The sequence below is a fragment of the Leptosomus discolor genome, chromosome 8, assembly GCF_034619465.1.
Source record: "Leptosomus discolor isolate bLepDis1 chromosome 8, bLepDis1.hap2, whole genome shotgun sequence".
Lineage (NCBI taxonomy): Eukaryota > Metazoa > Chordata > Aves > Leptosomiformes > Leptosomidae > Leptosomus > Leptosomus discolor.
The window spans coordinates 57,976,789-58,047,193 of NC_141398.1; the positions used below are offsets into that span (position 1 = coordinate 57,976,789).

Here is a 70,405-nt window from a genome sequence, read left to right on the forward strand (position 1 = left end):
CCCACTGGTAAGCCCCCAGGGCTGAGCCTTTGCAAGGCAGCCAGGAGGAGCATTAGCTTGGTTTTTGGTCACTGTGGAGTTGTTCTGATGTACCTCACCCATAAGAAGCCCTGAGAAGTGCTCTAGCACCCTTTGCTGATCCCAGCACACACCTGCAGGTCTCCCCCAGGCCACACAAACCCCATTCCAGAGTGGTCTATCAGGCAGGACCCCCAGGCTGGCCACCAGCAGCTGGGAGTGCAGGAGACGGGGGGAGGCAGAGCAGCTGTAACCTTGCCTTCGCAGCGGATCGGGTCATATCAACAATCTCTAACCTGCTTAAGCCCAGAAAACCATTGCCCTTTGCTATCAGCAACAGAACCTGGCGAGGAAATAGCAGGCCTGTAAGCGCCACGGATAAGGAATTGCAGCAACCCCTGGCATGAAGGTGCTGTGATTATATCAAGCTAAAATGAGTCACCTCATGCTGCTGGAGTTCTGTGCTCTGAGGAAACACTTTGACATAATCTTTCCCTAAAAGTCAGATCTTTCCTCTGGGAAAGGGGAAGCCTTGGCTTAGGCTCACCTACCTCACTTGGTTTTGGCTGGAGACAGACATTTTTCCTTGGCTGCACAAACACCCCATGACTTTCACTCAGAACCTCCCTGAGAATATTTTTTTTAAATTCTCCAATTAATAAAAAATTATCTAATTCATTCTCATCAGGCAGCACAAATCCTAGTTCCAGAAGTGATTTTATTCTCCTAGCCTGATAAAATTGATTCAGATATATCTTTCTCACTGTAACAAATGATGCTGAAGGTTTCACACGTCCTGGGGAGATGCTCAAGTCTTGGCCACGTTCTCCCACTATCATCTGACAGCAATTTATGTTACTGCAGAATTTCCCTTCTTGAAATAATTTGTGGAATGGAAATTCTAACAGATTCACGCACAGAAGATGACTCTTTGCTTAGTGATGATGTATGAACTGATCTCATTTAACACCCTCGAAGGCAGCGGGAATTTTGTGTGAGGAACTGCACCACAAATCTTAAAGCAGAGAAATCTTGACTTTGTGATGTTCTGTGTATTCCGTGGACAAGCATATAGGAAAAAATAATTTTATTATGACTGACACGATTGTGCACACTGTAAACTTTCACTAGTAGAAAATGTGCTTACTGCTTCATTCACCCGTGTTTTGCACCCAGCCAGACGTGCTGGTTAGGCGTGTGGCTTTTCACTTTAAATGGCTTCCCTGGACTAATTGCCCAGCATGGATACAGTTGTATACATTACTATACTCGTCACTTTTCTCCAGCAGTCAGTCTAACTGCCTGCCTGCTGAATGCCCGAGAGTTCAGACAAGCAGGAGCCAAATCTAGCCAAGACGTGATAATAACACAAGGATGTCTTATACCAGCATCACTTATTCCACTTTGCATAGGGTAGCCATACAGCGACTTCGTACGAGTGTAACTATCACCAGAGGGAGTTGCTCCACTTAGAGTAGGTGACTGTGGCCCAACTGTTGTGTATAAATAAGAAGTAGTTTAAGAACTAATTTATGGCAGGGTTTTTTTTTCTCTTTCTCATAATAATAGTTTTAAAACCATCATACATCATCAAACACCTAGCATTTAAAGTAACACAACTCAGAAATCTGCTTAGCAGTAAATTTTAAATTTCTAATTATTGCCAGTGGCTGTGTTTGCTAAGGATTTGTGCCTGATTCCTATAATTACTTCAAAAGCTGCTGAGAATGGTTTATACTAATAATTGGAGCCGTAAACCTGCCGAGAACTGCTTTGTTAAACAAGAAATTCTTCAGAAAGTCAAAGCTGCTTCTATTTTTTTTTTTTCTCCTTTTTTTTTTTTTTCCTGAATGGGTCATTCAAAAGTGAACTTGATAAGACATGACCAGCTCTGTAGTGGGAGCGAGGAGCCTCCATAACTGAGTGGACTGAAATCTCTCTTGGTTTAGGTGTGCGCTGGGCTCCAAATGGGAAGGTAATGTGGATATGAAATGGGCTAAAGCTGTCCTGCAGTTGTCCTGTGATGATGTAACCCTGCCACGGACTACCTAGAAGAAGAATATCTGGAAAAATCTCAGCAAGAAATATATTTTTCCAGTGTTACTAGCTAAAGCAGTTTTTCTTAATGATCTGGTTTGGCTGGGATAGAATCACAGCCCAGCCATGCTGGGCAGGCTCAAGTCAGCCAGGGCAGCTGAACAGAGTCAGCTACAGGTGTAGCCCACCCCATAGTGTCATGGTCAGTATAAAGGGGGAAGGTTTGGTGAAGGGAGGGAGAGCTCTTGTAGGGTTCCTCCTGTGCCTCCTCTGGCTTCTCCCTGCTCCTGGGGGACTGGATATGCATTCAGCTGAGTATAACTCTGTGTATCTCTGTGGTATGAGTGTTATCTCATTAAAATCTGTTTTCACTCTACACACGGGTCTCTTCTCCTTTTCCTTATTCCCCTCCCTGGCTGGTGAGGGGTTTTTGGGTGATAGAGCAACCATTATAGTTTATCCCTGGGTACAGGCTAAACATAGACACTTAATCCTGTCAAAAATGTAATATCCCTTGCCTAGTTTCTCAGACAGACTGGAGGTAGAAGCACATGAAGAATGGAAAGGGGTGGCATGAATAATTCGCTATTGAATGTAAGTATAGAGCACTGAAGCACAAAGCCCTGGCCTAGGCTGTGCTGTTATAACTCTAGCAGTTTGGTTGTGCAGAAGGAAGAAGGTCTAATTTCAACAAATTGCCACTCTGTGCCTCTGTTTCCCCAGTTGGTAGTAGGGATAATCCAGCTCAGGCATTGCATGCAGAACTTTGGGAAGTCAAGGTGAAATGGTTGTGTGCAGGAGGCCTAAGTGTTATAACATCAACATTAATTTCTATGTGAAGACCATGACCAACTGCTGAAGTTTGGTCCTGCAGGAGAATTTTCATTTCTTTGGTATATGAGTATGAACTGTAGTGCACAGACCCTAGTTTCTCCTGGGTAAAAGTCAAAGCTGTATATCTGCCAAAAGAAAGGCCAGTAAATGGTGTCTGAAGTAGCTATTAATCTTTAGAATTAGTTGCTCCAAGTCCAGATTGCAAGTATATGAAGCAAACAACAAAAATGGAATTAAACTAGGGAGATTTATTGTGAACAGTTGTTGTTTCATGTTGGTTTGGGTTTCAGCAAGAGCCTAGACAAGCGAAATATCAGCACGAAGACATAATTAAGTAGGAATACTCTAAGACAACTTTGCTTATTCTGTGCAACCAGCCGTGTCATTTGTCGCTTCACAACACAGGAGCCAGGACATTCGTGGGAGTTCCTGGCTGTGCCCAAAAGATGCTTTGTCAAGGTGCAGATTATTAATATTGCAACAAACAGGAGCTTTGTTTTTCAAAGGAATTGGAGGCATCCTGTTGTGTCAGACAAAGTTTTCTGAGTAATAAAAAATAAAGCCACAAGTTGAAGTCTTATGGCAGTGATGCATTCCTCTGTGGATGTGCTGAAGATGTCCAAGTGTGCCTTTCACTAGCTCCAGCACAACTGCTGATGTCAGATGACATTTGGGGGGGATGTGGGTGGAGATGACTGTGACCTGTAGGTGCTGAGCTCCGCCTTCATCTCAAGGTAACACTTCAGTTGTTTGTGTAGCCATAGACTGAGCTGTGGACACGAGTTGTCCACAGTTGTCCTTATTAAATGTGGAAGAGAAAAGACAGCCTGAGGGGAATGAGCAAAGGAATGCTGGGATAAATACCATAAAATGGTTTTAAATGGGTGACTACAGCTCTGGGGTAGAGGAGAACCGGCAGGATGGTGCAGAGCAGGTGACAGGGACCTGGAGCTGTGCTTTCTGCTGAGATGGCCTTCTCAGCAGCCTGGTGGAGGGTGAGGAAGCCTCTGTGCCAGGGAAGGCTCTCCAGCCTAAATGCACTGTCACCGTCCCTACCTGTGCCGGAAAGAACTGTGCCATGGGGTCCTCCCAAAACCTCATTCACATCTTAAGGAGTGACCTATGATGGATCAAGAGGGATGAAGATTATAAAACCACAGAGCAATATATGGTCATTGCATCTCCATAGAGATCTGTTCCAAGACGCTTGCCACCAGAGTTCCTTTGGGAGGCCATAGACTCCATGCAGAGGCAAGGCAGCTGGCTCTGCTGGTCCCAGGAGGACCTCCTTATGTTGCTGCAGCTGTGAGGGAGGTGACCCCCCCAGTTTAGCTATTCATTCTCTTTCCCTGCCCTTCTTTCTCTGCTTTTCTCTCATAAGAGTAGTCCCTACTTGCCTTTTCTTACCCACTGAATTCCCTGGCATGAACTGATCAGGTTTTGTTGCTAAGAAGCTTTCTACAGCAGTGAGGCATGGACAGGACTGCCCCAAAGCACACTTACTGCTTGAAACCCTGTAAACCCCTTATCTCTAAATAAATCAAATATATTCCTTTATATACAGAGCTTTTAAAACCCACACCTCACTTGTTCATCACCGTATTCTGGCAAGCTTGGAGATATCCTTTGGCTGCCACCTACATGCATACACAGGAGTGGATCAAAGTGACTTCCACAGCTTTCTGATACAGGGAAGAATTGGATTTGTTTGTATTTGTCCACAAGGTCTAACACTCCTGTGCAGACCCATTTTACAGCAGATGTAAAATAAATCCAGCACATCCAGCAAGCCTCCATACTGCTCTGCTATAGAGGGGGCGGCAGTCAGGGTGAACTGAAGGCAAGCAGGGCTTAGTGCTCGTATCTCGACTAACTTTGTGGTTCCATCTCTTCCTTTGATCCAGGTGGAAGCTGGACAGGCTGCTGGAGGAGAAATTCATGGAGGGTTATGAAATAAACAGCCCCAACATTTGGCTAGGAAGCCTTGAATGTTACTGAAGGCTGTGAAAGGATATACATGCATACATATGCATATTCATATACATGTATCTATATTCATGTATATGTAACAGTTGCCCTGTTCTCATACTTCTTCTTTGGCACCTGCCCGTGTCCCTATCCCAGGCAGGATGCTGGGATGCTTTCAGCCAGATTTCATAAGTCTATTCTTGTCCTTGAGGCACTTGGGTGCCTGAATGTCCACGTAGGTGTCTAATACCCCAGATGGAGTCTCTCTGTCTCTCCCATTGTCAGGCACAGGCTGACTCACGTCCCCTTCCTCACTTTCCATTTGGTCATGTCATTTCTCAACCGCCTTCCTTCCCTATTCCCCACCCATGCACATGGATTTATTTTTCCCCAACGGCCACATCTTCCCTTTCTTTGAAATCATTTGCAGAAAGCTAGCGTCAACTTGGTTTAACTAGTGCCCCTGCATGTTTATCATCCCTTTAAATCATTTCCTTCAAGCAATCTTCATATGAAGTTATCACTTTGTCAAAATATGATCCGAAACCACAGCTCAGGGCACGGTGGGAAGCACACAAAGGGAGAGCCAAGTAGCTCGGAAAGTTTGGGTGAGCTGTTTGCTAGAAGCTGCCGAGCCCACCCCTCCAAGACCTTTCTTTCCCCCTGCGGCAGCTGTCATCTGATCCCACGCTTTGGCTTTGAATGGGGCTCTCTGAGGATGCCAGATGTTGGGAACAAAGGTCTAAAAATAATCTTTCCAAATAATCTTCCCATCTATCATTCAAGGAGAGCATGTGCTTTGTGTGAACATGTGAGCCAAGAACCTGATCTAACTTTGAGAAAAGAAGTTCAACAGCAGCTCCTGGCTTCTGCTTGTGGGCTCCTTTTTTTTTTTTTTTTTTTTAATTTCCCCTTTCCCTTCCCAGAAGCTGCGCAGGGAAAAGCGGCTCTCACCAGCGATCAGCCCTCGCTCTCCCTCCCTCCCTGACTCTCTCCCTCCTTACCAAGACTCTGAATCGTCTGGATCCTGAAAGCCAGGCTCCTTATTTGAGCTCTCCTTGGAAAAATGGATTCCAGGGTGCTGTCAGAGACGCATTTCTGTAAAAAGATCTTCGCTGCAGCCTTGTGTGTTTTAGTTTTGCTGCCAGATTCAGGCTGTGCAAGGAATCTCTGGAAGCGTGCTCTACATCTGAAAATGACGGAGAAATATGATGTGAGTAAGCTGCGGTGGGGTGATTTTGGGGGAGCTGGGTATGCCTACCATGAAAGGGGAGTTTTCGTTATGTGTGTGTATTATTTTAGAATTAGAAGTACTTGAATCCACAGGCTCTCCCTTTATAAAAGGGTTGCATTAAGTTTCCCAGGCTGTACTAAACTTTTGCCACCTAGCTGCTGCAATGGGAAACTTGTAAAGCACGCTCAGAACAGAGAAAACGTTGGTACGGAGCCGTCAGCGCCTTTCCTAGAAACTTCATAGGGCAGCAAGGGAAGCATGAATGGGGAGAAGGGGAATGCAAAACCTACGTGTCTGGGGATTGATTTAGTGAAAAGAAGATAATGTGATTTATTGCTTAGAGCAGGGAAGAGGGTTCCCTGCCCAGTTCCTCCACTGCCTTTTGGAGTAACTTTGGGTAAATGTCTCCATCTCCCAGCGATGATGTGTCATAGAGGGGTGGTGGCATTGCCTGGGGTTTTGTAAGTCACTGGAGCACAGAGACGTCCAGATTCACAGCGTCAGAGGAATGTGTGGATCGCCTTAACGGGCGTAAGGAGCTGATCAGAGAAATCCATTCTCATGGCTGTGCCTTGCCTGGCATATTCCCTGGGGGCAGAGCTCCCCTCTGCTGCCCACACCCTGGCAGCTACTCAGTGGCTGTACTGGGTACAACCACCAAAAAAAAAAAAAAGGAAAATTTGATAGCTGGACTTTCAGGACCTGCTGTTTAGAAAGAAGAAAAATTTGAATTTGAATTTTTGTCTTATTTTGTGAAAGTCCCTCTAGAAGCCAGCCCTGACCCAAGGCTTCTGCCCGTTGAATCACTTAGGTGGAAGCCCCAGCTAGTTTGTTTTCTCATGCTCAGGGTTGATTGCATCTTCCAGCCATTGCATGTCCATAAACGGCTCCTTGGTGTCACAGGGGGATTCCTACACCTGTTCTCTGCAGACTCATATAAAAGCTTTTAATTTAGAGAGGATGCTTTTTTGCCCATGACATCTAGAGTGATGTTTGGGGACAGCTACATTTGTTTTGTGCCACTGCTGACTCAGAGGTGTGGCACGTGTCTTTTGCCTGTTCTGAATGAACGAAAATACAGTGCTCTGGTCTCCTTGAAATTTTGCAGAAAACATTGTGTTAAAACTTGAAAGGCTCCCCAGTATTTTACAACAAGAAATTTTCTTCATTGTAGCCTCCCTTGGGACAGGGTATCATCTGATGTGCACTTTAATTGGAAAATGGTGATGTGAAGAGCTGTGTTTCCTGCAAAACCACTCACTGGAAAGTGTATTTTATTAGTATGTTCTTCTGTCATATTTCAATGGGAAGCTCAAATTCAATAGAAGCTATGAAGTAAATGACCCAGAGAGATAGGACAGGAGTAGAACAGGAATTTACACACTGATTTTCAGATAATGTGCTCTGCAGAGGGACAGAGTGTGCTCCCCTGAGGATATATACTCTTCTTTCAATTTGCAGTTCTTCAAAAGACTGGTTTTTTCTGGCAGCCACAAATCCAGGTGCTACTGATCTGGCAAGCTCCGCTAGAATTGCTCATATTGACAGAAACATCTTAGCTAGGGAAAACAGAAAATGCTTTTCTTTTTCCTTCTCCTCAAAGCCTTGTAAGGAGGCAGGCGTCCACTCTCCATCCTCTTATCCACCAAGAGTCTGTCTTGGCAGCCCCTCTTGTTTCTGAGAGACGCTTTCTTTTCTACCAACTGCTGTATGTTCCCTACAGTTCAAAAACCAGAGGCTGTGGGTGGAACAGCTGATTTGTGAGTCACTTGGATAGAGGGGTAACAGATGGAGGTGCTTACAGCAACACACAGCCTTACAGGAGATGGACCATAGACACCTCTGTGGGACACGGGGATGGTCTGTAGAGGGAGGAGGTGGTGAGGGGTAGGGAGTTGACTGAGAGTTAGGTGGTCCAAGTCCAAAAAAAATCTGAGCCTACAGTAGGAGGAATGCACCCACCAAATTGCTGGCCACAGGATGATGAGCACGTGTTACCGTGAGGAGCTGGCTTGAAGTCTGGCCAGGAGTTTTTCATTAAGGTGTCTGAGGATGGGTGTTGGTTGGCAAGGAAGGGTCAAGTGGGAACAGGGAAGGGAGAAAGAGGAGAGGGAATGCAGTGAGGAGAAAAAACTGGCAGTCACAGTGGGATGGAGGAGCTGGGCTTCCAGCTTTTGGCAAATCCATGTAGTTTGCTGTCAGAGGGACACTTGCCAAATTTAGTGACTTGCAGCTGATGTTCTGCAGCCCCAGCACAGTCTGTGAACTGTTCCCAAAGGGCAGAGGGAGGGAGCTACCTGGGAGTGGGCTTCAGTTCATTATCAAGATGCCCACGTACCTATTGGGAACACCTGGGGCAGTCTTGATTTTATTCTAGCGTTAACTGCATCAAACTTATTAGAAAAAAATTCAGCTGCCTTTTAAAGATTTCCAGAAATGAAGAATTCCTTGCAGCTGCTGTAATGTTCTTCCAACAATTTATTTACCCTCCAGCTACCTGTCATAAGCCAGCCCTGAGATACCCTCTTCGTCTACCAGACGAGCACACCTTCCATGAGATTTGTCCTGCACATGATTCAGAGCAACATACGAGCAGAGCAGCCCTCAGCCTCCCCTTTGAAACCTGCATGCACATGTATGTCCTGCACTGTATTGCCTGCTTTCCAGTCCTCTGATCGCTATCGTGCATCTTCTTTGTGCCCACCCTAATTTTGCAACAAGCTCCAGTACTGCAGACACCAGAACCAAAGCTACTAATCCAGAGTCAATAGCAGGAGGATATTATTCCTATTGTTTTTGTCTTGTCCTTCAGATTATTTAACCCTCCTTCAGTCTGATATTTGCACCTTTGATCACCAATGATCTGCGTCTTTCCAGGTCTTTGATAGAAATATTGCAGGGCTCTAAATTCCTCCTGACTTTGTATTATTTCAGAGAAAAGGTGGTTTATGGCCAGTGTTTGACCATACCTGCCAGGGGCAGCACTGGTGACCAGCGGCTGGGAATAAACCTCATGCATGATCTTGGGCATGGCCATGCAGAATATGAATTAGCAGAGAGCTGTGCTTTGACACAAGCCCAGGGTCCGGTTTCAGGCACAAATAGTAGAACAGATCTGGGAATTTTTGGAGGCAGACTGCTATTGAAAGTATGAATTGAGAGTGAGTGATTGCATTCAGGTTTTTCCTAGTCATTTCTACTGACCAGAGTTCCTCAGCTGAACTCTGAACTTTTCCCCTCACTTTATTTCTGGGTATCTCTAAGGCAGATACTGTCATTAAAATGATTAATAGGTCTCCGTGGGAAACCTCCTGCACTGAAAAATATTCTTAAAGGAAGAAATTTTGACTGTTACAATCTGTAAAACTAATAAATCTGAGCTGTGCTCAGAGCCAGACTGAATCCTGGGAGAGCTTTTAAAAAGACCTTGTAACCCGTACCTAGAGACATCCTTAACCAGGCTGTTTTGGGAACGAGGGAGTCCAGTTTCCCACTGGGATGGTTTATGCATACATAAACCAGTGGCAATAGTTTTATTAGATCAAATGCACAGAAAAAATTTTTTGACCATCAGGTTTTGAAAGAAAGGGGTTCAGAGCAATAGGTGAACAGAGAAAAAAGGCGGGAAGGTCATGAGGTAGAAAGCTCTTTGGCTAAAAAGGTTATATTGTTCCCAAACGGAAATCTTATTCATTGAGCCAACTGCTCATTGCAATTTTGGCTCCTTGGTTTCGAATCATCTGTGAAGCAACTGCAGGAATTGTTTGGGGTTTGTTGGGGTTTTTTTTCTCATGTATCCATTATTTTGCCAGTATTATTTTGGTCACATTTCAGATTTCAGTCTGCAGCTGACATTTCAAATAATAGAATGGTAAACTGTGACCTTCCAGGATGAATGCTTCCTCCAGCAAGGAGACCTGTTAAATGTTTGGAACTGCATAGATTTACTGTTGAACGCTCTCTTATATGCCAAAATTATACTTCGTCCAACATTTTCTCTATTTAAAATCCCACAACAGCAAAAAAGTTGAACTTGCAGTATCTTCAATTCAAAAGCATGTTATTTCAAAGCTGGAGAGTTTTCAGCTTTTGAGGAATGGGAGATGTGATAGCTTACACCTTGGTTTACACTTTAGCATTGAAAGCATCATCAAAATTAGGAAATTATTTTTTTTCAAACCTATTTTGTGGTGGTTCAACCAGCCTATCAAACCATGAGTAAACAACCTCACAAAAGGGTTTTTGAGCAGTTTCTTGTTCGCTGAATGGAACCAACTAAGGAAAAAGCAGAAGAAAATTGCTTGTTTATATTGGGAACACGGCAGAAGGCTGTTGTTTGTGGAAATATTAGGAATTCCCAGTCTCTCACACACAGGCACATGCATACACGTTGTTCAATCAGTTATAGCTATAACCAGGATATGGATTTTCTTTAACGTACACCTTGTAGCAGAAATTAAAACTTTGAATCATCCTGACTTTTCTCTGTACTTCTACATTTGCTGACACAATTGCTGTGCAACCAGGCAGTGGAGAAACTTCGCTGCTCTCCATTTTCCCCTAGCAATGTCTCGAAGAACGGAGGTCAGCTTTGATGTAAAAACCACCACCTTATCGATACCATTCGACGCTGTGTACAATATGGAAGTAAAATTTCTCACAGTGTGCATCGTTATTTCTATCTTCTATTTTCCCTTGGGATTGCCTTCATTCTCTACACTACAAACTATCCCAAGGGAGTGAAGATGATAATTGTTTTCACCGTTATGGGTAATTGCTGCTCGGTCACACACAGCAGCAGAGGTTGTGTGGGCCAGCAGTCAGTTCTCAGGGCAATGGACTTCCTGGAGCCTCTCCTAGTACATTTTTTCGGATAATACATGTGGGGACATGCTGCTCTGCAAAGGCACACATGCTCCGAGAAGCTATTGGGACTTTTCAGCGAGGATGTGGCAGCACGTAGATAGAGGGATATTAGTCTCACCTCAAATTTCTCCATAGCCTGATGGTGAAATTTCCTAGAGACTCCCTCAGGGACAGTTGCACCATGTTGGGATAACCACCCCAGTTGTTCATCACTGATTTCGTAACACAATAGCGATCGGGCTATGTATAAATAGGACTCAGCCTGCTGGGGAGTGCATGGCAATGCTCGCTTCGTGCCTCTGGCCAGATGCTGATCTCTTTTAAAAGTGCAAATCCAGAATCTGTCTTTTGATTTGGTTAGAGCTTATTGACGTTTGTTAGTAAATCTGAGAACTGATTGTCCTTTCTGAGTACTTGATGCTGCTCTGGGGAGCTGAGCTCAAGCCCAGAGGTGAGTAGTTTAGCCATAGGTGAGAAAGGAGTGGGCTCGGGTGATTCACCTCTGTCAGAGGGAGCTGGCTCCTTGCTAAAATGCCACCAGCGTGAATAATATCTGAATTGTTATGAATGTTTCTGGTAAAATCCGTGCCTGGTAATCCACTTTAAAACTCCCTTGTCCTTTTGGTGCACAATGAGCAGCTGGGCTCCTTTCTGCTGTAGTCGGACACAGCCTCATTTTCTTTGGGATTAAACTGACATCACCCACACAGATCTCATGGAGGTCATCTCATGTTTTACAAACAGTCTCTAATTTAACAACCCAGGACCCCACAGTGGATAAGCTTGAAAGACTCCCTTATAAATTCTGGTCCAGAAGAAGGTGTTGAATGTAAAAGGAGCCTATTGAGGATACAAGTGCTACCTGGGTCCCATTTGGGGATGTAACCTCAAAACAATACAGAGTCATCATTTCCACTGATTTGCTATCAAAGCGTTTTGGCATGCTTACCAAGAGGATTCCTGGAGTCTTTCTCTCTGTTTCCCAGACAAATATAAAAGACTTTAAAGGATTTTTTTTTTTTTAACCTCCTCATTGTCATTACAATAACCTTAATTATAAAAGGAGTTCCGCACAATAATTTGGTGGTTTGGTGTTTTCAAAGCACTGTGCTAAGGTGATCATATAGCTGTCTCTTCAGTGTGCTGAAGACAGGGCAGGGGGAGCTGAATGTTTAATTCTCTTCTCTAATGAATACTTGGAAACCACTTTGAAAATCCCTCTTCTGTTTCAATTGATAGGATGTTTGGTATTCACCTCATGCCAAACCTTTGTTTCCTTTTCTTTTCTTTGCAAGGATTATGAGTACCCTCTTCATTCTCACAGTTCCCACTACCAGAAGAACGACCGCTGTCCCCCACCGCCCCAGACTTTGCCTGACCGAGCCTGCGAGGTGCCCAGCTGCCGGTCAGATTCGGAGTGTGAAAGGCACAAGCGTTGCTGCTACAACGGGTGCATTTACGCCTGCCTGGAGTCTGTACAGCCACCGCCAGGTAGAGTGGACCCGGCGATCAAATTGGTAGAGAGGAGCATGGAGAAATTATGGTAGTCATCCCCATGTGCATTGGGGCTTGGGTGGGAGGTATGGTTTGGGTGTGAGTTGAGGATAAAGGTTCAGTTCCACACTTCTGATTTCTGGGATGACTGCCGAATTGTAAAATTATCTAAGGCCAGCTGGTGTGGTAAAATTTCCACCAACACCAATGGTAGAGATCACTTGAGGACAGCTCTTTTCCGGGGATTATATATTCAGAAAAAGAGGTAACCCCAATCTGAATTAGTGCTCAGAGAGGCGAGGCAGCCATCTCATCTGATCCATGCCACGGGAATGGAGGATGGGAAACAACAGCTCCTTTGGCCTTTGTGACACCAGGTTCTTGTGGCCCTGAATAACATCCATGGCTCTCTTGCCACTAGGACAGCAAGAGCATGAAACCTTAAATCCACCTTTCATGAGCCTGGCAGCCTCGTCACTGGCTGTTAGAGGAAATCTGTGCCTTTTCCATAACTGTGTGCCCTATGGCTACTCCACTTTGACTCTGTGGTTTCTTGTTTCTGTCTTTTACAGTTTTAGACTGGTTGGTTCAGCCCAAACCCCGCTGGCTGGGAGGAAACGGGTGGCTTTTGGATGGCCCAGAGGAAGTCTTACAAGGTACAGTACATTTCACTGTCTTCTCTGTGATATGGGTAATTCTACAAAGGCACTAAATAATATATTTATCATACACAGGGCTTACCAAGGATGTTGGGATGTGGGGGCTGCTGGTATTTGTCTGGAATTTCTGTAGAAATAACACTGTGTGGTGCTGGGGGCTACTTTCTGGTGCAGCAAATCAGTTGCTTTTTATGGATATGGCTTATCCAGCAGAGCACTAGGGATACTCAGGGAACTGGATTTGTACCCATTCTTGAAATAAGTGGAAATGTATCTTTTTTTTTTTTTTTTTTAGAAAAAGGCTTTGTCAGCATACACGTATTTTCTGCCAGCTTCCTGATAGACTGTGGGTGGACTTGGATTAGATCTTTTAATCCAGAGTGGCCTCATTGCACAGATGCCTTGGGCTGGGGCTGTGGCTCTCCAGTCTGAAGGCTGCTTTCAACCAGAGCCCTGGCAAACTGCTGCAGAGTTGTGTCAAGCTGACATGGAGCTGGAAGCATCTAAGCTTGGGGACTGCTAATGAGATTGGGCTTCTCAGCTTAATTCCATAGGGAAAGTTCTTTTATTAATTATTTCCAGTACCTGAAATTGAAACAAGGAGGGAGTGGGGAGGTAGGAAGAGAAGCTTTTTTCCACGAGACATTCCCAGATGTATTTATGCCTGAAGTTTTTAATCTCTTCATGGAAAAGCTATTCCAGCTTTTGATCGGCTCTATTCAGACACAGGTAATGCCAATAAATTACCCTCTTTGGTCTTACACAGATGGTATCAGACTTGCTGAACCTTGATGCTCATCTATTATGGAAACTCCTAGTTCTTCAAGAGAAAATTCTGCCTCCGGCTCATTGGAGTTGCACTGCTAGAAATAAGATAAAATAGGTTCCTTCTCATCCATCCTTGTCATGCTTATATTATTTGTTCTTATCTTAACACCTTCATCTCAGCCCAAGGGAGTAATTAGTGAAATAAGAATCATCAGTCATAGCTTGAGAATTACAGCAGAGGTCCTTGAAATTAAAGTCCTGGCAAATGAAAGGGTGGAGGGTACCTGCATAGTCTGTACATTTAATGGACACAAACACTGCCTGTGAGTCCTGCTTTACTTTCTTATTCTGCTCTGCACTTGCTGGATATCCAGGGTCAGGGCGGTTAAAGCCTCTGTTTGTAACAGGGGTTGGTACTGCCTTACTCCATGGTGAGTCACATCTGAGGTTTAAATTCATCAGTAAGGTAATGGGTGTGGTGCAAAGAACAAAGCAGCAAACTGCCAGCTTCCTGGTCACGTTTCCTTGATTCCTCACCCAGCCCCAAACGCGGGCTGGAACTACAGCTGCTTGGAGGGAATAGCCGTGTGGAGGATCCACCCATCAGTGAGAGCATCGTGGGCCGTGGTGGTCTGTCTTCACTGCTCTCCAGCCCTCGCACAGCCCCCGCGCAACAGGCTGTGGGGAGGGTGTTGCTACAGGTAATGGGCTGACCTGCACTCCCCGTGCTGGGTTAGACACGTCGGTTCTTGTGGAAGGCGTGAACTGGGTCACCTGCCCTGCCAGGCTCCTTTGGAGGTGTTAGCTCCTTGGTACCCTTGCCTGAGAAGCAGTCTGAGACCCCGTCTGGGAGGAGGTAGAGAAGAAGGTGGCTGCGTTGTCATGTTTTGGTTACCTGTGCATGTTAAAGCCGTGATTTATGACCTGCAGGCTTGTTTTGCAGCTGAGGCCTGCAGTACCACTGAGGATGGAGATGAGCCTCTGCATTGCCCCACAGGCTATGAATGCCACATCATCAACCCGGGTAACACGGCTGAAGGAATCCCTAACAGGGGCCAGTGCATCAAGCTCCGTGGAAATCCAGGTCCGTTGACTGGAAATCTCCCTTCCTTTCCTGGTCTGTCATGCAAACACCAGTAAGGGGCGGTGTGCTCTCGCTGGCTTTGAAGGAGATCGGGTGGTTCATCTGCTCTCATGAGCAGCCTGGGTTTTCTGGGCAGCCCAAGGCAGTGTGAGACAGTCCCCACTGCGCAGCCATCTCAAGTCTCTGATGCCCTCGATGCCGGCTGAGCTATGTGAAACACCCAAAGCAGGGGACGTGGTTCTTGTTTGCTCTGTGTACCAGTGTCCTCTGCAATTGTGTGAGCACAGCAGATGGTAACCTGCATGTGCCATTATTACACAGCACAAGAAATAGAAGTATTTAAATATTACTTACACTTAACTAAGAGATACGATAACTAAGAGATACGAGTTTCAAATTCCAGTTTTGACTTCTGACTTTGCTTTCTGCACCCCAAACATTGTTCTCTTTATTCTGCCGACACATTTGCCCAAGAAAGGAACTTACGTAGGCCAAGCTGTTTTCCAGGAAAGCTCATAATATGTCTCGGTATGTGTAGCTTCATTGCATAGTAGGATATGTACGTCTGCACTGGGCTACAAATCATCTCAGTGTAGAGACATGAAACATCAGTTTTGCCACTTGGTTGCTGTAAAAGCCAGGGGAAGCATCAAACTAGATCTCTGAACTGCTTCCATAAAAGACTAAGATTTTTTCCAGGACTTTTTGATTATCTCTTTTATTCTTTTATAACTTTTTCTTTAATAATATCTATAGTAACTAAAGTAATGTATAGCTCTAAGACACAAGGCATTTCTAAGAGCTTAAATAATTTTGTAAACGGTAAACACAAAAACCTAGCTGGAACTTGAATTATGTAAAACACTAATAGACAGTCTGAAATTTTGCCCAAACTTTCTTTCATTTGAGGAAGTCTGCGATTCCTTGACTCACAGCTACTGAAAAGAACATAACACGCTAGTGTCCAGCAGTTAACCACTCTCAGAGACAGTGATTTGTGTCCGCATAGCTCAAGAATATAAACAGTTTTATAAAAGGTTTGTAGCAGCCTACAATACTTCAGCTACAGGGATCTTTTATTTTCCTGTTTGTGCAGTTGTTATTTCCATATCTATAATTTCTCTGTGCTATACACAGAAGGCCGGAGTTTTAACAGGAAAGAATGAAGGCTGACTGGATATGTTCTCATTCCTCTCCTTCTTTTTCAGACGGACGCAACCTGAGGCATAAGTATTACAAGGAATATTTTGGTAAGCCACTGGCATGAAGTGTTTCTATTATTAAGCTTTATAGTTACTGCATTGCTTACAAGGAATTTGCTGCTTGTAAAATGAAGGTTTGTACATAGCAAAAAGAGATACTTTAGCCTCCACTCTCTATGCTTGGGTCAAAACATCTTATTTTAAGCTCTGCAATGCCCTGACCCTGGACTCTTGAGAATCAGTATCTCCAGCTGTGCCACAGTGTGTTAAATGGTGCAGACTTCTGCCAAGGGTTCCCACCCAAGGGGTGAGAAACACCCAATCCAGTAACCTTTTGTTATTTTTAAGTATATTTTTGGAGCTTTTCTCATGGCCCAGGACTCCTTGCAGGCGAACACAGAACTCTGTCAGAAGCAGGGGCTTTTGCCAAAGCTCGTATTGTGGTACATGATAAGACTAGAACCCAGTGAATCAGTCCTTTGTTACCTGCAGCCACAAGAGGTGTCAGGTCCCTTGCACAAACTGATAGATATGTGTCTCAAAGCAAGCAGGAGGATCTTCCAGAAGATCTCTTCTTGTGGCTTCAAAGCTCCTGGTTTCTGCCAACTCTTGGATCTAGAGGGGGGATAGTCAGATTGGATTGCAAGTGATATTCAGATTTAACTAGACAACATCTTTGATATTATAAGATTTACAAACAGCCAAATTTGGCCAGTTTAGCTGATAAAACTAGGGAAGGATTTCCTTTCCTCTGTTCAGCGGGCTATCGCAGCTGTCCCATGGAACTGCTAAATAATGAGACCAGTAAAACTGTACCACTTAAAGAATCTTGAGAAAACATTTGCCACAGACTAACTTAACATCTAACTTTGCTGATATTTGTTTTACAGGGAGCAATTCCAACAATGTGGTCGGCTATGTGAAAAACCAGCAGAAGCATTTAGGTTAATCAAAGGTGTGCCTGGGTAAGTGTCCTGTGAATAAAGGGAAAGCTGGGTGAAAATAGTTGGTGCTCACCATGCAGTTATTTAAAGAAATGGTTGTTTGAGGGTAAAATTATCTCTCATCAAAACACCGGTATAAGGACAGCACCTTAAAACTACATCCAGGTGCATACCTCAGGCTCCATGAAACACCTATGCCAACAAACAGATGGTGCTGTAAAAGCATCCTGAGAACCTGGAGCATTGGAGATTGTGCTCTGCCAATACAGAAGTTAATGTCTTTCCCTTACTCTTTTACTCTCCCCCTCCCACTTTTTATTCTAAATTTGCAAGATGTACCTGATTTCTTTGAAGAACATTTGCCTTGTGGGTGTTTAGAGGATGGAGTGATTTTTCAGGATGAAAAATAAATGCTGCAAAACTGTGTGTGCCTTAAGACTTTAAACCTTCTGTTTAGGGGCTTTGTCTAGTGTAGGTGTAACTGCTCCTGCAAGACAAATTAAAAAGCTTTTTATTCTGGACTGATTGCAGTAAGGGTCAGTCTCGCAAATACTTAGGCACACGGGTGATTTTGTGGGATAACTTTATGTGTGTGAACAGCTGCATTGAACAGTATGACCCATGCTAAGTAAGAGTACTTAGATCTGGCCAGAGTGAAGCCAACTGAAAAAGCTCCAATCATTTTATCAGGCCTTGAATTGGGCAAGAATGAAAATATTTATTATACCAAATGTTCTGTCCCGAGACAGTTTTCTCAACACTTTCAGCTTCACTTTAAAAATAACTTGAGCTTAACTGGCAGTTACAAAAACAAAGCAGTCCAGTGTGTATTTTATGCACCTACGTCAGGCTGTGTTAAGATTACCCAGCTACGTAAGGACAAGTTCTGTGCAAACATCCCAGGAAGGATAAATATTTTAATTCCTCTTTTTTTTTGTTTGATTTTCACCCAGCTGGACCACTCTGTTAAGCAGCTGTCAAGGAATGCTTTGCCCAACAGTTTTCTGTTTCAGAAGAACTCTGGTCCCAAATCTCCGCAAGCACGTCTCCAGCATTACCCTGATCCCTGCCCATCAGTGATAAAAAGGCTTCGCTACCCAAGGCACTGGATGAGTCTAGATTTTTAAGCCTATCAGCAGGGGAAGAAATGTGATTCCCCAAAAAAAACACACCAGTTCTGAGCTGCCCTTGAACCAACGAAATGCAAATAACTCCAAGCAGATCGCTATAAGTCACAGCACCATTATCAGGCTGCTGGAACAGAGCCTGCCCTTTATGTGGGTGTTATGTGACCAATTCAGATTTCAGGACTATGGACATAACTCAGCATTATAAAAGTGAAGTGATGTCAGAATTGTACCTAAATATCATATCTAAGTCGCATTAAAATAGGCAAGACTGTAAGACTAAAGAGGCTCTCTGGATCGAATCCAGTGCCTGCCTATCTCAAACAACTACCTTTTCATAAGCTTAAACTTCGAAGAAACCTGCAGGTTTCTTCTTTTCCTACTTATACCTAGGGTTCACCACGTTCGGCATCCAGTCTACAAGCCTAAACCTGAAATCTTAAGAATTTGAGGAACTCTGAGCTAAGGGCAAAACAGGTTTTATAAATGTTCTTTTAAGTTACTTTCCTTTAGCTTCTCAGTCTGATGAGCTGCAGATTGAGAGCTAATGATGGAATAGATTTCTTTCCAAAACATCCAAGCAGGCACACATGCATGCCAGTCTTTTTAAGTTGTTGTTTCCAGCCAGCACAAATAATACTCACAAAACGTACATCTGCATTTTTGTACCTTCAAAACATCAGCAAGAGGGCTGAAGTCTGGATTATTTGTTGCACGTATTAGAAAAGCAAAATCTGGATAAATTGGTGTGGTTAAAAGGATTGTCTGGCAGATGGGCAACTGCTCTTTAGAAGTCCTGTACCTTTATGTTGACTTCCATAAATCCTTAAGGTCAAGTTATTTGTATTTGGGCCTCACAGTTTCTTTGAGCTGTTTAGCATTATAAAATGGAAACCACATTTTCTATGAGTTTACCTTTTCTGTGGCAGTCCTAAAGAGACAGTTTCATTTCATTTTGACAAATCTACCAGAATTGTTAGGCAAAAGAAGCCATGTTTGCTCTCTCGTTTAGTACGTGTCCCCATTTGCATGCATAAAATTAGCATTTTAATACGCAGAGTAGTAGCGGTGTATATAAATACCCAATTCACAAATACAAGTGCCTGCTTCCACCCACAAACTATGGGATTTTTCTTCCACTCACCAAATGGTTTAAGCCAAAGCTAAGATGCCTGTAAAACACTTGATACTTTGCGTATGACATTTGCAGCTGGAGGGATGAAAGGTGCCAAACTGCTCTTCTGCTTCCTGTCCTCAACAGGCCCACTCCTCGATGCTTCACAGAGCAAAGGAACAGATGAAGAGCTCCACATTTTCCTAAATATCTTCATTTGTTGAACTCCATTCACTTCTTTGTGCCTTTTTTTCCAAGTTCTAGGCATTAAATGCCACACCGTATTCGGACAGAACCATTTCTAGGATTTTTTCATATACAACTTCATACAATGATATCTTAACTCCTGCTGAGACAGGAGTTCATCCATATTTTATAGTTCCACTCTCCGTTTAGGCCAGAAACTTCCTGTTTTGCCACTGACATTACTTGACAACTTAAAGCAACACAGCTCACAATGACAGTCTTAATGCAGCCTTGCTCCTAGGTGCTGCTCAGTGAAATGGATTGATTTTTTTCAGCATGACTTTTTGCAGAAAAATCAAATTCTCATTAAATGAGCAAAGCCCTTCAGTGGTTGCTGCTAAGCCCCAAAGAGAAAAATGCCAAATTGTTCTATTTTAAAATAAAAAATTCAGTGAATTCAGAAAATCTTGTTGAAAAACTTGCACTGAGCATAGCAAATTTTCAAGATTAAGACTTCAGGTCTCAACTTAATCTAGCAAAGCATCCAAAAATATGCTTAATTTAAGTGGACACACTCTCTTCAGTGTCTGCTTTTTTGTGGCTACAAAAGCACATTGCTGGATGGGATGGTAAACGTATTTTCTACTTGCAAAAGGAATGTTTAAAAAAAGAAAATTGACTAATCAATAATTTGTGGATGAATATTTGTTTACTGGGTGTTAGCAAAGACATCACCCTTCCTCATGGTGCTATAATGCTTGGGTTTTTTTTCAAGTTAATTCTTTTCAAGTTATCAATTGTTAAACTCAGAAACAAAAGCCGCAGATTTGTCTAACTGCTGTGTTCTCAACACTGACATCCATCACGTGTTGAAATGAAAACACAGACCAAACGAGTTGTCCTCAGCTTGTCTCCTCTCCAAAGACAAATGGCTCAAGCGCAGTCTTGTGAAGCACAGTAGGGAATCACTAACGTAGGTTGGTTTTAATGTTTTCATGTCCACTTTAAAGCATGTTTGGTGCTATAATAAACTTCACGTGTGTCACTGTGTGCTAGCAATGCTCATGGCCTGCCGGATCCTCGAGCGCTGCCGGTGCTGCCAGCGGAGCAGCAGCCGAGGATCTGCGGCAGCCCTGGGCAGACCCTTCCCGGTTTGTGCCGCTGGTGCTTAGACGTGTACAGGTTCTGCCTCTTCGGTGCTCAATAAAAAGTGACCAGTATATTTTTTGACTCTGCCTAGTTTCAGTTGTGTGTTCTTGACATACGCCTGGCTTCGAATTATGAAAAAAAAGACAAATCTTTTAAATTTAATTGCTGGGAGAGCTCAGAAAATGTAGGCACAGGGAGACAAAAGTCATTTTGTCCACTGGAAGGGAGGAGACAGACCCCCCCAAAACACATCTACCACCAGTGATCCCTTTCAGAGGGGCCACCCAGTCAGACACTCACTGGGTTCTTGGTGCCTTCACTTCTGTTGCCCAAAGAGGAGCTGATGGACAGTACTGTAAAAAGGATAGTGATGGTGACCCGAGCAGGTGATCCTTTCATTTGACCAGGCATTTCCCTTGTTGATTCAGAGCTACTGGATGGGTTTCAGCTGCCACCTCAGGCAGTTTGGGCTGCACAAGCAGCTGCTCAGACAGCTTCGCGGGAGGCCAAGGCTTGCTCAAGGGGCGGAAAAGTAAACCAGGTCAGAAGCCAGTGTTTGGCTGGTGTCCACTGCAAGATACTGGAGTTGAAAGAGGAGCCTGGCGCTAAGGGGTTGGGCTGCTGAGTACTGCATTTCCAGGAGCAGGCAAGAATTCATCGTCCCACCAGCTCCACCCACACTGGTCTTGCTCTACCTGCTCGTCAGGAGTGGGCAGGAGTCCTTCTGCATTGCTTCCCTTCAGACCTGAAACCATAACAGACGAGTCACAGAGAGAGAAACTGCCTGTAATTTTGCCATGGAGGGAACAGCAGAGGGTTTCATGGCTTTGGATGGGCTTTTTGTGGGTTTTGAGAAGCTGCCAGCTAGCACTAGGTGTCAGGGTAGCTCTTCAGCCTGGCCGTGAAACTATCTTTGAGATGACCTGAACTTCTCATGGCAGTGGTCACACGGCCTGTTTGGATGGGGAGATTACAGGATGTGTGTCCATAACGCGTGCCTCCTGCTGTGAACTCTGAGGTGGACTAAGTACCTTGGCTTTCAAGAGAAGGATCTATTTGGTGAACACCACAAAATTGTGTTTTGATTTCAACTCGTTTCCATGTTAATGCAAACAAATACAGTTTCTGTTGATGTACCCGGCTAATAGTCTTTGTGGAAAAAACTTTGTGTGACCTCGGGCATCATCTGCAGATGACACTGAAGTGGTATCAGTGCATCCACGAACCCAATAGCTGGAATCAACGGAAGGACAAACATTGTAATGGATTCTTCAAGAAGTCAGGGGTCTGCATTAAAACCACAGCGTGCATCTCTAGGTCAGCAATCTGCAGAAGTTGTAAATATGAGAATGAAGAAAAAAAATTGCTGTAATTTTGACATGCCTAGTTCAGAGCTCCATTAAGCTTTGTGGTACAGAAGTGTTTTGGTTACCTTCAGGAAGATGTTCCATAGTCTCATGAGCAGTGAGGAAGCCTACAAGGCTGAGATAATCCATGGAAGAGTCTCTGGAGACTGGGAGTTCTTTTTGCCCACTACATAGCAGGGGTTTGTTCATACAGGGGGGGGTTTACTCCTCCCACCCCACTCGTTCTGCACAGGCTACATTTTTCTCTGGAGGTGGTGTCAGGTGAGCATCGATTGTCTGTCTATGGCAAAAGGATTTACAGCATCATTTAGCATTCTTTAAAGATAAATAAAAAAGGACACCTTTTGCTGATGAGTCTACAGAGGTAAGTGCTATTTCTCCTCATTATTTTCTCCTTCTTGTTACCCTTCTGTGTAGTCAAAGTAGCAAGAACCACAGGAGAAGCTGTGCAAAATGAAAAAGACCTTTTGACAGTTTCCAAGACAGAGATGGGGATGTGGGGCTCATTTCAGCCAGCCCGAGCCACCCCACTAGACGAGTCTCCCAATTTAAGCAGTGGAGGCTGTGCAAACAGAAACCAAGAGATTTAATTAAATTCCCCCTTCCTTCCTGGTGACACACCTAGGGTCAGACCTGAGGGTTTTACCTGGCCTTTATCAGTAACACTGACAAGAAGAAAAGGAACCGTGGCCCAAAACTTTGTTCTTTGCTTTCACAACCAGGAGCAGCGGCTGTTCTGCCCAGGGGCCTGGGAAAAACCCAACGTGAAAAAGCGGAGTATTTGGGTTTTTGGGTAGCTGCAAACTCAGTAAATCCCACCCATGCACCAGAGGTTTCTTCCCTCAAGGTGGCACAAGAGGAACAAAAGTGTGACAAGCCCTGGTTATGGCTAGAGATGCAGGTGAAGGAGCTGTGAATTTTGAACTGAAAGCAGCTCTCTGCCCTCACAGCAGCAACCTTTTGGGCTCACACAGGCTCAGATCACAACTGCATTGCTGTATGCGTGTTCATAACAGATATTTTCTATTAAAAAAAATAATTTCCCAAATAACCTACTTAGAACTGGAGTCTGACCCTGAGCTTTATTATCCAATTAAATAGGAAATACTATAAAGGTGCTGTAATTGGGCTGTGTGTTATGTTTTTATTGGGTGAAAATTATGTCTTATACCAGAATGAAGAAATACAACTTGTATTAATGTTGTTTGCTTTACATTACAGTCTTGATTCAGTTTACTCCCAGCATTTTCTGAGCCACGAGACAGCAAAATACATGAGTTTTCCATTAGATTTCCTAACAGGCAGAAATCAAAAGCAGCAAGAAAATGAAACTTCAGTCCGTTCAGCAATTTTGCAGAATGTGCGGCATTATCAACAACAGCTACATTTTCTTTCTGCATTTGTTCAATTTCATTGGTGCTCAAGTGTAATTTCACGTTACGGGACTGAATGAACATAAAGGTGACAGGCAGGGCCATGGTCCTGAGCCCAAACAATACCGTTTCTCCTGAGCTGCAGGTCTGCTGGATAATAAACCACAACACACCAATTATTATGGTGCATTATTATGCTTATCAACTCATATTTCTCCATTTCTATGTCCTGTTTGTCCGGGTATTTTTGTTGTACCCCTCACTGTATCATTCTCCCCGCCTAAGCGAGGCTGGGAGGGTGTGTCTCCACGCCAACCCGGGATGTGGCGTCTTGGCTCGTGTCCACGTTGAATAGATGCTGGATTCTGTTCTTCTCCGGACGGTGTACACAGCACTGAGCTACATGTGTTTCCACAGGCAGCAGCTTTTTGCCAAGAGGAGGAATTTAAACAAGGAAACCATCAGCGAGAGCCTGTTGCACCATTAGCCGTGTTGTCAGCAGCGCTCGGCTAACGGGAGCCACGCTCGGGTCTGCGCAGTCCACGTACACACCGCGTGCAGCAGAACCCCAGAAGGATGCCCAGGCTCCTCACAGACGGCATCTCCCTGTGCCATCTGCTGGCTTCATGGATGATGGGTGAGGATTTGGGATGAGAAAAGCGAGAACAAAACCAAGGGAATTTTTCCTCCTACCTGCCTAGAGAGGGAGAAGGTGTTTTTCAACACTTTTCTGCCAGAGACACGAGGAACGACTCTGTACGATCCCAAGGCTACGACTACTACGAACACACTCAGATGAACAGAAGGATGTGTTTCCTTGCCAGGCAGTGCCTGCTCTGCCTTATCAGGACCACGGCAGAGCCAGCTGGCTGTGCTCCAGGTCCTTACAAAAGCTACAGAAGGAGGGGACCAGTTTGAAAGCGTATGTGAGCTCAGAGATGTTTTGCCACCTAATTCCCATATATTTCGATAAGGTCTAAATCTCTGTATACCCCTGGGAGCCTGGGCTGCCTTCAAGCCCTGCCTAAGCACCTTACCTAAACCCTGGGCAGGGCCTGGATGTGAGCTGCCTGAAAATCAGTGCCCAGTATTATCCCTGGATATTTTCCCATGGGAAGGAGGGCTGTTGCAGCACTGCAGGAACTTCCTTCATCCGCCTGACGCATCCAGTTCAGGTCATTAAGAAAGCATTTCTCATCAGGAGCCCAGGGAGTTAGGAAGCCCCAGCTGTGTTTTACGAGAACCCGGCCATTTGCAGGGTGTTTCCCAATCACTTTGTTTTCTCCTCAGTCTGGAAAGAAGCCCTCCCTCCACATCGCTCCAGTGGGACAGGGTGTGTTAGCCGCAGCTGCTAGCTGCATCGTGCTGGTGGGGTGTCCTCTGGGGCTCGTCAGCTTTTGCTAGACCTGGTGGGATCTGGGAGATGCAAATAGGCAACACTGAAATGTTCCATGGAAAACACCAGTTTGATGGAAGTTAGACAGGTTTTGGGTACCGTGGGCTGTCACATAGGTGAGAGTCTGGGGTCTTGGCCCCATCATGGCCCAGATTCTACCACCTCTACTGCTCCTGTGAAGGTGACACCTGGATGTCCTAGGAGAAAACTTCTGCACAAAATTACACGTATGTTTTTCTCTGACTGGGAATGAAATTTATTCCCTCAATGCAGTTTTTACTGTCAAAGGAGGATCTTAACCTCATAGTTTACACCTTAGAGACAATTTAAGCCTAAGTGAATCCTGCAGTCATGATGCCTGGGAGACGATGCAGGTGTCCTGGTGCAAACCAGAGCACGGTGCTCCCTGACAGGCAGCTATAAATCTTCAGAAAGGATGCAACTGGTTAACTTTAGCTGTATGTTGAGATCCACCATGAAAGCGCTCCCCTCTAGTGAATGAAAGGCTGTGGTTTTTTAATAAATGAGCGTCATGAATTCACACATCACACATTTATGCCCTCTCCCTTATAAATACTGGCATTATGCTGACTGGAGCGTTTCCCAAGGAGGATTTCCCCAGCCTGGAAGTTTGCAAACAGGCTCGGCGGTGTGTGTAACCTGTCTTGCCTCTGCACGCAGCGGCCTCGGCAAAACAACCTCCCTATCTGCCTGCCCGAGATGTGGCACCCGCCGACGCTCCTCCCGCAACAATTTTTTCAGAGGGCGGAGGAAAACATAAAGCTGCAAGACCTCAACTTGCTCTTCGGGTGCCGGATGTGCACACACGTAGGGGCCACCTCACTCCTCTATCAACCACGGTCTTAAGCACAGACAAGCCTCCCCTGGCAGGGTTTTACGGGCGAAGCACCTTGCGTGGCTGCTCGGAAGGCGCGCAGCCTCCCTCCGGCACCTGCGGCCGAAGGCGTGACTTGGCGGCAGGTGAACGTCGCCTCTCCCTGCCTGTAACCACAGCAGGGGAATTCGAGCCAGCGCTGCCGGCAGCGGGTGGCACCGTCCCGGTGGCCCCTGGGGCACTTCCCACCGCTGCGCAGTGAAGATGGTAGAAGGAGGTTTCGCCAAACTCTTCCAGAAAAGGTCGTTTATCCGCTTTGCGCAGAAATATCAGCCCCTCGGAAGCGGCGAGCCAGAAGACAAGGTGAGGATTGCCTATGCCTCTTGCCTGGACCTGCTGAAATCAGTTGTGTAATTTGGGTTAATTTTGTCTACTTTGTCTGCTTTGCCCCACCGGTAACTTGATATTGCTGCCGCTGTGCTCTCCTCTCTCTGCTCCGAGTCGTTCCCTGTACAACACGGGACAAGATTAATGATGTTTACCAGGCAGCAGGGTTAGATGGAGATACTTGTTTCTATGCAATACTACCAGGACGCATAGCTCAGGCCAAAGTCCCAGCCAGGAAAATTGTTCTGTGTCCTGAGGAGGTTCAAAATTAAGGAAATGCGCAGGAAAGTGGCTGCTGTGTGGGCCACGGGCGCCGCGTGAGGCTTTCTGGAGTGCTTGCACAAAGTGCAAACGCTGCCTCAGCAGAAGGGTAAATGAAGAGCGAGGCTAACCCTGTCCCCAGGGGTACCTCCTGCCACCGGTGCCGTTTGCCGGTGGGTGTGCTGTGACCCTGCGGGCTGTCCTCTGTGCAGTCATTACTGGTAGTGAACGGCCAAGAAGACCTTTAGTTCAGACCTGCAGAGTCCACTCCGAAATAATGCTTTCTTTCCTTGAAAAATGCTGGTGTATGAACATTGATTCCCTCCTCCCTGCTTTCACTACCTCTTCTCGGTGCAGATGGACTAAAGGGTGGCCAGGGGTGGTTTAGGTGACACGTTTGGTGTTCTCCTTGTTTTTCACCACAAAACCCTCAGGTCTGGGATTATCTTATTATCAGGTTTCTCAGCATAGGGATCTCCATTGCTCAAGCCCCATTTTGTTTCTCCCACATGACAGATTGGTTGGGTGCCCTCCCATGTAAACCCAGTTTGTCTAATTCCTTCAGCATGTGGTGTTAGCCCTTAGTCCCACCCCAACAAGCACCATCCATGTGCTTTGAGATATTCATGTTCTTTTCTGTGACCACCTGACTGAGGTCTTTTCTCAGATGTCACTTCAGCTAATCCTCTGCTCTCCTCTGAGTCTCATCTTTCCAGCACGGGGGTTGGTCAGTGCTACAGGGAGCACAAATAAGGCATTGAATTCTTATCCTATGCACCACGTGGTGCATTGTGCGATGCTGCTCTACACTACTCGAACATAGCTCAAAATCCCAGGAAAGGAAGGTCTCGATGATGTTACAGAAAGTGTCTGTAATCTCACTTTGATGGGAAGCTGAGATTTCTGATCAGACATAGGTAGGAGGCCACCAGCAATCAGTCTGGCTTGTTCTTTGGCAATACCATTTCTGTTGTGCCAAAATAAGTAATGATATATATTTACTTCCAAATATAACCCTTCTTGAATTTTAGGTCTTGTCAGTGGAGAGTGTGATACAGTTATTACAGGACAGGGACTGGACGAGAATTTTGGTGCAGGCATAGGAAGTAGGTGGCAGTGTGAAATGACCACAAGAACTTGGCGAATCAAGAGCGTATTCTCAGTTACGATTAAGGCTGGTAAATGACTTACATTTCCTCTAAGGATGGTATTTTGCTTCTTGAAAATAGTTGCAGAACACTTACAGCCTTACAGATCTTAAGCATTTTGGTCAAAGGGTTGTCCTGGGCCTTAAAGATGTGAATCCAGATAGCCTGATGGGACTCAAGGCAGGATAAATACACAAATTGTGGGTTGTGAAGGAAAAGCCACAGCACTGGTAGCTGCGAGGTGATGGCAGGTTTCCCAAGGGGCTGAGCCCCCCCCACTACCAATAGTTTTTAACCTGATGAGGTTGGTGGGTCTTGTAATACCATCCGGGGCAATTTGTCCATCTTCATGCCGTTGGGTGTCCTCTATTTCCATATATGGTGCCACTGGTAGAAGAGTTGATCATGGAGATCTACTTCAAATCCACCAGGGACCTGCTGTGATTTAGGGGCTTTTTTGCTTGATAGGTTTAGAAAGAGCTGGCTCCTATCCCAGGCACATCTGGGGAGTAGATATTAGTGCATTAAGATCATCTTCAGAGTTTCTTCAGAGCTGCTAGGAGTTTTCCTTTGCGATTGTTCCATTCCTCAACACCAAAACCCCTTTTGATCCTTTCCCCCACCACACCTGATCCACTCAAGATTCAGTAGCCAGATGGAATATGGGCATTTCCCAGCCCTGTCCTATGTTCAGGGCTAAATCACGATTCAGGTTTGGGTCGAGGCTTTTTTCCATTTCAGGTTTCACACCAATGAACATTTATCTCCTGGAGAGTTTCACAGGCTCTTTATCCTCCTGGACATGCAGAGCATCCTTATCAGAATAGTTTTGTTAACATGCAGGTACCTATTTTTTTATATACCCTCAAAATAAAATTAAATAGTGCAGCTTTCCTTCCACGGGAAAAACAGTGAGACCATGGGATCGCCTCTGCACAGCAGTGGCACAGACTTCACTTACACACACGTGTGTTTTCAGTCCCTTAGAGGCATCAAGCCCAATTTCTTGCTTCTAAAATTCTTCCAGCACACAAGGAGTTAACTCCCTCCCTCCAGCTCCCACAGGTTTTTGGGCTGAAGGCTGCAGCACCTCCCTCCCAGGAAACCTTATATACAAAAAGACCTTAAACTCTTGGGATTTGGTTTTTTTGTGGGGGGACGGGTGGGACTGGTTTGGGTGGGTGAGGAGGTTTGTCAGCTGGGATCACTGTCGGCTGTGGAGCTGCAGCGATGGGTTTTTTCTGCGGGGATGGCAATGCCACCTTTCAGCTTTGCTTTAGGTCAAAGGCAGCTGGAAGAACATTTTTTTTTAAATTAAAAAAAGAAAAAGTCAGATTTGAGCAGGAACAAGAGAGCAGCAGGGGTGCGGGGAGTGGGATGTGCACCTGGGGGCAATGAGCCCACGGTTTGGACCCAGCCCACCCAGCCTGAGTCAGCCCTCACGTACCCCTGGGGGCAACTTAAAATCCAGGGAATAATCTCAAAGCAGCTTTTCTGGAAAACCCTTGGCTTTTCAAACAATCAAAATGTCTATTTTGAGGCTTGTATCTGCAAGCAGGGAGACCAGAGGCTTTATTTCATGCAGAAAGTTTGCAATTCTGAGACAGACGTGCGATGGGGGAGCGAGAAACTGTGTGTGAGAGGAGCTGAAACCACGGTGGTGGCTAGGAAATGGCTGGGGGCTGGGGTGAGGAAGCCCAGTGAGGCAGCCCCTCGCTTGCAGGGCTTTGGTTTGCACTGGGGTGTTTTCTGCTTGCTGCCAGCAACCCTGAAACACAGGTCCTCTGCCTGCCCTGAGCACCAAAGCAAGCAGTGCAAAGGGCTTTAGAGGGAATGGTTTGATTTCTTTTAGTAAGGATGGAGAATATACAAGAAAAGGGTTTCTGTTTAATGTTTTAAAGGGCTTCATGTTAGACTAAATAACCTAGCCCACTTCTGACCAGATTACAGTACATCAGCTGGTCCAAAGTAATCGAAGACGGAGGGAAAAGATATGTAAAACCTCAGTAAAGGCAGAGGCGGGGGGGAAGTTCCGAGAACTGATCTTTTGGGCTCTTTGCCAGAGCATACAGAAAGGGCTGTGTACTCTCCAGAAAGCCCCATGCTTTCTTCCTTCCCACATGGGCTGCTCGGTGCAACAATTGATGGATTGTTTCGGGGCGAGGGACGCGGAGGCAGCAGCGCAGGTACCGGCAGTGCCGGCAAGCTCCGCGGTGCGCTGGGGCAGGCTAATGCATGGCCCTCAACCACAACCAGCTGCTCTTTACAGCCTCCAGTATCTCCCGAGCTTGCAAAGCAATAGATAAACTAATAATATTTTAATTTTTTTTCTTAGTTTTCCCTGCCCTGCTGCATGGAGTCATGCACTCCTGTGCCCAAGTTATGCCTAAAGGATAAAGGTTGAAAATGCAGATGGAGAAGGCTGATAGCTCACATCTGTTTTATAGTGTAAATAGAAAAGGAAGTAATGCACAAGAGGTTAGTTTATGAAGAGGTTTGCTCAGACACAGCCTAACAGACACGGGGTGGGATGTGTTTAGGGGCAAAGGGGCTCTGCACTGGCAGTGCTTTACAGAGGAGGAGGGAGACGGGGCTCCACTGATGCTTTTTGCAACTTGTGCATCGCTAGAGCTGTTTATCTGGTAGGAAAAGCCACATTCATCCAGGGGAAATCACTTACAGGCGTAAGCTAATCAATGCAAATTAACTCATCCTGATAAAACTACTCATTTCACAACAGCCCCTGGCTGTAAGGAGCATGGAGGTGCCAAGGCTTTTATTGATCCACAGCCAGCGCTGGCTGCATGTGGCTCCGGCACATCCACAGGCTTTTGTCATCCATTTCCTCCACACCTTTTCAAAGGTAAATATTAGTAAGAGAGCTGGGCCCTCGCTTCCCTTGCTGGCTCTGGGGGACTGTAGGCATATTGTGCCCAGGTCTCTTCCTGCCCTCCAGCTCCTTGATTTAAAATTTAAACTCCTTCGAGGCAAGGCCGTACCTTGATACCTGCCTGTGTCACCAGCAGCACAGAGGAGCCTGCAGAAACAGCATTAATTAAATCTGCACAGCAATGAATGCAAGTTGTGTTTCTACACACGATAGCCCTGTGTTTCCTTCCCAGCAAGCCTTTCCGTCTCCTTAGATGCAGGGGTGGCTTTCAGTCTTGCAGCGTCTGGGTGCCAACAAAGTTACAGGGAACTGATGAATTTGCCCAAGTAGAACACACAAGTAGGGGGACAATTGGGCAAATTGCTGGGGTTTTGGAAAGGCAGGTTGTTCCTGGGGCAAAATGTGTTCTAAATGAGGACTACACAGACCAAGGGATCACAGCGATCTCTTCTGCCTTTCCGCTGGGAGAAGGTCGGTGCTGCTATCTCGTGTGTTAACAGCTGTACTGTGGGTCAGTAAACAGCGATAAAATGGGGGCTGTGACATATGGAAGTGGCCAAAGCCTTTTTAAGGAGCAGGGCTTAGAGATGCTCCTATCCCATCTGCTATGAGCTCTCCAGAAGCCACAAGACAGAAACCAATTCTGTGTACCAACAGGAGTGAACAGCCAAAGAGATTTCCTGCATTTATCTCAGGCTTTAGATCACAAACCCCTGGATGTTCCTAGAAGCCTCCTGAGTATTCATAGAAGGGCTACCTCTCCAAATACCATTCCAGACACCTCTGAAGTCCTCCAAACCCTTGCTCGGGTGCTGATGAGCTGGACCTGGATGTTTCCCCCAGCGAACACCCCAGGGTGCTGGTAGTGGGGAGCTGGTGCCAAATTCCTCCCGCCCTGCTGAGTGAGAGCTGGCTGTGGGGCTGAGCAATGCAGAGGGCTGAGCACCCTGCTCTCTCTCGGGATCCCTCTCTTAATGAACACGCACTCTTGAGCTTTACGAATGAAGGTAAATGAGAATGGATTTTCCTGTCCCTCGGGAAGGGTGAGATTCCTCCTTCTCTGTACTCACCCTGCAATAGCGGTCGCATCGCTTCCATCAGGCACCTGGCTGAGACTTCAGGGGATGCTGCTGCTCTGGAAAGAGCATTTTGGAAAAGGAGATGAGGGATCTCAAAACGGTAGAGACGTTGGGATGCTGAGCCCTTGGGTGCAGGGAGCTCAGCACAGCCCTTGGGCTGCCTGGGCAGGGCAGGAAGGGTTTGTCCTGCTCGGAGGTGTTTGCAGAGCCAGTGGTGGAGGCAAACAGCCGTAGAGATGGGTGAGGAGACTTTTGCTTCCTCCCACTGGCTCAGAGATTTTTCTAGCTCACATTTTCTGCTCATTTATGTGTTTAACAAGGGAAAGGCTTTTTTCCTTGCTCTGAGCATTGAGCACACAGCAGGCTGTGAGACACTGGCACGAGAAAACTCTCGTCTTGAGCAGGATACCTGCAGACAGCAGAGCCCAGCAGGCTTTTCTGACCACGGCTGTTGCACGTGCTTCCCTTTTTGGTAACCCAGCTCCTAATACCCTTTCTTCCACTACAAGAATATGCACCTGGCTTTGAGGCTATAATAAGGGTTCAGGAGTGAATGGTATAAAATGTTGTGATTTAGGAAGTGTTTTAGCAGACTGGGAAGTCACGCAGCTGACAAGGTGAGGGAGGGGAATGGGATTAAGGGAAGAAGCAAAGAGATGCTGAAATGTTTTTATTAACTGTGCTCTCGCCTAACAATTGCTTTATCTTGTTTACTCAGCCCTATGAGGAGTGTGAGCTGAAAATAATTGAGCAGGAGAAGGAGGTGACAGTTCTGCCCCCGAAAGATGCGTGTAAATGCCACAAAGAAGACTTGGCAAAAGCTTTAAATGTAAGAGTTCTTACATAGCGATGTAATCTGATTGTGGGAAGAGACTGAGCAGCAAAATTGGTCTTTGGTTTCACACGCAAACTCTTGCAGTGCCCAATTCCTCTGCCTTCACGTGGGACATCCTCATGTTGGCCGTGTTTGAGGCTCAGCATTGGGCATTTGTGCTTCACTTCGTTGTGGAGAAGGATTTCACTGAAGGGAGTGGCTCTGTGAGCTGCAGGTGAAAGACTCCAATTGTCCAGCCTGGAAAACGAAGCTCTCGCAGTGCTCTGCCAAGGCTGGCAGAGGAGCCTTGGGTGCAGGCTGAACATCCACTTGAATTATCAGCAGCTCCAGCTCCTTGGAAAACGTGGTGCAAACGCATGCAGCACTTTTTCCCCTGCTTTTCGTAGCAGGTTTCATTTCAAAGGCAAAACTCATCACATTTGTTGTGCTAGACGACTTCTCAAAGTCTTGCTCACCGCTTGAATCGTTAGATACGAACGCAGCAGGCAGGGACGTTGGCGGGGACAGGTCCAGCCGCTCTGCCCCGGCCCCCTCCAGCTTCCCCACAGCTGTGGACAGGGGGACGCTGGGGCTCAGGAGGGAAAATCCAGTTAATCGGTCTGCACTGGAGTTTGCGCTTGGGAAAAGAAACAATCTGATGTTATAACTCTCGCTTAACCCCATGTATGAAAAACAGATGGAAATTCAGAAAGGCTGAGTCCCCACGACCAGGGCAAGCTATAATGCTTAGCAATATTTTGGTGTCTGACCTTGCTGTTATTTTAAATCCAGGCAAAATAGATCTTCCTCCTCCTCCATTTGTTCTCTTTGAGTTTTGTCAGGGTATTTTATTTTTTCTTTAAATGTACAGTGAAACCAGAAATCAACTCTTTCCTTTACTATTTTAGATTTCTAAGTTGTCACCTATTACATGGTTTCTCAGTTGTGGAAATTTTTTTTTTTTTTTTTAATGAACTCATGATTCCTTTATGTGTTTTGTTTATTGGATGACGGTAAAGTTTTATAGTTTAACAAAAACAAATACCTAAACAGAAAAACAGTTGATAGATTTATTTTTTTCTGGGGGACTGAACCATGAACATCTTGTCCAGTCTAGTTCCAGGTTTTTAACATAACTTTACCTTAAGAAGTTTTCCGTAACTATTCTACAATATGTAACATTTGCTTCTGTTTTGTTTTGTTGTTGGTTTGTTTTTTTTTTTAATTTCCTTCCAGGTTGATTTACAAACTGGCCTCTCTGAGTTTTCTGTGCTACAGCGCAGGTTAAAACATGGCTGGAATGAATTTTCAGTAGAAAATACAGAGCCAATATGGAAGAAATATCTAGACCAGGTAAGGATTTTCTGCACGGTTTCTTATTTCCTGGAAAAAAGCCCTGGCTAGGTTGGCCTGAGCATGTCTCTACATTGAAATAATCAGGGTTTCTACTTCCACAGATCCAGCCTTGGAACAGGCTGTGCCCCAGATACAGAAACTGTCTGTTCCTCCGGGAAAACCATTGTGAGATTCAGATGCGGGGTCATTTAATGTGAAGATAACATCTTAAAATAAAAATAAACCTTTTTATCTCCACACAGCCCACAAATCAAAAGGCGTAGATCAGTGACCTGATTTCTGGAGCATATTTATTCCCTTTAAGGCAAGTGATAAAATCGTGAAAGGTTTGAGGAAAATCAGTAGAAGCTGAAATCCACTCTGATTTCTGTTACCCCAGTGAAAGAAAGCTCTAAACTTCCAGCAAAAGCAGAGGCAGTTGTAGAGCTCAGGTGAGCGTTAGTGTCTCTATCAGCCACATCTCAGTAACGGATACATTCCTGCATGGTGCCATGCGCTGTGAAGATCCGCAATTTCAAACCAGCTGCCCCAAAAAGCCAGGCAGAAGGTGGTATTTCCCCAGCTGACTTATCCTTGAGTTTTGCTTTTATTAACTGGTTCTCATCAGTATTTAATGCATCTTTCACCTCTCTTTTAAAGTTTTTAACCAAGCAAGAAACGCCTTTTTTGTTTGTGTCCTGGTTTGGTTGGATTAGAACCCCAGCCCAGCCATGCTGGACAGGCTGTCAGCAGTTTGGAGTCAGCCAGGGCAGCTGACCTGAGTCAGCTACAGGGGTAGTCCCAGCCATAATGTCATGGTCAGTATAAAAGGGGAAGGTTTGCTGAGGAAGGGGAACTCCTGTGGGGTTCTTGCTGGGGTTCCTCCTCTGGTTTCTCCCTGCCCCTGAGGACTGGATATTCATTTGGCTGAGTATAACTCTGTATGTCTCTGTTGGTGTTGGCGTTATCTCATTAAAAATCTGTTCTCACTTCCACGCACAAGTCTGCTCTCCTTTTCCTGATTCCTCTCCCAGGCTGGTGAGGGGTTGTTGGGTGATAGAGAAACTGTTAGAGTTTAGCCCCAGGTACAGGATAAATGTAGACAGTTTGTTTATTTTCAACTAGCAATTTGACTGATTTTCTCCTTGCTTAGATGGGTCTTGAAGGGTTTAGTTGCTTTCAAAGACTTTATTTCATGGATTATCGCTTTTTTTCTTTGCTTAAAGAACTTTGTAATCATAGAATCATTAGGTTGGAATAGACATCTGAGATCATCAAGTCCAACTGTTGCCTCAATACCATCATGCCCACTAAACCATGTCCCAAAGTGCCATCATCACTAAGCCTCTTCAAGGATTCTTTCATGCTTAATAAAAAGTGAGATGGTGCTTTTTTTTTTTCTCCTATGGGACCCCAAATGAACCTGTAGTGCACCTCTGATCCTTCCACAACCTGTTGGTTTCTCTGGAAGAGGCGCTTCCTGTCCAACACCATTCACACCTCTGCATTTGAGCATCGTTCCTCAGCAGACACTTGACACAGCTTCTTCCAGCTGCTGTTTTTCTAAAGCATCCCCTTTGGCCCAGTCTTTTTATAAAGAGAAATGAAGGGACTTTCACTTTTGGCTTCAGCAGGGAATAAACTTAAACTTTGGCTTTCCTACTCTGCATTACCACACTCCTGTTACCCAAACCAGGCAGTCTTGTCTTCGCCTCATTTCATTCCTTTACATCAATTCCCACATGAGCTAAACAGAGATGTAACTTTCTCAGGTGGGAGAAAGATCCTTAAAAATCTGTGCTTAAAAGTGAGGATCTGACTCCCACAGCCCTGGGTCCAGCACAGAGTTTAACAGATTGATAAAAGGGAATTAAAAGGAAAAAAAAAAGAGGATTTCTGGTTTCAAATTCTAAAAAGACAATAAAGTTCTTGTCTGTATCTATTGTGCCTTGTGCAGCTTTTAAAGCCAGCCCTGTGCTGTATGTTTGCAAAGACAAGCCTTGCTTGTGAAAGTAGGAGGAAAGAACAGAAACTCATATTTTGGGGTGAGCCTCATCCTGCTGGTCCCTGATGCCATCCATCTCCTGTACGGGTGCAGGATCCAGCATCAGCCCAACTGCAGGTGCTGCAGCCTCTGTCTGGGCAGAGCGATGCTGCTGTCATGAGCAAGGAAGGTCTCTGCTGCGAAACTGCACGTCTAATCCTTTCTGGTGAGACCTGAGGCCAGCTCAGCTTCAACAGCTCCATATTTAACTTTATATTGCCATTTGGTTTTATTTTTTCAGTTTAAAAATCCCCTCATTCTCTTGTTGCTGGCTTCCGCTTTGGTAAGCGTCATCACGAAAGAGTATGAGGACGCCGCGAGCATCGCCATGGTAGGTGGTACCTCTCCTGCAACCCAGCCCTTGGCTCTCTGAAGCTGGTGTGTCCATGCCTGTTAACACCTCTCTGTTTGCAGGCCGTGCTTATCGTGGTCACCGTGGCCTTCATCCAGGTATGTCAGCTGGAGCACGGCTCTGAGGCCGGGGCTGTCGTGAGCGAGCTCTCTTGCGTAACTTGGCTTTCTTCTCCTTTCTCATTTCAAAAGGAATATCGCTCCGAAAAATCTCTGGAAGAACTGAACAAGTTGGTGCCCCCCGAGTGCAACTGGTGAGACACGCCTGCTTCGGTGGGTTTTAGCAGGGTTTGGGTTATGAAGGCAGAACCCCAACCGGTGAAGAAATTACTTCAGGTTGTCACCTGCATAATGAGAACGTGGTCTCTGGAGGGGTGGCACCGTGAGTGGGTGCAGCTGTAAGTCACAGTGAATGGGGGTGATTTTTAAAGTAGGCACCCAGTGGAATCGAATAAATGCTGAGAGGCAGGTGGGTCCCAGAAATGTCCTGCTCCCCACCCTGCGTAAGCACCCTTGCAGCCTCTTGTGTGTTGCTGACTCCTTGTGCAGGAAAAACCTCGCCCACGTAGTTTTTTGGCTTTAGGGCAGTTTTGCCCCCAAGAGATTGGCACAAAACAGCTGATGAGCGGAGGTGCACGTGGGCTGCGTTTCCTCGCCTTCGCCGGCCCGTTGCCCTATGTCCGGGGCGGGCACGGGCACACCAGGCGTTTCTGTGCAGATGGGCCACATGTGAGCACGGTCACGCCACGGCCCGTGGAGCAGCTGTAGGGTGTACCTACAGCTTCCCTGACTGCTTTGATGTTCGGTATCAGTGCTTTAGATCACAGGAAACTCTTTTCCTCTTTGTAAATCGGGTTTGGCATGGCCAACATAAATAAGCTGTGAGGCTCAGAGAAACCTTGCGCTGCAAAAGCAGCGTGGGGTTTTAATTCTGGTCCAAAGTTCACCCAGGTTTGGATCTTACAAACACCACTGTTTGTTCTTTACGTGTTCGTGGTACGACACCATAAGCATCTAACCACTTGAAAGGCTCCTCTTTTAATACAATATCAAAATGCCTGTGGTAATTCTAGCTTTAAAAAGCTTCTCTTCAGGTTAAAGAATCTGCAATTCATTATTTAAAGCATGAGCCATGGGAAAGCACATCTTCTTGTCATTCCTATCTACCCTATAAGTATGGTTTAAGTTACTTACTGCTGAAATGTAAGTCTTCCATCACCTACTCATCTGTTTATGAATCAAAACTGAGCCCAAACTGAACATAATCATCTCTCCTCATTGTTAGGGAGATTTTATGTTCTTATTTACATTGGAAACTCATTGGGGCAAGGTTCTTGCTTTCTCGCCACTCGCATTCCCAAGCCTGCAGAAGGAATAAAAACCTCACAGCCTGGTTTCCTTTCTTCTTTTTCCATTTGTCTCATGTAGCCTAAGGGAAGGAAAACTGCAGCATCTTCTAGCACGAGAGCTTGTGCCTGGAGATATCATATATCTGTCTGTTGGCGACAGGGTTCCTGCAGACCTTAGGCTGATAGAGGTAAATACAGCTCTACATACAAGAGCTTGGCTCCAAAATTTCTTGCCTTAGTGCCAGAAATGTGCCTTTTTAATTAGGTTACAGATCTGCTGGTGGATGAATCCAGTTTTACTGGAGAAGCTGAGCCTTGCAACAAGACTGACAGCGTATTACTGGAAGCCGGTGACATAACCACGCTGAGCAATGTTGTTTTCATGGGGACCCTGGTGCGATATGGGAAGGGAAAAGTGAGTCCTGTCATCTTCAATCTTTTCCTCAACATTAGTTACAGAATCTAGATTTTTTTCATCTTCATCTCTTTTTTTTCCCTTTTTTCAGGGCGTAGTTATTGGGACGGGTGAAAATTCACAGTTTGGAGAGGTGTTCAAAATGATGCAAGCTGAAGAGGTAAAGAAGTCTATGTCTGTGGAAATAGTGGATGTCCTGGATGAAAGTTTGTGAGCAGGAGCAATCCCAAGAGTTAATGCACTGGATTCATTTCTGTTTCTGCTACAAAACGCCTGTGTAACTGAGGGACGCCAAAGTGCTATATCCAAAAAAGAAAGTTATAAGCAGGATTTAGACTTCTAAATCCAGATTTGTGATACTTAGCTTGTGTCTAGCTTTGCATTCACCCAAACCTCACGGTTTCTTCTTTTTTTTATTTCACACAAACACACACTTTCCACTAAGTATGTCCATTTTTCACTTCTGCACATGCCAAAATTGCATGGGTCAGATCTCTGAACTAACACAGAGGAGGGTCTATAAACTAGTTAACTCTCTATCCGTTAATGCAAGAAATCACAGGAAAGCAGAAGCAGCCACTATGAAAGATGCTGCGATGCACCTGCAGTGCAGAACCATGCTTGGAAGTGCTGCTGCAGAATAGGAGCTTGGATCTGGTACTCTGCTTGTCTGAAACTCAGACCTCCCAAACCTTACCACCTCCCAGGGCCCATTCTACATGTCAGCTTGGGGATGCTCTGAGCTTGCTCTGTGGAGGAGAACGGTCTGCTCAGGTCTGCCAGGTCATGGACAGACTGCAACCCTGGCCTGGAGAGGAGACCATGGGATGGAGGTCCAAACTTATCCTTGTGCCAGAGGCTTTGTGCACATCCTATAGAATCATAGAACAGTTTCGGCTGGAAGAGACCTTCAAGATCATAGAGTCCAACCTTTGTCCTACCTCTATCAACACCACTAAACCATGTCAACATCTACCTGTCTCTTAAACACCTCCAGGGCTGGTGACTTCACCACCTCCCTGGTCAGGCTGCTCCAATGCCTGACAACCCTTTCAGTAAAGAAATTCTTCCTAATATCCAGCCTGAACCACCCCTGGTGCAGCTTAAGGCCATTTCCCCTTGTTCTATTGCTTGTTACCAGGGAAAAGAGACCAACCCCTGCCTTGCTACAACCTCCTTTCAGGTAGTTGTAGAGAGTGATACTATCCAGTCCTGGATTCGATCACTAAGGTCCTTTCCAGATTTAGCCCTTAGTCTGTCTCTACCTTGGCTCTCCAGCTGTAAACAAATATAATTTGTCTCTTCTCACACTTTTTTGCCTGTCTTGAGTGCACTGAGGCAAAGACTATCTCCCTGAGGGATGGTCTGTGCCCAGCGGACCCCATTGAGGGTTTGGGGTGCACAAGCATTGGGGTATATTAGGCAGCTGTAGGGACCACAGTAATGATAACCAGGATTGTGTGGGTCAGTTGTTGTGGGCTGACCACCACCTTCTCTTCTCACATAACAAGCAAAGAAAACCATCTATTCTCTAATGTTTCCAGACTCCCAAAACACCTCTCCAGAAAAGCATGGACAGACTGGGGAAGCAACTCACTCTTTCCTCCTTTGGCATAATCGGTGAGTCGGACGCAGTGCTCATACTTGCATGGTCAGTGGTGAAAGCCCTCTAGTTCCAGGGCTGCCTCCTCCAAAAGTGCTTGTTGATATCGGGACTTTGGGGGTTCAAGCAGAGACACCTCCGAAGGAGAGATCTGGGGGCCTCATTGCATACTCGTTCTCCAGCAACAGCTAAAATATGTTAGAGATTTATGAATTTCTTGAAGTTTTTTAATTGGATGGTTTTCTCCCACCAGGTTTAATAATGTTCATTGGCTGGTTACAAGGGAAGCATCTCCTGAGCATGTTCACAATTGGAGTTAGGTAAGGACTGGAGAGCACACAAAGGATATTTCACAAAAGAGAACTTGATTAAGACCCTCCATAAATACATACTGATCTTGCACTGGTGAAATTAATATGAGCTTTACAACAGAGTTTAAGAGGCAAAAAAAAAAACGAGTTTGAGGATTTCTTCAATTTTGGAAATTGGTATTTTGAAAATCTTCACTGGCCTTTCCACGTCATCCTGCTGTGAATGTCCTTTCCTATCTGTACTATGAATTTATTGGGAGCGTAGCAACAGCAAACATTAGTCTTTGCTGTTCTTACTGGATTTGCGTCTAAAGATAGGAATGCACCTTTTATGTGGCGTAAAAAGCATGAACAACCTCTTAATCAAACATAATAAACCATGTGTTTTTAGCAGTACCCATAAAACCTGCTGTTTAATGTTGTCATAGCTCTAAAAGCAATCCTTTGGGGGAAAAAAAAAAAAAATGTAAATAAAAACAAAACCACAGATGAAGAGACAACAGAGAAGCCAAACTGGCTTGGTGCCCACCATCCTGTCTCTTGGGGGGATGTGGTGGCAAATAAAAGTAGTTAAGCCTGAGTGTTGGAAAGCAGCCTATGGTATTAAAATTCCTCCTTGGTTGTTTTTTTGCCCATACCTAGAAGTGTTCAGAGTTACCCAAGGAATAACCCAAGGGGTCAGATTGCGTCTGGATTTTTCTCCCATGTCAGGAGTCAAAGGTTTTGATGTTGCTCTGGTTCAGTGTGTGCAGCATGGGGACATCTGTCCCACCATAGCTTGTATCCACATGTAAGAGAGAAGATGAGGGGCTGCGTGTGGCCAGGAGCCAGTAGCTAACATGTGAACCGTGATGCCAAGGAATATTCAACTTCCACCCTCAGAAAGTTAAATAAATGAAATGAAATCCAATTCCTAAATCCCTGCTTAGCCAGAAATGAATGCTTTCTGGCAATGTAAAGAAGAAAAGTAATTGCTCTGTCAAAATCATGCAGAAAAATATTGAAGAGTTGGATAAATATCCTGCTTTTATATTTACAGTGTGCCAGGAGTCCCAGTGGTTAGCACTGCACACTCCTCTTGAGATATGCACATATAAGCAGGAAAACTCACCCCATGGAAATGTCCCTCTGGGACATTTTAGCCTGTACTTGTAGTTTGACCCCTGTGTGGAAGCTGTTGTGTCTCTCTGTCCCCAGCCTCGCGGTGGCTGCCATCCCAGAGGGCCTTCCCATCGTGGTCACCGTAACGCTGGTGCTGGGCGTTCTCCGGATGGCCAAGAAAAGGGTGATTGTGAAGAAGCTGCCCATAGTAGAAACCTTAGGTAAGGCTGCAAAGGGGCCACACAGCTTGGTCATGTGCCAGGCTTCAACATCTGAACTGAACAGCAGTGGGCTGGCCAAGTGAGCCTTGGTTTGACCAAAAAAAAATAAATTTGGAATATACTTACTAGGACAGAGCAACACACCCAGACTTAAATACGTCTTCTCCCCTGTGTTTCTCATCCTTTTCCCTTATTTTAGTCATCTTAACACAGGCAGGTTCTAGGAATGGTGCAGCCCAATCCATGGCATTGGCCCATGAGGAGCAAAACCCTCCTGCAGACATGCATGCCCTGCTCGGGTTGAAAGGTCTGGTTTCTCCTTCCTCCCCATTCTGTGGGATCATCCTGCAGGTCCATCCTGTCCAGTTCTTCAGTGTTAGCTAAAAAACCTCACAGCCCCTCAAGTCGAGGCTGGTGGCATAAATAAAACCATTTATCATCCTGCAGCCTGTGTGGCCATCTCCCTGATATCCAGAGAGTCATGGAAAACAGGGACATTGAGGACCTCGAGAAGGCGTCCAGCCATCCTCCCAACCGCAGGGCAGAACTAACTATAATGGAATTATTCTTCTGCTTTCCCGTATCTTCAGATTGGCCCTCATCCCCAGGTCACTCTATTCCAGGCTTTGCTACTCTGACCTTGGTCAGTATGGCCATTATACGAAGGAGAAGGCACGCTGTGCCTTTAGTACCACATTAAGAAGTACACTAAATGCCAAGCCTGGCCCGTGCCGTTGCAAATACCTGCTGCACAGCCAGATCCTTCAGCTAAAATCTCTTCATTGGAAATGCTGCTATTGTTTGAACTGCCCTTGTTTGTTCTGCCGTTAAGGAATCTTATGACCTTTGTTTTATTGTATCTGCCCTGACCCAGGACATCTGAAATGGCCTTATCTCATGAAGAATTTTATTCTGGTAGGGCTGTGCCCAAATAGGCGTAACTGCCAGATGGCCGGGTACTCTGCAAGACGGTCTAAGCACGGCAAAAACTGTATTCTCCCACACACTAATTGTGCCACGTCTGTTAAACTTCTGAAAAGGAGAAAATAGTCCTCCTTCTTTGTCTGATTATTTAATTGTAAATAATTGAAAATATTGACGGTGACAGCTTTGCTCCGTGCTAATCCTTCAAAACTGTAATTAATTTGATCACAGCCCAATTTTATTGTCTCCAGGTTTTAATGTGGTGGTCATCGTGCTCACAGGGTCTGTCACAAAGCTGTGTGGTCATCTCCAGAGCCAGAGAAGTTACCCAGACTTAGAAGGGAGATGGAGTCTGATTCCTTTTTGCATTAAAGTCATTTTTCCCCTTCTTGGGAGCAGAAGCTAGCCTGAGTGTGAGGACTGCTAATTCACTCCTTCCCTGTATCGTGGTGTAAATGGGCCCTGAAAGAAATGTGCTTTACTGAAGCAGGATAGTCACAGAGCAGAGCACAAGTTGGGCAGCTCCTGCTCTTAGCTGTGGATTTTTAATCAATTTTTGTAACAGTCTTTAACATATCTACCCTCACAATTCCTTGGTGGGGCAGGGAAGGGCTGTTATTCCTGATAACGAGAAGTAAGGGTTAAACTGCCCGTCTGAGGAAGAGTGTGGCAGAGTGGGAATTTGATATGTCTTTTCAGAATACACAGTTGTTCTGTTGTGTGATATTGCTGCTTGGAAACATTGATCGATCCCCTGGAGATCAGTGCCTTCTCTGACTGCCCACCATATGATGCTCAAGACAATGTGGCCCTCTTCAGATGTCTCCTACCACATCTCACATCCAAATTATGTGCACTATACCCTGATGTGCACTCAAGCCCTTTCTTTACCATACCCTGTCAGGAAGCTCATCCATTTCTTGATATTTTCTTCCTTTTCTCACTGGTGCAGTTTAGGTAACACTAGGGAAACGCTTTCTCCCTCTTCTGAATCTCATTGTTCAGTTGCATTATTTATTTGCTCCTAATTAAAACCTTCCCTGCATCAGGTTGCTGCAACGTCATCTGCTCGGATAAGACAGGCACTCTGACAGCCAACGAGATGACGGGGACTCGGCTCGTGACCTCAGACGGGTTCCAGGCAGAGGTATGGCCGAGGCGGTAATGCGGACGTTCCTGTTCAAGCCCAGCAGAGCCAATTTGCTCTTAGTTCAATTAGTCTCAAATGAGGGACGCTGAGTCAGTCCCAAACCAAGCAGTTTCTTGCACATCACCAGTTCCATTAAAGAGACGGGACTTTGCAGTGCTGGAGACAGGCAGAAGCGGGGCTGAGTGCACAAAGCTGCTCAGATACCATAAACAAAGATGTTTATTGACATCATCTGCTGTTCTCTGCAATTATTTTAAATATTGAAACCTGCCACTGACCCTTGTGGGTCCATCTTCTGTGGGAATATTAATTATAGGAGTGACTTGATCCTTCTGCTTGGTTTTTTTACCTATGTGCAAACTGGGTGAAAAATGCAGGCATGCAAAATGTAAGGCAGCGGAGAGACAGGCCAGTCATCAATAGGGTAGGGCTTGAACAAAACCAGTGAACTCACTGCTACCCAAGGGCTGGATCTCTCGACCGAGCGGCAAGAGAATTCTGAAGTCATGGCAAACAAGTTCTGTGTAAGACAACCTGATTCTTTTTTGTTCCTATACAGCTATTTCAATATCACTTTCACCACCTGCAGCCTTTCCTATGAGCCTTGCTTTGAGCTAGAAAGAAGAATCCCAGCACACCTTCAAAATCAGGAATTGCTCAAGTGCACCCTGTTGCATACAGATGTAGTATAGTCCTGCCTGGCACTGGGAAATTTGCTCTTTCTGTCTCTCCCTTCCTCAGGTCAGCGGGGTGGGCTACAATGGAGAAGGAAACGTTTATCTTCTGCCATCAAAAGAGATTCTTAAAGAATTTTCCAATGTCTCAGTTGGGAAACTAGTGGAGGTAAGTATAAATTGAGCTAGCTTGTCCTATGTACATTCAGTTCCCATTTGCACAGATCACTTTGGTCAATGAGTGTGAAAAAAAAGCCATTCTTGTAACTCTAAAATGAACTGTCTTGCTAGAGCATTCTCGTGGAAAGGCTCTGAGTAATTTTGATACAACACCTGAAGCTTATGGGTGAAAGGCAGCAATCATAAGACGTAGGGAGAGACCAGAGTCATCAGCTTAAAGTGTCAATGACATTTTGTATAAAACCACAATTCTGGCAGAGGAGAGACTGACCAATTTTACCATGTTCAGGTTTTTAATGGGGACAGATTCTAGACTTTAGCTAGCTACATGGTCAATTTAGAAATGTACTATGATGGTCTCTGCGTTTCGGGTTGGCATTAAATAAAATCTTGCACGTTCAACTGTAGGCTAAGGTGGAGTGTTTGGTTAGTGAAACGATCTGAGCTGGAATCTCAAATGGAGATTAGGTCTTATTTTATCCACACTACACACGTTAGAAGCAATAGTAGGAGAGACAAAATTTTCGTTTTCATGATTTATCAAGATTGTTAGATACAACTCACGTTTTGCTTGATGTTAATTTATCCAAAACATTAACATTTTACCAAAATATTGGTGTATCCTATGGATTAAGGGGGTTTAGAAAGCACAAGAACTGATCTCGAGATGCTGCGAGATGCTACCTTGGGGAATAGCACATCTTTTGGGATGTGGCTGTTTTCATTCTCCAGTCTTTCATTGTTTCATTTAAAGAGATGAAAAAGCTACGAATTTAGTTATGAAAAAATAAACTATGTGAATGTGTCCCTTTCTCTAGGCTGGCTGTGTAGTCAATAATGCCATCATCAGGAAAAATAGCGTGATCGGACAGCCCACAGAAGGAGCTCTCATTGCCCTTGCAATGAAGGTAAGATTGTCAAGAGTTAAATTTTCCCAGAAATTAAAAAGAAAGAAAGGAGCTAGAATTGTTAAGTCTGACAGCAGCGATCAGACTTCTTTAAAGTCCCCAGACTGGTTTCAGTCTTTCCTTGTCTTTTCTCCCCAAGGTCATAGATGTACACCCCTCCCATGTAAACCTCTTGTCACGGACAAACACCTTACACCTTCCCTAAGCTTCTGTGCTAACAGAAATTACTGTTTTGCTTTGTTGATCTCTGCAATTATGCTGCATAATGGATTTCTTTCAGGCTCAGCCTGGGCTGTCTTCTTTATGTTTTCTGCACAGACAATTAAGAGTTCAGGAGGAAGACAAGAGAGTGAAAAACGAGCAAGAACAGGCCATACTAGAAAGCATGGCAGAGGGTCCTCCTTGATTTGGGTCATCTGCTAGTTTTTACTTTTCACCTTTTTTTTTTCCTAGTCCTGATAATGTAAAACAAGGGGTTTTTAATGCATATTGCATTCATACTCATAGGCCGAGGGCTGTAAAATGCCTCAAGGTATCATCTAATCATCATTACACAGCCTGTGGTCCACAGACCAGGTGGGCTGTAAAGCAGAGAAGGTGCCTGAAGAAATGATGCACCTGCAAATATCTGTTCTTACCTCCTATTTTTAAAGCTTGTAACTAACAGTGAAACCATGATTATTTTTTTTTGGTAAAAAAATGACATTTTATTTCCCTAAATGCTAAATTAAACTCTTTCTTCTGCTCCGTCATTCATAGCCAAGAAATAGCAGAATATGAGGGAAGTTGTCTCCTCTATTATTATTTCTTTTTAATTTTTTAGTTTGATTGGAGCTGGGGGAGAGAGAGACTGGAAGCTACTTCTGGTCACTACTGCTTTACCTAGGGCACCCAGGCATGCTGCTAAAGCAGGCGTGTATTGATTTGGACTGGCGTATGTCATGGCTGAAGGGTCTTCTTGTGGTGAATTGCTTTTTGAGTTTAATTCATCAGGAAATAATTTGAAACCACATCCACGATGGACCATTCAGTTATCTGAAAATTTCCTTTTTCTTCCAAGTAGGGTGGCTGGGAAGTAACCAAAGTGGGGGAGCCTGAGCTTGGGCTGGAGGAAATCTGCTCTGCCCTTCACTTTGCCGTGGGTTTAGGGAAAGGACTTGAGCCTCCTTTGACCCAAAACCCCACCAAGACAGCAGTGCAGCTCCCTAGTTCTTGCAAAAGATAACAGGGATCGAGCTTCAAATTCCAGTTTGATTTATCCCATATCAGGCACCAAAAGGAAAAGATGGATTTGAAACATGGATTTTTATTCTCCCCATGCTTCCTCCTGAGCTCTGTGGTATATGACTGCCTGGAAGTACATGGTCAATGCTCGCAATATGGAAAACACACACAAGCTTTGGCATTGTTCAGCATTACAGCGCTCTTTTTGGTTTACCCTACTTTAGATGGAATTGGCAGACATAAAAGACATTTATGTAAGAAAGAAGGAAATTCCATTTAGCTCTGAACAAAAGTGGATGGCTGTGAAATGCACGCTGAAAAATCAGGTAAAGCAAACAGTGGTGTTGGCTGGTTTTGTGTTTCTAATTGTGCAGCTCAACAATGGGCATGCAATGCTATCTCTTTAGCAAATAATGTTTTCAGAGGTTAACTATGTCAGGAGAAAACTGAACAAACTTCAAAATTCCCAACTTGGGTGTAATTTTAGCTTGTAAAGCTGTGTTTGAATGGGAGGAGATAATACTTTTCAAATACTGGTTTGAGCAGGAAAACAAAAGCTTTTCAAAGATAACTGGCAGGGGAAGAAAGATACGAAGTTAGGAAGAAAATGTTGGCCATTTTTCCCTCACCAGGTTAAGGACCTCATTTTGGTTGATATTGTTCTCAGTTTACAAACTCACCGATCTTTTCTTTACCATTCTGTCTGTGATGGCTGAACACGAAAAATGGCTAGAGCAGAAATATCACATCCTATAAATAATACATGCACCTGGGCACTTTACAAAACAAGTAAAAGGGCAAACAAAAGATCTTTTTTACCTAGGATGTAAAAATTTGTGCATTATCAGTATTTTTAAAGTATGATCTTCTGGGGTTTTTTTTTGAGAAAGTGTTTTATCTCCTTACTTTAAAGGATCAGGAAGATATTTACTTTATGAAAGGAGCATTTGAAGAAGTTATTCAACATTGCACTCTGTATAACAGCGGTGGCATCTCGTTATCCCTTACACCCCAGCAGAAAGCCATCTACCAGCAGGAAGAAAAGCGAATGGGCTCCTCAGGTCTACGGGGTCAGTCGTTACTGTCTATGTCCCTTAAGCTTACAGGTCGTCACACCCTTATACTTCCCTGCTCTGTTTTGGTTAGGATGGACAGAGGCTCAGTCCTTAACATCGCTTGCATGATCTCTCCATAATACTTGTCGGAGTTTGCCAAAGACCATGTCTTAGGTCTGCTGGCTGCTTGCTTTCCACTGCTCTTCTTTTGCTGGGTTTAAATTAGTGAGATGGAAAGGAGCTGAAAATACACACTGGAAATGGTGGATGTTTTTCTTGCACGGAGCGTGGTCGTTGCCTGGGATCTGGTCTGAACGTTGCGTTGAAAACTTTGTGCTGAACCCGATCTAAGCGCTGCTCTGCCAAGTTGTGCTTTTGGAGAAGCTGTTTCAGGAGCAACAAAAAAGCAACTTTGAAAGGGGTTCAAAAGATGGATTTGGGCACTAAGGGTTTTATTTGAAGCTTGGTTCAATTCTTTATTAGGACCAAATCTAACGATCTCCTTTTGATTCTGACTGCATTTTATACATGTGTCATTTCCTTCACCACTAGAAAAATCCTTTCAGAAATGTCTTGGACTTTTTCACAGTAACAAAGACACCATCTCCTGTGTGTGTTCCCGGGCTGCAAGTAGATGAGAACAAGTCTTGGCAGCCGGGTCTGGGAGATGGTATAGTTAATGTACATGTTCTCCAGCCCTGTATCTTGCGGTTAGTAACTCACATACAGAGCTTGCTTCACAATATCTGACTCATCTGTCATTGTGAACAGCAAATTACTGCTCTGAAGAAAAGCGATTAGCTCAGGCGGCTGCTGTGAGCTTGTGATTCAATCATCAAAGAAACGCTGACTTGAACCACTGGCAAAATATCCTTGAGTGACTTAAGAACGATTGAATGATATGGTTAGGCACCAAAAACAGAAACAAAACGTTCAGAGCTTTGATGTTTACACGGTGGAAGTTCCACTGGTTTAACTGAATTTACATTTCGCATTTTTAGGTTAAAATAAAAAAGTTTCAGTTTCTACAGAGCGCTATTGTTTAACATAGTAGTTTAGTAATGTCTGGTCTAATGTTGCACTGTCCCAGTTGAATTTATCTGCATTTAGGGAAGGCTTGGTAGACAGGCTTAAATCAGAAAGAAATAAATCCTGAGAGAAACTTGTGAAACAGAAATGCTCTGGTTCAGATAAACTGGCATTATTTGAGTGGACCAAATTTTTGAGTCTATGAAATGAACATAATGACTAGGGATCTGGTTTTAATGACTTTTTCTGCTGGAAAACTGGTAATTTAGGATCTCCTCTAAGTGTTCATTTTAATGTATGGAAACAGACTATTAATAATTTAGTCTTGTCTTCTTTTTTTCCCCCCTTCTGTTTCTAGTCCTTGCTTTGGCTTCAGGTCCAGAACTCGGCAAGCTAACGTTTTTAGGTCTGGTTGGAATAATTGATCCCCCAAGGGCTGGAGTGAGAGAAGCTGTTCAAGTCCTTTTGGAGTCTGGTGTATCAGTAAAGATGATAACTGGAGATGCCCTGGAAACTGCTGTGGCTATAGGTGGCAAATTTAGCTTCTTTCTGTGGGTCTGTATTATGTCTGTCAGATCAGTCAAATGTTACGTCACTTAGTAATCGACTTTACTGTTCCTTTTGTGTGTGAAATAGAGATTTTAAATGCCACTGAGTTCTTGCTTTTCCATCAAAACAAATATTAAATGCAGTAATATAGGCCAAATTCCAGTAACTTCATTCCATTATTTTAGTGCCAGAAATGGCAAAATCTCAGTGTTAGACCCTTAAATGAGGCAGGTGATGTTGCTGGGATTATAGATTCCACTAACGTTTGGAGTGTGAGTATCTCTGCATTTCCCATTTTTGCGTTTTGCCATTAGAAACACACAGAGCAAGTGGCAGAGAAGAGAGCAACAGGTTCCATATTAGCTCCAGTTCTGGGTATTGTATCGCTTCCATAGCTCCAGTTGAGTAAGGACAGGGTGACCAGCCCAGCTCGGAGCCAGAGAGCTGTGTGCCCTGTCAGGTGCCCCAGGTTCAGATATATTTCCCAGCAAATTGTTTAATTGCTCCCTCTATTCTTTGCGTCGGGAAGTAGTTGGCTTTTCCAGAGCTGATGGGCAGATCTCATTTTGGGCTTTTCTTTTCAGGACAGAACATTGGTCTCTGCAATGGAAAGCTGAAAGCCATGTCTGGGGAAGAGCTGGACCAATTGACAGAGGCAGAGCTGTCATCCACCGTCAAAAATGTAATGGTTTTGATTACAAAAACAAGGCCTATTTCTAATAACATTCATCTAACACAAGACTGTATTTTTTGTTTTTTAGGTTTCCATTTTCTTCAGAACAAGTCCAAAGCACAAACTAACAATCATAAAGGTACTAAGAGCCTCTCAAATCCGTTGTATGCTTCAAAAAACAAGACGTAAAGGGGAGGGCTTAGTTCTCTAGACCACCTGGTCTTACAAGGCAAGATCAGCTCAAACTAAAGGACTGTAAAACCCGAGCTAGATCATTGGCACTGTTTACACTGGAGGTATTAGCATTTCTCTTGCAGATCTGGCCTGGGTCATTTGAAAGACAGCAGTGAGATATTAGCAAGCATATCAGGAGAATGACTTCTGAGGACTTTAATCCCCTCTTCTAACTCTTGCTGGAGTTGTGAGAGTCTCTATAGACTCTCAAAAATCCAGTCTCTTAATTCTTGGCCTGAGTTTTATCCTCAGCGGGCTGCTGAGTCTGCTTTACCCCCAAAGTCACATAGCACTTCTGCTCTTCCAACGTTATGTGCAAACCCTGTGATTGCCAACAGGACTTATCTCCTCCTGGCTTCAGAGGCTTTCGTCTCTCCACTCTCACAGGCTTTGCAGAGGGCTGGCGCGGTTGTGTCAATGACAGGAGATGGTGTTAACGATGCCGTGGCCCTTAAATCTGCCGATATCGGGATTGCAATGGGACAAGCTGGTACAGACGTCAGCAAAGAGGCTGCCAACATGATCCTTGTGGATGATGACTTCTCAACAGTAATGTAGGTTTAGCAACTTTATTGCTATCAGACACTTTCTTACTTCAGATACTTTCTGGCTGTCCATTGCAACAAGCCTGTGTGACTAGCCCTGGAGATAACGCAAGACGCAGGACATGTAAGTCAACAGGCAGTAAGTGGAGAGACCTAGTGTGGGTCTGGCTCATTTTCAGTTGCATACACGGCAAAGAATTTTTGTTTCAGGCGGTGGTGACAAAGCTACCTTTCTTCTGAAAGCCCTGGTTTCTCACTGGTGTAGCTAAAAGAGGATTTAAAAGCACCTAGAAGTCTAGGTAGATGGTAACTTGTGCTCTCTGCCTCGCCCACGGAGCTCAGAGGAAAGACGCGATTTGCAATGCTGTGTTGGTTCCTAACAGTGGAGAGGGTAGGCAGAGTAGAGTGAGGATGTACAAAGGTCACATGCCTGCTTTATGAACCCAGTCTTGGCCACATGAACCAGGGCTTTCAGATCTACTTGCCCTGACAAAGCCATTTTAACTGACAAGCTGCATTGACGTTCTCCTCCCAAGCTGGAGTCTGAATTTCATCTGAAATAGGTGCTAGGGAAAACAACTTGTATTTTGAGTGTCACAGCGAGCTCAATGAAGAATAGTGCGAGTGCTAGTTATTTAATAAACTCTCCTCTCCCTTCCAGGAATGCAATAGAAGAGGGAAAAGGAATATTTTACAACATAAAAAATTTTGTCCGGTTCCAGTTGAGCACGTAAGTTCCTGTTTGCTTCAATTCCAGAGAAAGCACCTTTTGAGTGAAGCCAAGCAAACCATTTTCTTCTGTGCTTTGCAGGAGCATTTCAGCTTTGAGCCTAATCACTCTGTCAACAGTGCTCAACCTACCAAATCCACTCAATGCTATGCAGATCTTATGGATCAACATCATCATGGATGGACCACCCGCCCAGAGGTATCGAAGAGTCAAATGAGCAAAATATTCTTGGTTTTAATAGGTCTGAATTTGGCTTGGGAACACAAATTGTTATGACTTCTTAACAGTGCGCCAATCATTCGGTGGTTAGATAAGACAAGTTGTACTCTTGTTCCCTCCTGGTCCCTCCAAAAGCATTTACTTCAGGTTTACTTGAGGTTTTACATGTTTCTGTTCTGTGGTGGAATCAGTTAACAGCTATTCCACTTTTTTGACTAGGAATGGTCTGTTACTCTGAGTGCATCACCCAGTAGTAGCCTTGCAGGTCTGACTGGCAAGGGAATACTGGGTATAGATGGGGATATATGCCCCAAAAATCACACCATTTAGGAAACTCACCCCACTGCTAACTACAACTACCGCTAATTACAATTACTACTTCACAATGTGGAAGAGATATTGGCCACAATCTCACAACTAGCTCTCCCTCTGGGCTGGGATAGCAGTATGATGCACCATGGTAGTCTAATACGTGAATGTCACAGCTCACTATGCTGAAATGGCCTTTGCCATAGGTGTCTCGGCCAAATTTGGGGCCTTGTGTAACCCTGCCAGAATACCGATCTCTCTCATGCTGCACTTCAAAGGATTTCATCTTCCAGAGCCATCCTGTTTTATCAGCAGTACCGTTTCGGGACGATCTGCGTTAACTAAACGTGTCCCTCTGCTTCCCTTTGAGGCAGCTTGGGAGTGGAACCTGTTGATAGGGATACTATCAAGCAGCCACCCCGCTGTATCACGGATACTATACTCAGCAAGTCATTGATCCTGAAAATCTTCATGTCAGCTGTAATTATCATCAGTGGAACCCTCTTTGTCTTCTGGAAGGAGGTGAGGAAAATCTTGTTTCCATCAGGGTGGAGAACGGAGGGAAGGGCAATTTCTGAAGTACGTGCGGAGGACTTTTGGAAATACCTCCAGGGGGGAAGGATCAGTATAGGCAGAGGGTTAAGGAGGGTCAGCTCCCAGCTCTGCCTTCCTGAGTTGCCACGAATTTGGAGGTTCCTATCTAGAATGGGAAAACTATTACTTGATACGAAATCAATGCTTTAAGGTACTTTTTACCTCCAGCTTTCCATGTAAGTAGAAAATGCCAAGTGCATAAGTATCATGGATTGCTGTTAGTTAATAGTGACTGTTATTGCAACAGTTTAAGTAATTTTAGATTATTCTTTACACAAATTCCACATCAGTTTAAGAATTTGAAACATGGTTGATAAGATCATAAACTGAACAATTAGCAGAGCGAAATTAATGCTATCTATAATGGTTAGAACTAGATTTACTCCTTTGTTTTACTACCCCTAGAATTGCCTGGGGCTACTAAAGGGAATATTTAATTCATCTGTTGAATTGACATATTTTTGTAACTAACTAACTTTTGTAACTTAACTAACCCCTGAATTTTTATGTGTGCTTCCAGAATCCAAAAAGTGGCATAACTCCTCGAACCACAACAATGACTTTTACCTGTTTTGTGTTTTTTGACCTCTTCAATGCCCTGACATGCCGCTCTCAGGTGAGATTGCTCTGTCAGCAATTACTTCTTGTCTCAAAACACTAACATAAACATTAGAATACCAGGATTTTGCATACGAAGGGAGGTTTTTAATGTCATTTAAAGCAACATGATTTTTATCATCTTTATAAATAAAGTTACCCGTCACAGTTCAACTGCAACTGCACTTTCAACTATGTAGCTCTGCCCAAGTTAGCATTTCTGGAACTTCAAAAAGTAATGGAGCTTACATGCAGAGAAACAGGGTGACATTGGAGTACCAACAGGAGAGTGTGAAATGTTACATTTCTCTTTTTTTTTTTCTTTTTTTTTCCCCCCCTTCTGTAGACAAAATTAATATTTGAAATAGGCTTTTTTCGAAACCGCATGTTCCTGTATTCTGTGCTTGGGTCGGTTTTGGGACAGCTGGCGGTGATATACATCCCTCCATTACAAAAGATCTTCCAGACAGAGAATTTAGGAGTGCTAGGTAAGTTGCATGTTTTTTTTTTTTTCATTAAAGCTATTTTGAAAAGCAGACACGATTGCCCCAGTGCTACAGGATAACTCCCAGCAGACTGGCGGTGGGGGAAATCAGTCAGCAGCTCCGACACCCGTATACACACACACCGGTATTCACCATCAGGAGCAGTGTTTAATGACATCATCCCAGCCCAGGGCTTGCATTGTGATTTGCTGCACACAAATGCATGCGAACAGAGACACGCCAAGATTTCCCACAAGCTCTGCACGACGGGATTTCTCTAGATGAGTCTATCCCGGATCGTTACGCAGTCGGACCTCTCTGGAAAGGCAGGGGGAACGTTTCCTGGCTGGAAGGCAATGCCTGCGCCACCGTTTGAATCAGCCTAAGGAAACGCCGCCGTACCACGCTGTGTTGCATCTACCTCAGGCATGTTGTTAGAAGCAGGGTTCAATGATCCCAAATGACTAACGTAGAGGCTTCCACCCATCAAGTGGGTATTCCTTGTCTACCGCAGACACATCTCGTTCCACAGCTGGGCCGTACATCTGTGGAGTCACACCAGCACAAACACCCACCGCGGGAGGGCCCGTAACCGGGGGTTCCTGCCCAGCACAAAATCCAGCTGTCCACCGCGTTCATCTCCGCTCTGTTTCCCCTCACCAGACCTGCTGTTTCTCACTGGACTGGCTTCCTCGGTTTTCGTCGTGTCCGAGTTCGTCAAACTCTGTGAAAAACACCGCTGCCCACCGAAGCACACGAAGGGATGTCGTAACTGACACAGACTTCCTCCAGAGATACACTCGGAACGGAGCTGTGATGCTGGATAATTCAAATGCACCGTTTTCTGAGGCCACACATCCTTTCTGAAGATACCCAAGTGAATCTGTTCTGACAGTCCTTCTCACGCCAGAGTCTGCTCCTTCCACACGCTCTACCTAAGCTGTTCGGGCTGTCTACAGAAACCTCCACTGGCACCTGTCTTAAACCAAGGTCAGGTATATTTTTATACATTGATCTATATGTCAAGAATGCTGTGATTGTTCCAGACAAAATAAGAGTTTCACACCTGTACAGAAAAAAACTATTGTGCATAAACTGAAATTTTATTTATTTAAATCAAAACGCTTTTTATTAATAAAATCTACATTTTAAAATGTTACTGACAAGTATCTGAATGAGATTTTTGATTTAGACCCGTCCTTTTATGTTAAATTATTAGAAGAACGGAAAAGACCTGCCTTCAGTAGCACTTTTCCTATAGTCAATCTACAGTGTTTCTAGATTCCCGGGTATCTGGTCTAGATTCAGCAAGACTCTCAAGGAAACGGTGGGGAGATCTCAAAAAAAGAGCAGAGAGCTAAAGTGCCAACCCTTGGCCGTCAGCTTTTGCTGATTTTTTAATTTTTTTTTTAATTTTTTTAACCTGTATGATTAACAGAGGCACAGCAGAAGGCTGATCCGATGCACAGTAGTGGATGGATTTAAAGGGGAAGGCACTCTCTTTCACAAGCCCATGAAGATAAAGGTGACTCCTGTACATAGCAGGGGTGTTAAGCTTTGCAGTTGGACCAACAGCTGCATAAAAGTGATCGAGAGATGTTTAGATTGCAGCCAAGCCCACTGCTGACAAACACTTGCTGGACGTATTTAGATGCATGAACACGAAGCATAGATTGCTTAATCACTAAGTTCAGGAAAAACGAAGAAAGTTGAGTCTCTTCCAAGCCAATCTCTTATATTTAAAGAACAATTTTGAATCATCCCATCTGCTGGTTGGATCAGTACTGTCCTAGTAAATAATGCTTCACTGATAACATTTACTAGAAGCGCCATTGTCTGTTTTCTTCTTGCCCCCGCTTAACACATTCACTTCAAAGTGAAGGTGTTGAGTCTCAGATACAAACTTGTCAAAACCCACAATTTCAGAGGTCAAAATGCTATGCTGATCTTCACAAGAGGATGCTTAAACAGGATTACATTCTGGATTCACAGCCTAGCAAGAACCAGCTCCGCTCATTCTTACTTTAAATCAAAGAAAACCTGGTCACTGAAGTATTTTTTGGTGAAGAGTAGCTTTGTGCAATTCGCCCCCCCCAGATACAGTCTGCAAGGTGACTGCTTGCTATTTTTTTTAGAATCCTTGCAAATGGTTTCAGTCCCCAAAGAAAAGTCTCTGCCTTGTAATGGAAGGAAAAGAAAGTCTATTGTTTATTTTATGTGTAACCGCAGAAACCCAACTATGTCTCACTCCCATATGCCATCCACTTTAAGTATTTAATACGCTTAGTCAGTGCCTAAGTGAAGAATACCTCTGAGACTGATGGTGGGAGTTTGAGAATGTGAAAACAAAAGTCAGCATCACCCCACTACAGAGAGCATCATGCACTTGCTGTCTATACAGCACTCCCTACTTTGTACCATTTAAAATTCTTATTAAAAATACAGAGAAGAAAATTATACAAAAGAGTAAGTGTAATTGTTTCAATGCTTGTATTTTTTCCTGTGTGTTACAAACTTGGGGGAGACTGGTTTATTTAAGCAAATACAAGATAAAAGGAAATTAGCTCAGGCTTTTCACAGCATACTCTGTACTGGAATAAATAGCATATATGCCCAAATCATCAGTCCAGGTGGCATAAACAATGCACAGTTGAGTTCTAGGATGTCTGGCTGGAGTGGTTTCTTCCTGCCCTCCTTTCAAAGCTAAATTCATATTGTTTAATAAAATTTTACAATATGGGATCTACATTAAGGCACAAGTGCAGATTATTCAGAACATTCAAATCTCCCTATGAAAAACACTGGGTAGATAAAAAAAAAGACCACATACAAGAAAATCCAAAGGGAAGGAGTTTGAAGGAAGGCCACATACTTGGGAATCGCAGTAATTTTATAGGCTGATACAACACATCTTTTGCTCTAAGCTGCAGGAAGATAAACTCATGCTAGGACAAAGTGGATTTGATACAGTCCTCCTCTGTAAGAGGAGAAGGACTGATAATCATACATACTAATAAGCAAACACAATTTGCTGAGTTAGAAATGACAATCCCTGGTAGAAATTAGTGTTATTTTTGACACATAGAATTAGCAAGGTCAAACTAGTAATTGCTGATAGATTTGAATGAATTCCAATAGAAAAAGCCCTGAGTAGAAGAGGCTTGACAAAACTGGCGTTGACTGGTGAACAGTCAACAAAACAGAGCTAAAACTCCAACCCACTCACTAGTTACATTTCACATTGCGGGCATGTTTTTCCATAATACAGCAGTGATTAATTATCTGGAAATAAAGTGTATAGCAGTCTTCTTCAAACATAAGAACCCTGATTATTTTAATTTTTTTTTACAAGGCACCTGCAGATACTGTTCCCAATCAACTGTAGATGCTTCTTACTTAATCCTTTCCACAGCCTGATCTTTCACTCCAGTCTCAAGTGAGGCTACTAAAGAAGGTAGCTTCCCCAGAGGTATGGCCCATTCTTAGGATAAATATAAATATGGCTGAAAGAATCCCAATGGCTCTGTTCTACTAAGTTTAAAAAGCAATAGGGAAATTTCTGCAGTAATATCTTAAGTGAAATGCACTACAGTGTAGTATTACAAAATGGGATACTGTATACTTAGCACTCCGTACATCTTACATATAGAGCTGTTGAAAATCTGACTTAGGAAACATGAAATTTAATGCTTTAACTGGAGCAACGCAAATTAATAGCATCCTTCACATGGAATTACCTAGACTATTCTATGTTTCCCAATGCAAGACATGATTACAATTTGCAAGCTTTGCTGACTAATTTCAGCACATGTGAATAAATATGTGCAGCTGAGGTGTAAGAGCCTCAACCAGTGTGTTGAACAGTCTTTCTATAAATACGCATCAATTCTCCGAGTCAGTAAGCAGTACTGTCAATAACAACTTCTTTTGGTTTTAGTTCTGTGTGCAGACAGGCTCTAGCAGGAATGCTAACAAATTCACTCAGAGTGCCTAATGATTAAGTATCTAGTTAATTTTTCTGTCTTCCTCAAACAAAACCCTTCGGTATATTGTATTGGACCTAAATATTGCATTAGGATGAAGCTTTAGCTTCATGACAGGTAATTAGGTAAATGTAGGGGAAAAAATGAGGAGGAAATATCCTGTCCAAGGAATGTTAACATTCAGGAGCATAAAAAAACAGGTTTTGTGTTACTGTGATTCTTTTAATTATCCTCATCATCGTCATCCTCTTCAATGGGTTCTCGCAGGCCTTCGCTATGACGACTTTTTCCAGCCATTTCTAAAAAGGCTTGAGCCTCAGGATCTACATCCAGGATACTCTTCTTACCTTTTGTCTTCAAAACAAAATAAAATATAGTCAATTTAAGATGTCATTATGAATGACTCACTATCAGGCTACAACAAAGAGACATACTCAAAAGCCCACAAGTAATCTGGCTTGCAAGCCTCTCACCATGAAGCGTACACCCTTTCCATGTAAGGCATTTAAGATTCACGGGGTTACATCAAATGATTTTTAATGCTGCAGTTACACAAAATAGTCATAAACTTCCTATGATGACAGTGAACTACTTCAATTTTATTCAGGTTACAAGCCAGCCAGAACATCCTGGTTAACCTGACCTCAGTTTGAAGTGCAGATGTGAACTCTTTTTTTTTTTTTAAAGCAGAGATTCAATCCCAATTCAACATTTTTTGTAAACAATTTGTTCTGTTTCTATTTAGAGCTGCGTGTCCAGAGAACAGATAGGGCACATGAATTTAGTATGAAAAGAAATAAAATTTAAAAAACACCACCACCAAATTGTTCAGACAGTTTAATAAGAGAATAAATTATGAGGACAGAGGAGACTGGCAAGAGGTCTCCTACTCATTCCCAGAAATAAATCAGAATTTAGTATGAAAAGAAACAAAATTTTTTTTAAAACCCACCACCGAATTGTTCAGACAGCTTAATAAGAAAATAAATTACGGGGACAGAGGAGATTGGCAAGAGGTCTCCTACTCATTCCCAGAAATAAACCATGTGGAGAAAGACTAGCATAGATCTATTCACATAAATTTATTGTAAAACAATAGTAAATTTTAAGTTACCGATAAAGAAATCTTTTGGGTTCTCTTCCTGAACTACAGATTAGTCTTTACTCGTGGGCTTCCAGTGCTTTCTTTCTGTTTTACAAACTGGGTTTTTCTGAACCCCTCCAAGGAGGTTCCTCCTGGAGACCATTCCTCAATATCAGAAAGGCCTTTTGAAATTCAGAATAAAGTACAGCTCTTCTGACTCTTATAATTTCACAGCTCCCGATGTTATCTCTTGTTGGTGCCCTCAGTAATTCCACTACTGTTTTACCACTTACTTGCTAAAAAATATATGGCATCCCAGGGCCAGTTAAGGAAAACACTACTCACTACAATGGTGAGACAGTGTTTAATCAGAAAACTGCAAGTTTTGCATTTGCACCTTCCGTTCCAATCAGGACAAAATTTCACAGGTTTCAATTTTGTTCACCTACCCCTGCGCTTTCAGGGAGGTCTCCCACTGCCCAAACTTCCACGGCATCCAGTGTAAAATCCTCTTTAGCTGACAGCTGGGGACTGTTGTAGGTGGTACATCGAGGTTTTGCTTTACTGTGTCCCTTCCCATAGTCACCGTCTACCCAGAGTCCGAAGTAACCATGTTGTCCACCCATGCCCTGTGAACGAAAGCAGCACACTACACTCTTGCTGCACGTGTAAAACAAACCGGGCAAGTCATGAAATCTAGAGCATACATTTCTATTTTCAGTATTTTTGCACCATTTCTATGGGTAGGTGAAAGAGGATATTCTGAGTGAACCTGGGCTTCTGTACCAAAATACAGCATTTCTGAAGACAAACAAGAATTACCTGAGTGACACTGCCCTCCCTCTACCCTTTACACAATACCAGTATCTGCAAGCACTTCAGCTGTGTATTGTGCCAGAAATTTAACTCACAGACTTTTGTTTATTGATTGACAGTTCCATTTTAAACAGGGTGAAGGTGCTCGGTTTTGCGGCCTCTTTTCTGCTTAGAAAAGTATCTGCAGAATCAAATAATGTAATTTGATGTTGTTTGCTTTCTTTAGAACAAATTTACTCCAAACTGCTGCAATTCCCAAAGTTACAGGCACACAAAGCTCTAAGGCACTTTTCAAAATAGGCACCGTGCTGTAGCGCTATGGAACCTCCTCTGCATCTCGAGAGCTCATTCGTGGCCTCAAAAGGAGCTTCTGCCACTGTAATGACACAACAGCAGCAGCCTCCATGCAACTCTTGTACTCTAATTCTGCTGGGCTTTCTCAGCCTTCCATCATTTAACAAGCAGTTAGGGTGGCAGTGAGAGCAGCTAGTGGAAGGATCCTCATTACATAGACCAGCCAGCTTGTGCTGCCTCCACGACACAGTCAGTTCTTCCAGATAACAGGGAGGACTGCTAGAAGGGCTTCTGTGATAACCAAACTTGGCAAAAAGACTTCTTCCCAGAACCTCCGTAAATCTACCCTGCATAAAGTGGGTCAGATAAATTTCATCTTAGTTGATTCAGTACTTCAATACATATATGAACTGTAAAGAAAAGTCTAGACTTTGTCAGTACTGTAAGCGGTTCTCCATCGTTACCCATATCCACACTTTACACTGATGCTTTGATGCCAAAAAAAAAAAAAAAATCCTCCTACTAAGTGTGGCACAAACAGCACAGAGAAGGGATGAAAACTTCCTCAGAGTATAACAGGTGAAATAAACCTGCTCACAGTAACAGAAACAAAAAATACAAAACACTTCCAAACACCAGCCACAAATACAATTTCCAAACTGTCATTTCTTAATACTTACAAGTCCATTTGGCATTGTTTGTTGGCCGTGGTTCAAATACATGTAGTGGTCATTGTACCCTGTGTACGTGTATACAGCAAGAGAGGGGAAAACAGTAAACAGAAAGCATCTGTTGTCACCTGTGAACAGAAAAGTATTCCGAGTTCAGACAACTCGCCAAGGAATAGCTTGCCTAGAAATAGGACAGGAAAAAAAATATTGAAGTGCAGCTGAATAAATCAGACAGCAGCTGCAATCTCAGAAAGCCGATACCTATCTGTCAGCAAGATCTAGACCTATTGTTTAGTCTCAGTTAACTCTGTGCAGGGTCACAGAAACCAATGTGATTCTACGGCTGTGACTAAGGGCAGGGTCAGAGGCAAGACTAGTCCACTAGGATGTAAGAGTACCCCTATCCCAGGCTTGCATTGTATCAAAAACTGGCCAACTGCTAGCCCCTGACAAGCTGATACGAGTGCAGACACCCTCAGTTCTGACTATATTGATATACAGATCAGTTCAGGATCAATGATTTTCTTCTTAGAAGAAGAGTATCATTTTCATTATGCCCGGCTTGGTATTCACAGGGACCTGTGGTGTGGCTGTCTAGTATGTGACATGTTTTATTCTATCAGGAAAAAATACAAAGGAAGTGTCGTGTAATCAGTGTAACATAACATTACATTAACTGACTGAAGGGGTAATTACTAAATACTAATTAAGTATAGGAATTGAGTTTTTAATGTAGCAAAACTGAGGATTCCCAGCAGGACCCATTATCCAGAGTCCTATTTTTTTTTTCAGAAAGCCATCACAAAAGTTCTTTGCAAAGGGTTACAGAAACCCATCTCTTCTTCCCAGAGACTTCAAGGGAACAAAAAGTTTAGTTTGCCCAAAGGACCCTCTTGCTGCTGGTTTTTCAAAGGGGAACAAAGCCGGTGCACAAATGGCAACAGGAGGCTCAACGTGGTGTTTGGCTCAGCTGTTCTGAGATGGAAGATTGCCACCTGCTGGACCTCGTATTTAAACGCTAATTCATCGTCTATGTTCCATTTCCTTCATTTTCATTTCATTTTCAACCTATGCAGCTACAGGGGTTGATAGGTTTCACCGAAAAGAGAACTTGTTCCACAGTCAATTTTAAAAGTCTTATCAAATAACAGACAAACTATAAACATGAGTCAGTAATTTGCCTGACTGGGTACAAAGCAAGAATAACTTCACATGAATTTTCTGTTTTTCAAAAATTAGCATTATTTTTGCCACAGGAAAACACACTTGGAAGTATAAGAAACACTGCATGTCATGAAAGTAAAATGACAGTATCCATTAAGTGGACAGGATTCTTGTACGTGTACAGAACAGGCAATGTTTATCAGAGCCATGAGACATTAGAAAAAGAAAAGTGAGTTTTTACCTTGAAACTGTGGCTTCATCTCCCAGGAGTGAGATGCAAACCCACCAAAGATATAACCATCTAAGTCCTTTAAGATCACTATGCAAGGACCTTTCTTCACTATATGGGCACACAACTGTGAAAAGCTTTCTCCATGAAGCCTAGAAGAAAATAAAAGCTGCCACTTGTGCTGCAGCTCTGCAGGCAGATGGGAGTTGATGTATATAATGGATGGGATGTCCAAGAGACTGACAAGTCCTCTTCCTTTGATGCCTTTGCAGCCTGGAACCAGGTTGAGTATGTCTTTGGTTTGGTCTGGGAGAGAATGCAGAACATGGAGGCCTTGCCTGATAACAACACTGAGGAAAATTGAGATCTGTGGAACTCGGTACACCCAATCCTCAATGACACTTTTATCAAAACTTGTCTCCATCAGCTGAGGACCCACAGGTTTGGTTCCATCTAAATAATAAGACACAGAGGAACAGTCGTAAGTCTCTCAGTCTGGAAAATAATCAGTTGATTTTTAAGTGTAAACATATTATTCCATTATTTTAATGGACGTGAAACCTCATATGAAAGGAGCCAGTGACAGTAAAGTGCCAACTACCTTAAGCAGATGCATCCACAGGACTGAGAAACATTTGCCTGTGACATCCATTCGTTGGGCTGTCATGAGTAAGAAACACAGACTCCTAGTTACAACTTAGGAGATACTCTTTGCCATACAATAAACTCTACTATTGCAACAGTGCAAAGATAAGCCTGTGCTTTGTAAAAGGACATACAGTCACAAATACATGCACATGCATCTAAACGCCCGTCACCTGCAGCTCAGGCATTTGTAAAACAGACGTGTTCCATGACACTGTTTTGCATGTCCACTTAAACTGGGACTTCAAACTAAAGCTCTCCTGAGTTTAAGGGAGAAAGCTGGTAAGGTAAAATAAATAAAATTCCCAAGCCATTTGCAAAGCACTAGGTTCGAAATACCAGTCTCCCCATTTAAATTCAAAGATGTAACCTGAAGAGAAAAATTCTTGTGAGATCAGTGATAACATGTGCTCTGTGCCAGTCTGGGATATACTACACCAGCGCTGCTTACCCGCAAGCTTCAATTCTGACAGCAGCTGAGAAGCCAGAGCCTTTACTCCACTTGCAGAATCCCTAGTATTCTCCAAATTCCAACCTTTCAATTCCTTCCTGTAGCTCAGTACATGGACTACAGACATGATCAGATCCTCTGTGAACTTAAAAGGTTAAACCATCACTATTTTGGCATTTCTCAAATAAAACTGCCAAGAGCTTCAAAGAACTTTCTGAAAATAAAGTCAAGCAGTACTGACGCTGCAATCCCAATGGCAGAAACATCTCTTCTCATGACGAGTCAGAAATAACAGAAATGCTATTTCAGTGTCATGGGTCTTGAAAAGTATCCTTTTTCAAGACATTTCATAAATGTTACTTCACAAAGCACCTCCATTAAAAAATATGGCATGAAAGAGAGAAGAGAGGTCCAAATTTTGCAGTGGTAGGAGCTGGTAGTGAATTCCTGTTTTGTGAGATCCCACTCTTCTACCTTGCAAGCTACATATTTGCTTCACACATCTGTCCTGCAACTAAAGCTCTAGAAAGCATTTTGCCCACTTTCCAGAAGCACCAGCCATACCACAACCCTTGCCAGTTCTTAAAATATATCCAGTTTCTGCACCCTGCAGGGTGAGCCTGCGAACTATCAGACAAAACAGGCAGTACGCTCCGCAAAATCCAGCCCCTGGTTCTCAAAGTGGGCAAGTCAGCATGGAAAAGCCCACAGCTGAAATGGTCACCCCCATAGAACCTGGTTTGCCTACGCTGCTTGTCCCAGATCAGCAAGTTACTGGTAAAGAGATTAAGAAAATACAAAAGTCAGGAATCCCTATTCCAAATCTTGTGCTCTAAAGATTACCTTCAAATTACCTAGTCCCTGCTCTCCTACTGTCCCCCCCAACATACATTTAACTGCCTGTTTACCTCTTGGATTTGTTTGCCCTTCACAGGCCCTTCTGCCTTGGAGATCATTCTCATTATTATGGTAATCTTCTCATCTGCATTCCCTTTTAAGAGGTTTGACATAAAAATTACAAACTGCTCCTTAGCAATCTGTTCACTCGGCCCAGATGATTTCCCAGTCAGGTCAATACTTTTCATTCCGTTGTATAACCGAACCGTCATTTGCTCTGGTAATGGCTCCCGCATATACGCCTACAGTGAGAAAAACAGCAATGAACGTATTTTACTACACATATTTACAAATAACTAATAGATTCCAGCTCATCTGTGCTGAGATACACTGCTATGAATGAAGGATTTCAATACCAAGTATCTACTATCAGCAACAAACTTTCGTCAAAGGACTAGTTTTTGAAGAGAAAAAAAATGTATCTCTATTTTTATAGTATCTCCTTTCCAATACCATTTAGTGATTTAAGTTCATACTGGTTTTCTACAAACACCACGGACTCTGGAAAAAAAAAATAAACACTGTAAAGTGTTAACAGGATATTAGCAAAGGATTTCTATATGATAAATCTGTTGTAAAGGTTTACAACTCTGCCAGCCTAACATTTAAAATCGTGTTTTAACTCTGCTTTTGATAGTGGTGCTCACAGATACTTAAAAACAAAGAGAAAGTAAAGGTTTTTCCCACATCTGTTTTGACCTCAGGACAATGCAAGCAATATGTTTAACCCTACATCCACACGTAGAAGCAATTCTGAGAAGTTTCCCTCTGCATAGCAACACTTAATTCAAGCATGGAACAAAACTGAGATCACCTGAGTTTTTTATAAGGCATCCCTGATGTTAAGACAGTGGAAATCAAAACTTACTCCTCTAAATCGCATGACTGGCCCTTTGAATTGAAATCTAACTGGTTTACATCATCATTCATCACAACACTGTGGGAAGGATCTGACTCTGGATTCAAGAAACTGGCACAGTGTTCAAGATAACTACAGGTTTAAAAATAAATCACCTAAAATACATCCATACACGAGGGCATGATTCAACAGTGTCTTTATGGCGCAAAGCACGGTGCATAACACGCTGAACACCTGACCTGACTCTTACATACCGGGGTGTAGCCCAGTGGGAACTATGCTGAAATCAATGGAGCTCCACCTGCATAACAGCACCCCAGCCCGACTCAGTGGAGCTGCTATCCCCAAACTACTGCTGGCTCAATACCACCCCTGTGGGAGCCACCGGGGCCGCTCCTGTTTGATGTTAATGGCTGTTGCTGTGCACGTAGGGCCAGAGCCAATACGCCAAGCGTTGCCCTGCTTTTGTTGACGTCAGCGGCGAAAGCCCCATTGATTTCCGTAGAAGCAGAACTAGCAGCCACAGTCTCGCCCATTAGAGTGCCTCACATTGAGGGAGGGATGGTCACGGGGGGTAAAGCTGTCTTTAAGAGGCTTTCTAAAAGTACTACATGAGCCTGAAGTGAGACAAGCAGCACGCAACATAATTAAAAACACCACACTCCAGGGCTTTTTACTTCACACTGCAGTACTACCTACCTACTGCCCACCCTTTCCCACCCACCACGAATTTTGTTGCACAGTTTCGTTATGCTTACAGCTATTCCAATCAGAAGACCCGGGGCGCAAAAAAGGAGGACTGCCAAAAGGGAATCTTTAATAAACATCTAACAAATTCACACCTCTGACAGCTTAGAATCCTTGTCTTAAATGGCTTCAAGAAAGCATCTACAGATACCTGCTTCCCAAGCTATGCTGTGCAGCCTGCTCTGGTCCAGAAGCCATGTAGTTTCCTTCTAGTGAAGCACTGAGCCCAAGCAGCGCGCATGAGGTTATGCTTAAGGCCTCATCCATGTTACCACACTGTTGCTAGATCAATTCTGCCACGTATCAATCTAGCTCAGGCGTGAGCACAGACACCTACAAGGCAGGTACGCCACTGCAATAGTCCTTGCACTAAGGAATCACGCACCTACAAGCAGTCTTTCAGAAGATTTTAAGTTGGCAAACAAAACGGCAGGAAGGGAAAAGACAAACATTCAACAATGTCACATTGATCGAGGGACAAAGCTAGAAAGAGAACTTCCAGGTCACAATCAAATAACAGACACCAAGGACCAGGTTCCTGGATGTATTAGGGCTGTGTGGTGGGTTGACCACGGCTGCACGCCAGGTGCCCACCAAACCCGCTTAGCTGGACAGGGGAGAAGGAATAGAACGAAAGGCTCATGGGTTGAGAGAAGCGCAGGGAGAGATCACTCAGCAATTACATCATGGGCAAAACAGACTCAACTTGGGGGAAATTAATTTAATTTATTACCAATCAAATCAGAGTAGCATAATGAGAAATAAAACCAAACCTTAAAAAACACCTTCCCCTCACCCCTCCGTTCTTGCCGGGCTTAACTTTACTCCCAATTTTCTTTAACTCCTCCCCCACAGCAGCACAGAGGGACGGGGCATGGGGGCTGTGGTCAGTTCACCACACATTGTCTCTGCCGCTCCTTCCTCCTCAGGAGGAGGACTCCCCACTCTCTTCCCCTGCCCCCAGCGTGGGGTACCTCCCGCAGGAGACAGTCCTCCACGAACTGCTCCAACGTGTGTCCATCCCATGGGCTGCAGTTCTTCATGAACTGCTCCAGCGTGGGTCCCTTCCACGGGGTGCAGTCCTTCAGGAACAGACTGCTCCAGCGTGGGTCCCCTGCGGGGTCACAAGTCCTGCCAGCAAACCTGCTCCAGTGTGGGCTCCTCTCTCCGTGGGTCCATAGGTCCTGCCAGGGGCCTGCTCCAGCGTGGGCTTCCCATGGGGTCACAGCCTCCTTCAGGCATCCACCTGCTCCAGCATGGGGTCCTCCACGGGGTGGAGATCTGCTCCACTGTTAACCTCCATGGGCTGCAGGGGACAGCCTGCCTCACGTAGTCTTCACCACAAGCTGCAGGGGAATCTCTGCTCCAGCACCTGGAGCACCTCCTCCCCCTCCTTCTTCGCTGACCTGGGTGTCTGCAGGGTTGTTTCTCTCACATCTTCTCACTCCTCTCTCTGGCTGCCATTTTTCCCCCTTCCTAAACGTGTTATCACAGAGGTGCTACCGCCATCGATGATGGGCTCAGCCTTGGCCAGCAGTGGGTCTGTCTTGGAGCAGCTGGCACTGGCTCTGTCAGACGCGGGGGAAGCTTCTAGCAGCTTCTCACAGAAGCCACCCTTGTAGCCCCCTCCTCTACCAAAACCTTGCCATGCAAACCCAATACAGGCTGAAAAGCTGGGCAGCAGCAATACTGTTCCCAAACTGGTGACCGCTCATAAATAGCCAGGCTGGAGAAAGGCTAAAGCTGGTCTGTATGCAGATGCATTGCTAAATACCTTAAAATAACCTGCTTCTTTCGTTGGGTTTTAATTGGATTCCATTAGCTGTGTAACATACATAAAAATGCACTTTTAACACTACATTCATTTGGCCACTTGGTTCCTGCCTAACTGGTTATCAAGTATTGCAACAAATCATTTTCCTCTTTTTTTTGCTTAGAAAATGAATGCAAAGTTAATCAGAATACATAATATATGTTAATTAGCTAAAGCAGGGAGCCACAACTTAATCAAGCAAAATTGGATTCTCTCCTTTTAATGCAAGTGAAAAGATTAGAGATGGTGATGCAACTGAGGGCGAAAGATATAAGCAAATACAAACTGACTTTGTGACAGCTCCTCAGGAAAATCTGTAAATAATCACACACTACAGACTCCAGAGGGAATAATATTCTTCTCAGTTTTCAGGTTTTTGTAAAAATATTTTCATAGGTCCCAACTTACTTCAGAATCAGGAAAGCTCCAAATTGACCCAACAGTGCAATTCAAGAGATGAACACAAACCTGAAAGTCATTACTCACGTTAAACTGTAAGAAAAACTTAAATATCCATCCTGCCCCAAAACATTAACTATTAAACTGAGACAAGCAATCCTTAAAAAGTAACTATTGCCATATCTTTAGTTTCTTTCTGGAATTATGTTCAATGCAATACATCACAGGTATAGGAATAATAGATTGTCTTGCCTGTAGTGCTGCCAGAGTCACAGTTTTCTTTGTAGCTTTGCCATTTTTTGCTCCAGCTGAGCCACTCGATCCTGATAAAGCATCAAACACTGCATCAATGTCAGACTGCTCCTCAGGAAGAAATCTGGAAAGGTGATTCCGATAGGCGTTGCTTTCTGCATTTCCCATCTTTTCCACCTGAAGCAAAGGAAAAGGAATTTGAAAAAAAAAAGTAGTCAACACAGAAAGGTAACACAATGAATGTATCAAACAGACAAACACACCAGTGCAAGTTTTACAAGAGGAGCAAGTTACCAGCCTTCTAGGAAACTTATTAAAACCACTGTTTAGTCTCTGTAGTCACCAAGACTTGATGAACCTGAAGAACATCTATGAACACTAACCGTGCTTTAAAAAATGACAATCTGTCAGCTCTTTGCTAAGACCACCCTGTCTACTAATTCAAACCTCATTCATGTCTTATCAAATGGAAAAACCAATACCATTTAATGATTAAATTAGCTCGTACAAAGTGACCACGAGTCTGTCAGCTGGAATACATCAGCAACATGAAGGGAATAGCCTGATTATGGATTATTTATGACAGATTATGCTACATCTTTCTGATACATTAATGCACTGAAGCTAAGTCTGCCAATAAAATGTGGCACTAAAACAGCATCAGTGTAAAGTCTCTGAAGGTGACACGAGAACGTTTTTTCTAAGGACACAACACAAAAATAATTCAAAAAGCTGCCAAGAAACACAGTAGCAAAAGCATCTAGGAAGATGACTCAAGTCCCACCAAAAACACATATACGAAGTCAATAAATTGTTCAGAGCTAGTACCCACAGAATTAAGGTTGGTGGGGGGGTGTTGGTTTGGGGTTTTTTTGTTTGTTTTACACATGTAATGGTACGACGATGATTTCTTTCACAGTCCTAGGATTCACTCGCATTATAGAAACTAATTTTTTAGTGTTGTGTGGGCCACACACTCTGGCCTTCTCCCTGGAGCAGCACGGCACAGACCCAACAGTGCCACAGTAGGGCCTGAAATCCCAAATTCAACCATGACCGCAACGACAGTCCCCACTGTACCATCTATCTGGCATGGACACACTCCTGGGGTGACAAGATAAAAAAGATGGGAAGCGGAATAAAACATCCTTTGGTGTTTTTCTTTCCACAAATTCCAAATCCCTTCTGGCACCTCACTTTTGGTTCAGGATTCCCAGTTTCACAGAAATCTTTTTGCCATCGAGCCTGTCACACAGCACCTCAGCAGCCTCAGAAGGATTCTTTGCTTAGCCTAATCCAACCTTTCTGTCGTTAACCGTTGCTGACTTCGATAAACAACTGCACGTAAGAGGCTGGGTTGGGCTTTTTTACCTTCGCTGAACAGCACAGGCCCAAAAGCCTTGTTTGCCTGTGAGGAAGATGTCGATCGTGAGGTAAGCGTCAAAGGGTTAATGGAAATGACTGTGACCTGGAAGACAAACCGTGAAGGCATGATTAACTTAGCCGCTGGAGAAAGGGGGTCCGGGCCTTCTCCCTCAGCACAGGCTCCCGCCGGGACAGGGCCGTCCCCGGAGCCGCCCGGCAGCGCGGCCGAGGCCCGGCACCGCACACCGCCCTCCCCGCACCGCAGGCGGGATCGCTACAGCGCCGGGCAAAAGGCTTCGCGGTTTGCCGTTTTACCGGTGTATTTACCGGCTTGCTTAGCCCATCCCTCCCAACCCGGCTAGCGACAGCCCTGGCGCCCCCCGCCATCCCGGCGAGAGGCGTGTAGAGACAGACATACCCCCACACACATCCCCCCTCCGCCGCGCTGGTGCGGGGCGGCACAGCGGGCCCACCGCTCTGCTTACCGGCAGGGCACCCCCGGCCCCTCTCCGCCCCCCCTGGATCGGCCCATCGACTTTTACACACGCCCCGGCAGCCGGGGCCGGCGCCGTCCAGCGCCTGCAGGCCGCCCGGCTGGGGCGGAGCGCGGCGGGGGCGGGCGCTGGGCCGCGGCGAGGCATGGCGGCGGCGGCGGCGGCGGCGGCGGGGAGGGACCGGCGCCGTCGGCCCCGCGGCGCGAAGGGGAAAAGCGGGCGCTGCCGGAGCCCGCTGTGGAAAGCGCTGAGAGGGAGGCGTACGAGCTCCTCCCTGAGGCGGCCCTTTTCCGTGGGGCGGCCCTCCTCCGTGAGGGGACCCTCCCTCCCTGAGGGGATCCTCCCTCCCTCCTTCCCTGAGGGGACACTCCTTCCTTCCCTGAGGGGACCCTCCCTCCCTGAGGGGATCCTCCCTCCCTCCTTCCCTGAGGGGACACTCCTTCCTTCCCTGAGGGGACCCTCCCTCCCTGAGGGGATCCTCCCTCCCTCCTTCCCTGAGGGGACACTCCTTCCTTCCCTGAGGGGACCCTCCCTCCCTGAGGGGATCCTCTCTCTTTCCCTGAGGGGACCTTCCTTCCCTGAGGGGATCCTCCCTCCCTCCTTCCCTGAGGGGACACTCCTTCCTTCCCTGAGGGGACACTCCTTCCCTCCCTGAGGCGGCCCTCCCTCCCTGAGGCCCCCTGGCCCCAAAACGTGGTTCAAAAAGGTGAAAATTCAGAGTTGTAGCTGGGGCAGAGAGGCCTCTATCAGAGGGAGCTTAAAGTGCCTGGGTGCCTGATGCTGAAGTGGGTTTAAAAAGTGCCGGGGCAGGTCCCAGAAGGATCTGTGGGAGAAGGTGTTGCCGGCCCTGATCCGTGCTGCAGGCAGCTCTTGGCTTTTAGGAAGGAAAAAGATGTGTGTGCCTCCGTGAAAAACACACACACACCTGTGTGTCATTTTCAAGGTATACAGTGAGGCTCTGGTGAACTTCCATGGCAATAGGGAGTGGAGAGAAAACACAAAAACTTCTCAATGAATAGGTTAAACTTCTATCTCATGGCCAGCAAAGTCACGGCAGTCTGGGGGCTGAGAAGTAAAAAGGCTGGACAAGGGCTGAGGGACAAACACAGGGTTGCAGGGACAGTGCTTAGGGATCAGCCATGCCTTCAGTCAGAGATGTGAATACTCAGGAGAAAAATTGCAGCCTCAGTGGTGGCAAA

At 44.6% G+C, this 70,405-nt stretch overlaps 3 protein-coding genes across 4 annotated transcripts; 2 read left to right on the forward strand and 1 right to left on the reverse strand.

The window, feature by feature from the left end:
- The first annotated feature begins 5,923 nt into the window (after nt 1-5,923).
- Nucleotides 5,924-17,113, forward strand: WFDC1 (WAP four-disulfide core domain 1). Its single transcript, XM_009960440.2, has 6 exons — nt 5,924-6,070; nt 12,253-12,448; nt 13,024-13,107; nt 14,822-14,962; nt 16,171-16,212; nt 17,055-17,113. Exons 1-6 carry the CDS (start codon nt 5,924-5,926, stop codon nt 17,111-17,113), a joined length of 669 nt encoding a protein of 222 aa, XP_009958742.1.
- An 8,806-nt stretch (nt 17,114-25,919) lies between these two features.
- Nucleotides 25,920-53,819, forward strand: ATP2C2 (ATPase secretory pathway Ca2+ transporting 2). 2 transcript variants are annotated; one of them, XM_086469591.1, is made up of 28 exons: nt 25,920-26,018; nt 30,972-30,986; nt 32,148-32,249; nt 33,471-33,587; nt 35,855-35,944; nt 36,028-36,063; nt 36,157-36,218; nt 37,393-37,501; nt 37,579-37,728; nt 37,820-37,888; nt 39,273-39,348; nt 39,585-39,651; nt 40,840-40,964; nt 42,938-43,035; nt 43,780-43,881; nt 44,711-44,800; nt 46,249-46,350; nt 46,938-47,094; nt 48,467-48,637; nt 49,242-49,339; nt 49,419-49,469; nt 49,952-50,118; nt 50,771-50,839; nt 50,921-51,037; nt 51,742-51,889; nt 52,482-52,577; nt 52,905-53,046; nt 53,707-53,819. In XM_086469591.1, the coding sequence occupies exons 1-28, from the start codon at nt 25,920-25,922 to the stop codon at nt 53,817-53,819; spliced, it is 2,838 nt and encodes a 945-aa protein (XP_086325717.1). The 2 variants fall into 2 exon arrangements, with proteins under 2 accessions (XP_086325717.1, XP_086325718.1); XM_086469592.1 differs by lacking the exon at nt 30,972-30,986 and having other exon boundaries at nt 32,139-32,249.
- A 2,853-nt stretch (nt 53,820-56,672) lies between these two features.
- On the reverse strand, nt 56,673-68,736 carry MEAK7 (MTOR associated protein MEAK7). The gene is made up of 8 exons (XM_086469334.1): nt 68,719-68,736; nt 67,348-67,524; nt 63,289-63,519; nt 62,381-62,525; nt 61,297-61,737; nt 59,901-60,019; nt 58,560-58,739; nt 56,673-57,380 (listed from the first exon to the last, which is right to left on the reverse strand). Exons 2-8 carry the CDS (start codon nt 67,513-67,515, stop codon nt 57,249-57,251), a joined length of 1,416 nt encoding a protein of 471 aa, XP_086325460.1. The 5' UTR covers nt 67,516-67,524; nt 68,719-68,736; the 3' UTR covers nt 56,673-57,248.
- Between the last annotated feature and the right edge of the window lie 1,669 nt (nt 68,737-70,405).

Coding starts and splice junctions, on each gene's coding strand:
- MEAK7 (XM_086469334.1), bottom strand. CDS start 67,515: ATGGGAAATGCAGAAAGCAACGCCTATCGGAATCACCTTTCCAGATTT. Junction 61,738..62,380: donor GTCAGAATTGAAGCTTGCGG/GTAAGCAGCGCT, acceptor CTTATTATTTAG/ATGGAACCAAACCTGTGGGT. Junction 58,740..59,900: donor AAACAATGCCAAATGGACTT/GTAAGTATTAAG, acceptor TTTCGTTCACAG/GGCATGGGTGGACAACATGG.
- ATP2C2 (XM_086469591.1), top strand. CDS start 25,920: ATGGTAGAAGGAGGTTTCGCCAAACTCTTCCAGAAAAGGTCGTTTATC. Junction 37,729..37,819: donor TGCGATATGGGAAGGGAAAA/GTGAGTCCTGTC, acceptor CCCTTTTTTCAG/GGCGTAGTTATTGGGACGGG. Junction 51,890..52,481: donor TCTTTGTCTTCTGGAAGGAG/GTGAGGAAAATC, acceptor GTGTGCTTCCAG/AATCCAAAAAGTGGCATAAC.
- WFDC1 (XM_009960440.2), top strand. CDS start 5,924: ATGGATTCCAGGGTGCTGTCAGAGACGCATTTCTGTAAAAAGATCTTC. Junction 13,108..14,821: donor CCCAGAGGAAGTCTTACAAG/GTACAGTACATT, acceptor CTTGTTTTGCAG/CTGAGGCCTGCAGTACCACT. Junction 16,213..17,054: donor GTATTACAAGGAATATTTTG/GTAAGCCACTGG, acceptor TTTGTTTTACAG/GGAGCAATTCCAACAATGTG.